This window comes from Suricata suricatta, chromosome 17 (genome assembly GCF_006229205.1).
Source record: "Suricata suricatta isolate VVHF042 chromosome 17, meerkat_22Aug2017_6uvM2_HiC, whole genome shotgun sequence".
NCBI lineage: Eukaryota > Metazoa > Chordata > Mammalia > Carnivora > Herpestidae > Suricata > Suricata suricatta.
Genome location: NC_043716.1, coordinates 48,764,887 through 48,836,975, shown reverse-complemented (window position 1 = coordinate 48,836,975; position 72,089 = coordinate 48,764,887). Strand labels below are relative to the sequence as shown.

General features: G+C 38.3%; 1 long non-coding RNA gene across 1 annotated transcript; it reads left to right on the top strand.

The window, feature by feature from the left end:
* Positions 1-35,120: 35,120 nt before the first annotated feature.
* Positions 35,121-41,250, top strand: LOC115283017. Its single transcript, XR_003904849.1, has 2 exons — positions 35,121-35,248; positions 40,052-41,250. It is a non-coding gene; the product is annotated as an uncharacterized LOC115283017 (long non-coding RNA).
* The last annotated feature ends 30,839 nt before the right edge of the window (positions 41,251-72,089 follow it).

The window sequence follows — 72,089 nt, the reverse complement described above, 5'->3', positions numbered from 1 at the left end:
TTCATACTTCTTTGACATGCATTACCTTTCTCAGTCTGTTCTCTCACACTTGACAGTAAGGTATATTCTTCTAAAAGACCCAGCCTTCTCCTAAACTACCACCCACCAACCTATCACATTTTAGAAGGCTCAGAAAAAAAAATAACGTTCGCCTGGAGCAAATAGACACATAAGCATACACCTCTGCCATGATTGTCCTCATCACCACCACCAGCCATGCTTTAACTCCTTTGGTGTCAGCGAAGGTACCACGGGAAGGAAAAGGTTGGAAAGTGCTGACAGAGACGTGGGAGAAACTTAACCTTCTGGCAAACAGTAGATAGATGTGAAAATAGAACCAAGCAGATGTATCCAGTTGCCCCTCACCTCTCCTCAGAGGACCTCACAAAAGTCAATATCACCTTGGCTTCTATGACAACGCTTTGACAAAGATAAATAGGTATCAAATATGCTTGTGCTCCTAAGACCTCTGGGCATTGGTACAAAATACAAATGCAAAACTCAGGCTGAATTAATCTCCTGATGTGCCACTTAACAAAAAAGCCACAGAATGCAGATTTGCTAGCTGAAGTTTCTAACCCAGCCTCAGCCAGGCTGTCAGCACCCTCTAAAAAAGAAGGTTGATAAAGTTAAGCAGGCAGTTTCTGTTGGCATTTTCACACTGTATGAAACACATGTTCTGTTTAGAATGCAAACATGACTCCGAGTTATAGGATCTTTCTCAAGACGCATACCAATGAAGAGATTTCTGATCACAGGCTTGGGGTCTTCAAGTTGAAAACTTGGTTGAAACCACAGCAAGTAAATCAAGGCCCTTCTTTGAAGAGAAGATTAGACAAATATCTAGCAACCTGGAGCCACGAAGTTGATCAGTCTGCAAAAATCAGTGCTTGATCCTGGCAACCTCAAACTCTATTGCAAGTTCCTGGGTGCTGGCTCAACACGGAATGGATTCCTTCTGTTGGACAGGAGTGGTGTCTGCTGTGGAAGAGGAAAAAGAGATTGAAGCAGGTGTTACCCTTGGGGTCTCTTTTGCCTCTGCCGAGCTTAATGGTACCAAAAACGGGAAAGATTCTACCAAAGACAAAAATCCCAAATTATACCTCTGTTAGTTACACATAGTGCACTGAGTAATTGAGTTCTCAAATGTGATGGTCTTTATCTGTTGGTCTTGTTTTCCTCTGCTTTAAAATGGGGATGATAGTAAATGCTACAGTAAACACATCTGAAAGTGAAAGAGAATCCAAGCCATAAAGAAAAGCTCACCGTGAGAGTGGATATCTATTTTGTACTCCATATAGATTACTGACCCTTTCTAGAGCTGCCTTGATTTCGTATTGGCTGACTTGTTCTGCAGTCGTATAGAAACGTTACTGTATGTGTTCTGTGCTCTATCTGGTAAAATGACTCTTCTGGAAGGCAGAAAGTCTGTGGAAGGAAAAGAAGAGATCACTTTTAAGAAAGAAGTAAGAGGGCAATAGCGACACATTAAAGTCCAGTTTTCTATGTTTTCTCCAAGTTTCTGAATGTCTGCACTTTCCCTCCAGCAGGAAACACACCTGAGGGGAAAGAACTGAAAATATGCACATATTCGTGTTATAGATCTAGGAGTAGAAAGAGCTTAAAGCCACTGGCAGTCAGAGTTCCTGGAGGGGAGATTCCTTTAGCCTATTAGGTTTAAGGCAATGTCTCCAGGACCTCTCTTGCCAGTTTAGGTACTAATCTCAAGTCTCAAAATAATATTCTGACTCTCCCCTAGCACAGTCCTCTGGTAGCAAATGGTCACATGAAGGGAATAGACACAGAGCCAGAGGCCTTGGGGGTGTGCCTTCCTCTACAATCTTCTGGCTGTGACACTAACTCTCCCACACACAGCCTGTGTCTGAGCACGGGGCTTCAGCAAACATCCAGTTGTTCACAACCAGGTACTTGGCTATCGCCCACGCTGTTTTTTTTTTTTTTTGCTTTGTTTATTGTTCCCCCACCCCCATTCCTAGGAAAGTATTTTATACTCACAAATATCATTGTCTGTAGCTAATAAATGACCGAAAAACAAACCTGAAAATATGTGAACTCTAAATCTCAGATCACTTTGGGATTTTATTTTCTTAGAGAACTATGCAGCATCTTAAATTGCTTTATTTTACCCTTCTTAGCCACATAATTTATTCAGAAAAGTACAGTGCGAGGGGTGCCTGGGTGGCTCAGTCTGTTAAGCATCCCAACTTCAGCTCAGGTCATGATCTCATGGTTTGTGGGTTCGAGCCCAGCGTCAGGCATAGTGCTGACAGATTCTCTGTCTCTCTCCTCTATCTCTGCCCCTCCTCTGTGCTCTCTCTCACTCTATTTCAAAAATAAGGAAATAAACATTAAAATTATAAAAGAAAAGGACAATGCGATAGGTCTTGGTCTCACACAAAGCTCTCTTCATTTTGTATAAAAAAATAGAAGATGCACACGTTGTGATCGTTGAGAGAGTTTTACTGTGGGTGTGTTTCACTTGAACTTGCCTTTCAAAGGCACGGCTTTTGTGTTTCTCTTCATAGATGCATAGGAAGCTATATCGAAGGAGGTGACCTGTGGGGGGGGGGTCATTCCTCTCACGTCAGCCATGCCTTCTCTATTCATCTTCTTGTCTGTTCCTCTCTCTTGGCTTTCTCTTTAAGCTTCACATGATTGCAATTGAATGAATCCACCTGCTCTGAAAGCCCATTTCCCAGTCCCCAGTGGGACAATTCAAGTTTTATTACTTTTAACGATTCACCCGGGCTTTCACGAACATGAAAAGTGGATCACCTCAGAGTGGCAGCTTTCAGGTTTAAAAGATTTAGACTCCAAAGCAGAACCTGGCTTCTAATGCTCCACTTGAAAGGCTGCAAAGCCCCCCTGGATGTATGTTTAACAGTTTTTATTCTCTTGTGAAAAATGAGGATGTTTATATCTTTGCTGAAATCATAAAAAGACCCAGGTAGAAATTTTTCCATTACAAGTCACTGTTCCTGTCATGTCAGTGTAGGTAGAATAAATGAACAGGATCTGATCACAGGCTTGTAAATGTGAAATAACTCCTGAGTGATGTCAAACATCACAGCCATCCCCCCTTCTGTGTGTAGAACACATCTCACGAGACCTCTCCCCCCACCTATCCTTCCCCCCATAACATCATTTTCCCCTTCATGTCTGCTTTTCAGTAAGACTGATACATGGAGTACAGGCATCTGTGGTACTCGGCCTCAGAAAGTTCCGGGCTGGACTGGGGGTGGAGAAGGTGAGTCAGCGCCAAAGCACAGCTCAGCTGCCAGAGGTCCAACGCTGACAGCTGCTGCCTGGGGCTTGCCTTGCAAGGGTTGCTGTCTAATTTCAACAGTAGACACAACAGGGAGAGAGAGAGAGGTTAACGTTCTTCAACCTGCCTTCAAAAACTCTGGTCTTTGCCTTTCCATCCCTCAATGCTGTGGCGTCTCTAACAGGGATTCAGACAGTTTTCATTGCCCCAGTGGCCATCTTGCCTGATATTCTAAATATACACATCATTGGTCTGGAAGAAGGTCAGGTTGAATGCGAGTGAATGGACTCAAACCAACTACTGTGAGAATAATGCCTGACGGGTGTGGTCAACGGATAGGGTCTCATCCGAAAATAATGCCCACACATGTAATCACTTCCCTAAAGAACAAGTGGGGTGTTCCTCAGGATCTCACATTGAAAAAGGACATCCCTGACAATAAAGGACATAAAGGCCAAGTGTAAATGCATTGGTTTCAAGATGTCCTAAAATGTGTTATTAACAGTTATTTCAATATAACTGTTCTCCAACATTTGCATTGATCAGTCTTTTACGAATGAATACTGTCCATCTTGTATAGTCCAGCTCTCTATAGTGATGAGTGGTGGATTTATCTCCTATTGAATTCCTCCAGCAAATTCCACACAATTAGTAATACATGCATCCAATTCTTTTATTTCCTAGAACTGATTCATCTTCTCACACTTTCAACAGAAGTGCGACATGACCTGGATTGTTTTTAACTAACTGACCTGGAATGTTCCTCAGTAATCTATTGGTACATAACAACCACCCCCAAATGCAGTGTTTTAAAACAACCATCATTTGGGGGTATAGCTCAGGGGTAGAGCATTTGACCGTAAAACAACCATAATTTAATTGGGTCCTGTTTCTAACTTTGCTTTGCCATGGCTCAGTGAGGAAAGCTTATTTATTCTCCCTGAGTTGATAAGTTGGACTTGGTTAGGTGGACCTAGTCTGGGCTGGAAGATCCAAAATGGCTTCCTTCACATACCTAGCTCCTCAGCTGGGAAAAAGAGGCTTCACTCTCCTCATGGTTCTTCATCTTCTAGGGCCTCTTTTCCCTGCGGGCTTCTACCCTTCAGAAGGTCATGTTCTCCATCTGATCTCTTTCGCAGGGTAGCCAAACTTAGTTTTGGTAAATCAAAACTCTAAGAAAGCAAAGACAGAGTTGGGCAAGCTCCTTAAACCCAAAGCCCAGGAGTAATGTATCTAACGCCTACCCTCTAGCTACCATAGCAAGCCTAAGGCCAGAGAATGCTCAGGGGAAGAGGAAATAGTCTCCATTTCTTGGTAGGCCAGAAACATCCACATATAAAAATGAGAAGAATTACTGGCAGTCATCTTTGAGACAACTGACCACACCTACCATGACATACATCTGTGTAAACACCGAGGGGAAGAAATACATGTAGGAATTTAGTATATATTAAGTTATATGAGCCAAATACTTTGGGAAAATGATCTACTTAATGAATCATTTTGAGGCCTTTGGTTAACCATTAAGACAAATCCAGCTACATTGAAGAACACAATGTGACGAATAAATTTTAAAGAGCTATAATATTTACTTTTTCTCAGAATGTGGAAGAGAGATTAAATGTAAAATTAAAAAAAAAAAAACCCACACACACAGCAAAGTCATAAAGGTAAAGTCTGACTGGTTTGACAGATCTTACCAAATGTAAACTTTATTTTTTCCCCCAAATATAAATTTTGGAAGTAGATCCCAAACCCTTGGTGCTGCCTCTGCTTAAGATGAAGGAATATACAATAGGATATTGATCCCACCCTAAAACTTAAGGGGGAAAAAACAGATAATTTATAAAATCATTGTTTTTCTTGACCTTACCAGAGAACAGAAGTCATACAGCAGCCAAATGAAGTGAATTCTGAAGGATAACAGCGACTCTAAGGACAAAACAAAGACTGGTCTCATCTGGGGCTGAATATGGAAGGAAGGGTCAGCCACCATAACAGCAGGGAAGAAGAAAAGAGCCACAACTTTAGCAATTTCCTAAAAGTCAAAGTTATGAGCTAACAGGACAGCTTAAAATACCATGGAGCCCTAGACCTGAGGGGAATCCACACTCTCTTTTTCGTGGATCTCTCTTGATGTTCACGAGAAGCACTAGGGACAGGGCAAGTGAACTGAGAGTCCCCTTCAGTAGCACTCAGCATGAAATCACACCCACTTTCTTGGAAACTTCTTTCATACCAAACAAATGCCCTGAGTCACTGGGGCAGTGGCAGGCCATCTTTCTGTCCCAAAGGTTCAGACACAGATACACCATCGCCAAGAGAAAAAAAAACAAAGGGCATCAGCTACTGAGGGACCAAGCCAAGGAACACTTCTGTTGAGTGAGGGGTAAAAGCAAGGGGTCTGCCCCCTAGGTGGAGACAGACCACCGATCCCTCCACCGATCTTGGGCAGTGGCACTGCTGCGGAAGAAATAGAACAAACCCCTTTGCTTCGGGAAGAGAAAGGAAAATTCCTCCCAGTGAAGAACCCTCCCCTTCCACAGATATAAGGTAAAGTTTAGACGTCATAGTGGAGGAGCAGGAATGCTAGCAAAATCTGCTTGGTTACCAACCAGGTTGACTCAACTGCCCAAGCTAAGAATCAGAAGAAAATCAAGTGTGCTGGTTTAAGGCCATACATGCTGGTTACTTCCCTCTTTACTCTTACACATACTCAATATCCACTATTCAAACAAGAACTGAGGAAAGGAGAGGGGGATGGAAAAAGAGAGAGAGAGAGAAGGAGAGCAAGAAAGAAGGAAGGAATTAAAGAAAGGATAAAACAGGTGTATATATGTTAAAATGATGAATGGAAAAGGTAGAAAACATGTTTGGGCAGATAGGAAAGTATAAAAAGAATCAAATGGGAATACTGAGAGCGTGGGAGATAAACAACATAATATTGGAAATGAAAATGTCCGTGAGCTTATTGGAAGATGTGATGCTAAAGATAAAAGAGTCAGTGAACTTGAAGATGAGTCATAGACATGATCAAAACAGGGGAAATACATGCATTTTCAAAACAATATTAAACAGCACGTCAGAGCAGTAGTGAAGATGCAATAGTTGAACATACATGCAACCGGGAAAAAAGAAAGAGAGAGAGAGAATGGAACGAGGAGATATCTGAAGAGACAATATGGGCCAAATTTTCCACTTCTAAGAAAACAAACCAAACCACAGATTAAAGAATCTTACGGAACCCCAAGGGGGCTAAAAATGAACATACAAAGAGATAACAGACTTATCATAGCCAAACTGCTCAAAACTATAAAGAGATCTTCTTAAGACAGCACAAGAATAAAGAATTATTACATATAGAAAAGCACAGATAAGAATAATACAAGTTTCTTGCAGAAACTAAACAAGCCAGCTTAAAGATAGAGAAATATCTTTAAGTTTTTTGGAGGGGGGAAAGGTCAACCCAGACATATTAAACTGGGAAAAAAAATCTTTAAAACTAAGGATTCTATAAAGGTTTTGTTTTTTCAGATACAAAAACAGAGAATCATTACTAGCATGTCAGTGCCATAGAAATGTTGAGAAATATTATTCCAGTAGAAGGACTATAGAATCAGAATAAAATTTAGACCCATACAAAAGAAATGAAGAGTCAGGCACCTGAGCAGCTAAGTCAGTTAAGCGTCTGACTGTAGCTCAGGTCATGATCTCACGGTTCATGAGCTCAAGCGCCATGTCCAGCTTGCCCTGTCAGTGCAGAGCCTGTTTGGGATTTTCTTTCTCCCTCTCTCTCTCTGCCCCTCCCCCACTCATTCTCTCTGTCTCTCTCTCCCAAAAGAAATAATTTTTAAACTTGGAAAAAATAATTATCTGCAAAGGTAAAACTCATTCTGTGCCACAAAATAAATCTTACAATGTTTTAAACTGGGGTGCTTGGGTCGCCAGTTAGTTGAGCATCCTACTCTTGATTTCATCTCAGGTCAGGTTCTCCCAGTTTGTGGTATCAAGCCCCATGTCAGGCTCTGCACTGCCAGCACAAAGCCCACTTTGGATTCTCTTTCTCTCTGCTCTTACCCCCTCTCTCTCTCTCAGAAAAAGAAACATTAAAAAATTTTTCTTAACCTTTAAAAGAATTAAAATAATAAAAAATATGTTATCTAAACTGCATCAAAATTAAACTAGAAATAAATAAGAGAAAAATAAATTATCTGTGAGTTAAATAAGAAGTCATAGGGAAAATCAGAAAACTGAATTAAATTGAATGAAAAAAATACATATTGTCAACATTTGTGGGACGCAATTAGAGCAGTACTTTGGAAGGATATTTGTAGCAAGAGATGTTTATAGAAGATAATAAATATTCAAAACAATGGTCTAGCTTCCCTCTTAGAAACTCAAAAAAGAGAGAAAAAATTAAACCCAAAGTAAGCATGAGAAAAGAATAATAAAAATAAGAGATAGATTAAAGAGCAGAGGGAATTAAAAGTACACTTATCATGATGAGCACTGAGTGATATGTAGAATTGTTGGTTACATTGTGCACCTGAAACTAATATAACACTATGTTTTAATTATGCTTCAATAAAATAAATTTCTAGATAAAATAAAATATTTAAAAAAGAGCAAAATTCAGAGTAAAGGAAGGAAAACAGATAAGCAATCAAAAACTTAATGGAAACAAAAACTGCTTTAAGAAATCAAAGCAAATACTGATAAAAACTGTAGAGAGAAAGTATAATCTAATGATATTAAAGCCAAAAAAATGCTTCTCACTCCATATTCTATAGGCTTTAGATAGTTAAAAGAATAATATGGAAAAAGAGTTTATGTTAAGAAATTTGATCACATATATGAAATGGACAAGTTTCATGAAAGACACTGTTATCAAAGCTCATTCAAGAAGAAATAGATTAATATCCATTAAGAAAATTCATTTTATAATTTAAAATATTCCCCCACAGAAAACTCAAAGCCCAGAAGGCTGTACTAGCAAATTTTACCAAATAGTAAAAATCAGTAGTAATAATACAAATTGTACAGGAAATAGAAGAGAGAACACTTACCAACTCATTTTATGAAGCCAAAATCTCTCTATTAACAAAACCAAAGATGTTACAAAAACAAAATAAAACAAAAAAGCATACAGCTGTATCTTATATTAGGTTAGCAATATAAATCCTTGACAAAAATGTTAGTAAATTGAATCCATCAATAACAACATCAACAACAACAAAAATACAGATAACACAACAGGAAAAAATTAGGGTTGATCTTAGGAATGCAAAGTTAGTTCAAAATTAACAAAAGCAATGTACTAGACTTTTAAGAAAAGTGTGTATATATTTTTTTACATTTATAATATATATAAATGCAGAAAAAACACAACACAATTCAATGTCTACTCACTATAAAAATCCTCAGCAAATTAGAAACAGACAAAAATTTCTCAACTTGAAAAAGGACACCTATAAAACCCTACAGGGAGCATCTTGATCATGATCTTCCCAAGATAAAGAAAACATCATCTAATATTGTGCTAGTGGTTCTACAACATAAATAAAACAAGGAAAATAGAGGTATGTACATTGGAAAAGAAGATATAAAACAGAATTTTTTTTAACAGAATTATGATAATTTACATAGAAAATCACCAAGAATTTACAAAAGAGCTCCCAGGACTAACAAGTGAGTTTAGCAATAATGGAGATGAATACTTTATTGCATCTCTCTGTATAACAATGGACAATTAGAAATTGAAATGAAAATAGCATCAAAAGTTACAGTAGCATCAAAATCAAGAAATATTTAGAAATCGTTTTGAAAGATGTGCACTACCTATATGCTAAAAAACTACAAACATTGATGCGAGAAGCCACATTTTAAAAATAAATTACATAGGTGGGAAAATATATTCACTGATCTGGAGGATCTGAGATTATCATAGTTTTCCTATCTCCTCCATTCAGTCTATACATTGAAAATAATCCTGGGGCACCTGGGTGGTAGAGTTGGTTGAACATCTGACTTTGACTCAGGTCACAATTTCACAGTTTGTGAGTTGAAACCCCACATCAAGCTCTCTGCTATCAGTGCAGAGCCCACTTTGTATCCTCTGTCTACCTCTCTCTCTGTCCCTCCACTGGTCATGCTCTCTCTCTCAAAAATAAATAATATTCCTAAAAAACAAAAGGAAGGAAGGAAGGAAGGAAACACAGAAAGAAAGGAAGAGGAAGGAAAGAAAGAAAGGAGGGAAGGAGGAAGGGGGAAGGGCAGAAGGAAGGGAGGGAGGGAGGAAAGAAAACAATCCCAATAAGAATCCTAGATTTTTTTTTTGGTGGAAATTGAAAAACCTATTCAAAATGTATATGGAAATGCAAAAGACCTACAATAATGAAAGCAGTTGGAAGAATAAAAACAAAGTTGGAGGACACATAGTATAGATTTCAAGCCTTACTACGAAGCTCCATAATTTAGACCCTGTGGTGTTAACAATGTAACAGACATATAGATTTATGGAATAAAAATGCTTATTTTGTTAGTTATTTTCAGATAAATGTCATCCCATTTCTTTGAAAAATAACTAACTTCTGCTTCAACCGTTCATCTTAACTCTCTTCTTTATTGTGTTTCTCAGTCAATTTACACAATTGCCTTCCTCCCTGCTAGCTACTTTCCCCTCTGCCCAGAAACTGCAGCCTTTTCAGGAGTTTTCTGGAATTTTCTTCTAGCTAGAACTAACAACTGCATTCTCTCTAAATTTATTTTCTTTATCTGGGAATTTTTTCACTTTGCCACTTGTTCCTTTTAGAAACTCTCTCTGTTCCTTTTAGCCTCTAATACCACTTTTTTTGTTTCTCTTCCCTTTTTATTTCTTTCTTCCCTCCACCCCTTTGAGAACCTCCAGATTAGAAGATAACTGGAAAAAATGGACAGGAATTAATTTTTACCTTCCTAGTAATTTTGCTTTCTCTCTCTAGAATGGAATTTGTGTTCATCTAGAACTAATTTTTATTTATTTTTGTATTCCGTTTATTTGAACAAACCCAAATTTGTTTTGTTTTTGTTTTTGTTTTTCAGTTTAACTGTTTCTCTTCTTGTTGACTTCTCATTTCTTGTCTCACATGGTGATTCTTCTTCCTCCTCAAGTCCCTTTCCAGAGATGCTTAACCCTCTGCTCATTTTTCTCATGTTCTCTCTTTCTATTAGTTTCTGTATCTTTAGTTGTCCCCCTGTGTCAAGAGCTCTTAGAGCGCCACCTCCAGCCTCAGCTTCCTTTGCAAAATTCAGTCACTACTTTCACCCCACCAGTGTCTGTAAAATGTCTTCATATAAACACCCCATCCTCTCTTCATGTGCTTCAGACACGTGCACATTTTTGTCTGAAGGACAATTTTACTCTTAATTCATCTCTAGTTCTCAATTCCTATTGATCTTTCTTAAACATTCCTCATTTTTATTTTCTGCCCTTTCAAATCCAGCCTCCATCTCTTATTTTCCAGCTCGGAGAATTCCTAGTGCAATAGTTTCAAATTACTTCCCTTTATCTGTGTGTCTCCAAATGTGACACTACTCAGAACATACAAATTTTAAATTCTGTCTTCCTCGTGCATCCTTATTTATTCCCTAACCATTCTCAAGTAAAAATCTGTATCGCTATTATTCTTCTGCTCACACTTACTTTAACTCAAGGATATTCTTTCTGTGTAAGAGCTGCCTGGCTGGGTTAGTCAGTTAAGCTTCCTATTCTTTTTTAATGTTTATTTATTTTTGAGAGCGAAAGACAGAGAGAGAGCAAGCTCAAGCAGGGAAAGGGTAAAAAGAGAGAGAGAGACGCAGAATCTGAAGCAGGTTCCAGGCTCTGAGCTGTCAGCACAGAGCCTGACATGGGGCTTGAACTTGTGAACCGTGAGATCATGACCTGAGCTGAAATCAGATGCTCAACCAACCAGCCACCCTGGTGCCTCACGCCTCCAACTCTTGACTTAAGCTCAAGTCAGGATCTTATGTTCGTGAGTATGAGTCCCACACAGGGGATCTGTGCTGAGTGTGGAGCCTGCCTGGGAATCTTTCTCTCTCCCTCTCTCTCTGCCCCTATCTCATGTGCACTTGCGTGCTCTCTATCTCTTTCTCAAAATAAATAAATAAATAAATAAACTTTAAAGAAAGGTAATTTTCTCTGTGTAACATACTGTGTTACATGTTGACAATAAAAGAGAAACTTCAAGCACATAATTAAAAACACTAAAGAAAGAGACAGATTTGAAAACAACTATCATGAAATCTAGTAGGTGATAAAAAGATAATATAAAGAGGTACTTCAGCAATAAAAACGAGAGAGTAATCGGATCTTTATGAAGGTAGGAAAATATACAAATAGGAAATGACATCTAAGAGCAGGTGATAAAGAAGTGATGTGAGCAGAGAGAGTGACCTGTGCAAAGGCTCCGGGGCATGGCACTCCATGATGCACCTGGACCAGGAAGAGTCCTACATGTCTAGAGTGCATTTTCTCACACCTGATAAACACATGTTACCTGTCCTCCCACACATCTTTTTCATGCCCTCATTCTAATTCCTATTGATTTCCACTTCTTTCTATAAACTCTTATGAATGGATTATTTCACTTCTATTTTTTTAAGGATTTGGGCATAAACTCCTTTGACTACACATAACCTATTCTATTGTGGCAGTGACATTGTTGGGTATTCCCTAGCAGATTATGAGGATTTGAAGGTCAAGAATAATGATTTACATTTATCCTCCTCCTTCCCCTCTTTCTCCTCTTTCTCTTCCTTTCTTCTGACTTATTGCCATGTGCATAAAAACTCCCTAAAAGTTTTAATGTTTATTTATTTTTGAGAGCGAAAGACAGAGAGAGAGCAAGCTCGAGCAGGGAAAGGGCAGAAAGAGAGAGAGAGATGCAGAATCTAAAGCAGGTTCCAGGCTCTGAGCTGTCAGCACAGAGCGTGACATGGGGCTTGAACTTGTAGGGTTTCTATAGATGGAGAATGGGGGTTACTTAGATGTTATTGATATTAGTGGTTCTAAACCATGGTTCTTCAATAGTGTCACTTGGATAGCTTTTAACAAATATGAATTTCTTTAAAAATTTTTATGTTTAATCATTTTTGAGAGAGAGAGAGGGAGAATGCTAGTCAGGGAGGGGCAGAGAGAGAGGGAGACAGAGGATCTGAAGCAGGTTCTGCACTGACAGCAGTGAGACCAATGTAGGGCTTGAACTCACAAACCATGAGATCATGACCTGAGCCAAAGTCAGATGCTTAACCCACTGAACCACCCAGGAGCCCCAGTACTAATTTCTTTAGTGTCTGGAATTCACCTACTGTCTAATTAAATCTAGAATCTTGGAAGAAACCCTGATTCCTTATGTCGATGTATCTCTATGTATGTGATGCACATGTATGGTATGTATGTGTGGTATAGCTATATGTAAGTCTGATGGGGAATGGGGTGCTTGTTGGAAAACATTGACATATGTCGCTTTGTTTTTTTGGTTTTTTTTTTTTTTTTTTTGATGGTGAATTTAAAGCTCAGAGAGGTAAGGTAGCTTGATTTAGGTCATCCAATTTGAGGTAAAGCTGTGAATGGAGGCCTGACTTTCTGACTGTTGGTCATAAATTTCAATTTATTCCTTGCTATCTTTGAAGAACAAACTCTGTCCTCTTTTTGAGTGTGACGATCAAATTGTCCTCATTTCTGTGATCCTTTGAGACACAAAACCTGCCTGTAGGAAGACAACAGTGTGACAATCTTTAGGGGTTCAGTGGTTTCCTTCCTGACTTGTCTGGCTGTCTTCAACCAAAGCAAACTCTCAGTGTGTGAGACAAACCCAGATCTGAGGGCATGCTGCAGTCACTCTTGCTTGCTTTATTTATTTATTTAGTAATGTTTTTTTGTTTTATTTTTAAGAGAGAGACAGAGAGCAGGGGAGGGAGAGAGAGGGGGAGAGGGAGAGAGAGAGACAGAGGACAGAATCTGAAGCAAGCTCCAAGCTCTGAGCTGTCAGCACAGAGTCCGATGTGGAGCACAAACTCGTGAGTAGTGAAATCATGACCTGAGCTGAAATTGGATGCTTAACTGACTGAGCCACCCAGGCACCCTACTCCTGCTTAAAAAAAAAAAAAAAAAAAAAAGAGCAAAGGTATAAATCTATGGGGAAAACTTGAGGGAAGAAAGTCTATCTTCAGTGTTAGGGCTGTAGCTCCAAAGTCACACAGGGAAGCTAAGAACAGGCTGGAACTTCTCCAACATGTCACATGGCTCTGTGAAGGCCAAGCCAACGCCACAAGGGTGTCCTTCACATGACACTGGAGCGACTTTGATAAACTGGAGCAGGTGGGGGCAATGTGAGCAGATGGAAATAAGGCCAGGGCACTGAAGTGTTTTGCTTTGTTTTTACACTTTTCCGTTTGTCCTTATGAACTACCTTGAATGCAACAGCCCTATGTTGCCTCCTTGTTTTTTAATCATGAGAAGTGAGACATTCAGAACTTTATCTCCCTCGATCTTATTGTAAACTACCTGACTTTCTTTTTTCTTTTTTTACCCTCTTTGATGCATTGTCTAATATATTTCAATTCCCAAGGAGGTTGGGTTTTTTTTTTTTCTCCCTTGTGAAATTATTTATTTATTTTTCTGGACAGCTCATTGCTTAATGCCTCAAAAGTCTGCAATTTCTCAACATCATTTCCTCTTTGGTACACAGCAGTGGGGAACATTTCTTTCAAGTTCTCCTTTTACAAGAAAAACTGGAAATAGTAAAATACCCTGTGGTTTATTTTAACTGAAGTAAACTTGCCCTCAGAGAGATGAGTATTGATCTGTTGTCTTCTTTCTATATGCAATTTTCCAGACGCTGACGGAAAGTAAAGAACACCAATAAGGTCTTTGTTATTTGCTCCAAAGGAGAGGTGAAAAAGAGTGAGCTACTGAAAAGGTATATGCATAAGATTTATAAAAGTTTTGGCTTTAGACATTGTTTTTGCACTGAGATATTTATGGGCCTAGAATATAGCTTCAAATAAAATAGTAAAGACCATTTCTGAACACTCGGGCCATGAATAGTCACAAAGTCATCACACCATGCACAACAATCCCCTTTCAGAAACAGGGAAAGGGTATAACCTGAGAAACACTCCACAGATCTTAGTCTGTCAGAATAAAGACCTAGCTGTGATGCGTTCAGGAGCAGGAACAAAAAGTCGTTACATATTGTAGTTCTAAATCCCTGCTGAGATGCACATTGAATCAAATTTAGACCAAATAAAGAACAAGGTCTCAAAAGAGCTTCCAATTTAGCCAACTATCTCAGATAGCATCAACAGTTGGAAGCACATTTGCCTACAGAAAATCCAATGTCTTTCATTCTTTCAGTTGGAAAATTTCTGGGGCTGAACTCCATTGGTTCATTTTTTTTAAATCACTGTTGAAGAGCTAGTTTAATCCCACTCTGCTCATATGTGAATCTATCTTATGTTTGTCAGACTATGAGCTTTGAGTTTTCAAGTTTCTGAAGTTCAGAAGCAATGAAAAATAAATATAGCTGTTATTCCTAAGGATTATTAACAGATGTCCTTATACTATCCAGTGAATTGTCCAGGTTCTGTAAATAGATAGACAGATGTGGGTTATTTACTGAGCTACCTAAATATCTTGAGAAAGTACCATATCCTTCTAAGCGTGAGTTTTCCCACCCATGTGCTAGGACTACCTATGGTGCTGAAATCATGCCATTGTTAGGAGAATTAGCTGAAATCACCGATTTAGATGATTAAGGACTACTGTGTAGTAAGCACTCAATTGATTACAGCTGCTTTTAGTCAACTAATAAAACATAACTAATAAAATGTGGTATTATTAGATGATAGTGAGATCAAGCTTACAATATAAGTATCTCTTCATTCCTAACCATTTTTTAAAAAATAATACAATAAACCTTGTTTCCCTGATGTTAATCTACCATATCAAGACAAATATTGAAAGCAGAAATATCATTTTGAACTTTACAGAAGGACATCAAGCTATAATCAATCAACAGGTACATGAAGTACATTTAAAGCTTCCAGCCCTGGATTTTTATAGCTATAATGGGAAATTACAAGCTATTGATTAAAGCAAAATGCACTCACTGTAGCCTTGATCTAAATGACAGTGCTTTGCAGTAGATTTATGACTCCTGAATAACCCCACTGGAAGTGCTGATTGGTTTCTTGGTATCTCAGTGGAGTGAAGTAACTTGTTTAGTTCAGCAGCACAACATTCCTAGTGTTGTTCAGGAAAAGTTGTATGTGTGAAAACTTGGAGAAAGTTTTCTATGCACAAATAGTGACCTATATGCAACCACATGACATAAACATGGTTGACAAACCAACATAAGACATAACAGAATCAAAATTCTAAGTCATCTCATCAGACTATAACAGTGACATTTAAAATATCAAATATAAAAATCCAATATTCTGATTTTAAAATAGCCACTGGACAGATAAGGAATGAAAGGAATGAATTCAAGTCAGATTTCCCAAACAGAAACTCAGGAAATACTACAATTATCCAAGATGAGAGTGTAACCCTTCTCCACTTGTACCATACATCATCATTTGCTGTCCTTCCTCCTGGTTTCATGCTAGAACACCTCCATCTAAATACATAAATGAATATTAATAGGAAATAAAGACGTAATTGAAGCAAGCTAAAACACAAAGAGTAAATGAAAAGCAAGTACCTATTTTGACTCCTCTGTTCTCTACCTTCTGTTAATGACATCAGCAATGACACACATCCTCGCCATCACTTTTCTTGGTTCATTTGCCCAAATTTTACTTTCAGGTCCAATCCTCATTTTTTGGGAGGACTCCTACGATGTAACTTTTATTCTGTCTCCACTACCTCCCCTCTAAATGCTCTTTGTTGTAGTTCATTTTTATAAAATGCACACAGAAGCCTAGCACTTTTTTTTGCTTAAAGTTCTTCCAGAAATATCTATAACCTAGACAATTAAGTCAAAACACTTTTACATAGTACAGAAGGCCCCTTTTAACTTTCTTTACTTCCTTTATTCCCACATTCAGTCATGTTGAACCATTTATGTATTTTCCACACTATCCCAAACTATCACGTCAATGACTTCTGCATCTTCCTACCTTTGTTTAGAATTACCCTCATTTCCATTTTTTTTTTTTACTTTTTCATGCTTCAAATCCAAAGACAGAAATCAAATCTATATAGGAAACTTAGCTGATCTATTTGGTTTCTATTTGCATTTTTGGTAAGGCTACATGTTTTGTTTTATAAGTATTAGTTTATATGAATCTTTCTCGAACAGTGGTGCATATTTTTAAAGCTTTGGGTCACAATGGGTTATACCTCATTCTATGTAGTAACTGACACATTGGAGGTATCTAACAAAGATTTGAAAAATTAAGGCATTCATTGATGGGATGAGCATGTCTAATAATTCAGATTAAGTGATTGTTTAAACTGGATTGTGACATTTGGAGGTTATCACTGACCCAAACATTTCCATGCTATAATCCTAGGGAGTAATAACCTTCCTCTTGAGTAAGCAAAACAAGACTCAGATACAATTTGGTGAAGAATCGCTTATGTCTAGGTCCTTCATATGCCTTTCTCTTGGCATCTGATTCCCCCCCAGCCCTGAATTCCACAATGAGAAGGATGCATTTAACTCCCACAGTAGAACACCTTAACCTAATTTTAAGGAAATCCTAGAAAAATCTACAGTCATTAATTCTGGAGCTGGTTGTTTCAGAGAGAAAAACTGATCGATATGTGTATACACTGTCAAAACGGCAGGCCTGTTTCCAAGATGGGAATGCAAATTGGCCATAATTTCACCCACAAGTTATTCCGGTTCTTGATCAAATAATTGCTAGGGAAATACTATTTTTAATTGAGCAAGTGATTCATGTCTCTAGAGTACAGAACATGCATTCCACGAATTACAAATAACCAGCTGGTGATAGTTCTCAAAAATTTGCTGGTTAGAACCTCTAGCAGAGCTGAGTGTCCCAGTCCTGAAATGACACTACCTCTATTCAGCTGTTCTGAAGCAAATTTCTAGAAAACTCTCCGGAAGGTACATAGATTGATCTGCTGTTGAAAAAATTCCTTCCTTGGGGCCTTATAATTTTAATTCTCTAAATGGCATTCTCCCAAGAAATAGATTGTCTCACCAACGCAGCAAAACCATTGGATTGGTTGGTTTCCAAGGATACCGAAGGGAAAGTGGACTCCTTTAAAATGAAGCCTTTGCCTAAAAATAATAGGAGAGAATAAGAGGTGAGGAAGTCTCCCATTTAATTGCATTCACCACAGTAGTCTGTTTAAGAAGCAAGTCTGGGGACACCTGGGTGGCTCAGTCGGTTAAGCCTCCGGCTTCGGCTCAGGTCAGATCTCACGTTCGTGGGTTCGAGCCCCCTGTCAGGCTCTGTGCTGACAGCTAGCTCAGAGCCTGGAGCCTGCTTCCGGTTCGGTGTCTCCTTCTCTCCCTGCCCCTCCCCATCTCACACTCAGTCTCTCTCTGTATCAAAAATAAATAAAACATTAAAAAATTAAAAAAAAAAAGAAGCGAGTCTGTCAGATTATAAATTTTCAAAGGTCTCTGATATTTTGTAATGGTAAATTTGAATATCAACTTACTCTATATCTCATTGTATGATCCTATCAGGAAGCTCCTCTTTGAACACCACACAATAGGGTCAACCTACTCAGAAGGAGGGAGTCTAAACAGGAGCAATAAAGGAGGGAGACTAACTGCAAATTTCATTGCCACTCGCCCTGAACTGTGTTTTTGCCTAGTTGAACCCTGCCCAGCTGGGGATCCTAGTGCTGAACTATTTGAACCACACTCGGAGGGAAGACTCAGAAAAAATAATTAAAGAATAAACTTTCTGCCCAGGCCAATTGGATAAATTGCTTTTGTGCTTTTCCATGACTTGCTTTTGCCAGATGGAATAGTTGGCACTTGGGGCGGTGGCACTGGACCAGATTTCAGAGCACTGGGATTTTTGAAAATGATTTATTTTTTTCCCCTCTACAGACAGTTACTCTGGCACAGAGGGTTTCTCTGAATGATGAGCCCAGAGTCTTTTCCATCATATTTCGCCATTGTAAAAATCTATTTGCTGCAGTTGCTTCGACTTTTCGTTCTGTGTATCCAAGAGAATGTGTAACAAAGTTCAGAATGAAGACCAGCGTTTGGCATCCAGCATGTAGAAAACCAAGCTCTTTGGAGATGGCTCTGTGGCCATGATGAGCTGATTACTTCTTTTCTCTCCCCTCTGTTTCTACTATGAAATTCCATCTTCAACAAATAATTTAATAGGGGAAAATCAACTAGAGAAGAATGGAAAATTATAGCTGTCCTTCTCTAGACTAAGACACAAGCTTAGATTGTGTTATATGAGTTCTTAGTACTTACTGTTAACTCTCCCAACGAGATTAAGACCTAATTAGGAATGCCATGTTAATACTCAAAGAGGAATTAGGGTAAAAGAAGTACTTGTGTTAAAACTTACCCATGATAGCTATGCAGACAAGATCTCAGGGACTGCCCCATTCCTATGGAAAGAAACCTGACTTGGAAAAGGAAACTTAATATTTCTTGAGAAACAATTATATGCCATAAATGGAAATCTCTATAAAATCCCTGAGACTCTGTGAATCTTTTACCCCCATTTTACAGACAGGTAAAATGAGAATTAGAAAGATTAAGTAACTTGGCACCAAAGTGACCCACTGGTTTGCAAGAAAGACAAAACATTAACTACAGGCTTCTATACCCCAGAGCTCTGCACTGTAACTTAAGATCTCTTCTCCTTTTAAATCATATTGGGACACAGCAATGCATGGTATTTTGGCATGGGGAGCAAAGGTGGTGATGATGCGTTCCTTGACATCATTAACAGAATAGAAAATATAGAATGATATGCCTGGCATAGGGCACGCCCTCAGGGAGCTACCCTAATGGAGAAAATGACAATAATAACTACAGGATGTGATGACACCACATGAAATTCAGCCAGAATCTGAGCCCATCACAGCAAAATGGAGCACAAGGAACCATCTAATTACATTAAACAGATTTGGCAAGAAAGCCTGAGCATAACAGTTAATTATGATTAATTATTTTACTTCTCTCTGCTGCAACTGTGAGAGTTACAAATATATTTACAATAACGGATCTTTAAAGGGGTATAAATGTATTAATGATTTTCTGTATTAGTACATTGTATATTTTGGGTACTTAGACTCAGAAAAGATTCTACTAAAAGAATGAGGATCACCTGGGTGGCTCTGTCGGTTGAGCATCCAACTTTGGCTCAGGTTATGATCTTACAGTCTGTGGGTTCGAGCCCGTGTCGGGCTCCGTGCTGACAGCTCAGAGAGAGCCTGGAGCCTGCTTCAGATTCTGTGTCTCCTTCTCTCTCTTTCCCTCCCCTGCTCATGCTCTGTCTCTCTGTCTCTCTGTCTCTCTGTCTCTCTCTCTCTCTCAAAAATAAGCATTAAAAAATTTAAAAACAACAAAATAAAAAAAATGACATGACTTTATCATAGAATGTGGGTGTGTGTGTGTGTGTGTGTGTGTGTGTGTGTGAACTGTCTTACACCAGCCACATCATTATCTCAGGGTGTTTGATAGTCTTGATCAACTCTGTAATTTTTTAAAAGCCACTTTTCTTCATTGGAGGTCAGTTTCTTCATGATCATGCCAAAACAATGGCATTACACCTAAATTTTCTCCTTTGTAAACTGGACACGGAAGGGCGATTACGATCAATAAATGAGATAATGCACTTAGTATAACCTCTGTGTTGTAATGTCAAATTAAAATTCCCTTGATATTATTTTTATTACACATTTGATGAATTAGTTAAACCAGATGTCTTTTAAGGCTCTTTCTAGCTAGCTCTCATAATTTTTACTTTTTATGTCATGGTCCTTTTATCTATTTGCCTTAAGCTGTATATTTTCTCTATCCTATCCATGAACAGACTCTTATGTCTTGTCATTCATTACACCCCTCCCACCTGGGCATAGAATAATATATGCTTTTTGTTCATTTGCCTACTGAGAAGTTTGTAAAATATATTAAAATAGTATCTCCTTTTAATCAATAAGTCATAAAATACAATAAGGGCAGTGGAAATGAGATAAAGCAATCTAAAGTCTCAAAACGATTATTTGCAAATCTTCATCAGGTTTGGGACAGAAGTTATTTCTTTAAAAACTTCTGTTATGTATATAAGCTAAATGTGTACAAACAATATTCAAATGATATTTACAAAAATTGCTGGTGTTGTTTTTTATCAAAACAGCCATTTTTTAAAATTTAGATTAAAACACAATTCAACAGTAGTAAAGAAGGCATAAATGTGAACTCCAATTATATTATTTTAAAATACCATTGAGTTCACATTGAAGTATATATTAGAATAAATGGCAACAAATTGGGAAGTAATAAAAGTAGTGTCTTAAATCTCTCCATAGAGTAAATTAAATTCAGATATATTTATATCTGACCTCCAATGAAGAAAAGTAGCTTTTCAAAAATTACAGAGTTGAGTCAAGACTATTTAAGACACTACTGTATATATACTGAAGTGTATATTTTACAATGAAAATGTAATTTTCATCGTATTCATTTAAATTTTGTATTTAAATATTTACTAAAGTCATGGAAAGGAAATAGGTTTCTAAATGGCCAAGTGAAAAAGTCACAAAAAGAAAAAAAAATTTTCACTAGGTTTTTATGTAAAAATTTAAATTTTATGCAGGTTAAAAATTATAACAAAACACAAAGGTAAACAGCAGAGTGGAAACTATTTTTTGAAATCTTTAGTGTTTATTTATTTTTGAGAGAGAGAGAGAGCGAGCGAGAGAGCTGGGGGATGGGCAGAGAGAGAGGGAGAGAGAGAGAGCTGGGAGATGGGCAGAGAGAGAGGGAAGACAGAATCTAAAGCAGACTCCAGGACAGAGCCTCATGTGGGGCTCGAACCCATGAACTGTAAGATCAAGACCTGAGACAAAGTTAGAAGTTTAACTGGCTGTGCCACCCAGGTGCCCAGAGTAGGAATTATTTTTACAAAATAGGGTGAGAAAGGAGCAAGAGACTTTAGAAAAAATGAAGAATATTTGTCAACGAGAGCAAATCACTGACAGATACATGGACAAAAATAGGAAAAGAAATTTATAAGAGAAGACAAACAACAAGTAAACAAACGTGATAAAAATGTTCAATATGAATACAAGCAAAATAAACCACAGGGCGTTTTTTTGTGTTTTTTGTTTTTGTTTTGTCTATAGATGTCTTAACCTACTGTTAGTGCTCGAAATTACTAATGGACGTTTTCAGGTAAGTAGCAAAGGAGGTCAAAGACATTACGGTGCTCTTGCTTTTGATGGTATAATTACAGTTCTGTAAATATGCCTTACAGCACAATATTGGTGATGGAATGTTACACAGCCTTTAAAAATGGTGGTGGCAAAGGATATGTGAAAACTGGAGATAATGTGCATGATATATTAAATAAAAATACAGAATCCTGGAGCAAGTAAATATCCCATGCAAAAAAAAATCAATCTAGACATAAAGCTTGTACTCTTCATAAACAATTAACTCCAAATGGGCCATAGGCCTACAGTTAGGTCATAAATTTAAAATTCAAAACCAGGAAACACTTAGTACAAGACATAGGAAAAAAGTCTAGGTGATCTTGGGTTTGGCAATGTCTTTTTCCTACAGCACCAAAAACACAATCCATGAGAGAAAGAATTCATAGTAGAATTCATTAAAATCACAGTCTTCTGCTCTGCAAAAGATACTGTCAAGAAACTTAAAAGACAAGCTACAGATTGAGAGGAAATACTGATGAAAGAACTATCGGATTAAGGTCTGTTAGCAAAAATATACCAAGAACAATTAAAACTCAACAGTAAGAAAACAACCAATCAAAAATGATTAAAGATCTTAAGAAACCTCACCAAAGGAGATACAGAGATGGCAAATAAGCATTTGAAAAGATGCTCCTCATCTTGTATCATCAGGAAAGTCAAGTTAAAACAATGAGATAAGGGTTCCTGCGTCAATCAGTTGGTGAGGCGAGGCGTTGGACTCCTGATTTTGACTCAGGTTTTGATTTCACAGTTCCTGGGATCGAGTCCTGCATCAGGCTCTGTGCTAAAAGTGCAGAGCTGGCTTGGGTTCAGTCTCCCTCTCTCTCTCCGCCCCGCCTCCACTTGCATGTAATTCCTCTCTTTCTCTCTCTCAGAATAAACTCATTACCATTAAAAATAAAATTAAGGGCACCTGGGTGGCTTAGTTGGTTGAGCGTCCAACTTTGGCTCAGATCATGATCTCACAGTCCACAAGTTTGAGACCCCTGTCAAGGCTCCCACTATTGGAGCCTGGAGCCTGCTCAGATTCTGTGTCTCCCTCTCTCTCTGCCCCTCATCCATGTTCTCTCCCTCAAAAGTAAATAAACATTAAACAAATTTTTTAGAAATTAAAAAATGAGATACTTCTACATGCCTGTCATAATGGCCAGAATCTAAAATACTGACATCAAATGCTGGTGAGGACATGGAGTCACAGGAATTTTCACTCCTTGCTGGTGGGGATGCAAAAGGCCCAGTGTCTTTTTATTTTTTTAATGTTTGTTTATTTATTTATTTATTTATTTATTTATTTATTTGAGAGAGAGAGACAGACAGACAGCGTCAGGAGGGGAGGGTCAGAGAGAGAGGGAGACACAGAATCTGAAGCAGGCTCCAGGCTCTGAGCTAGCTGTCATCACTGAGCTGGATGTGGGGCTCGAATCCATGAACCATGAGATCATGACCTGAGCCGAAGCTGGATGCTTAACCAACTGAGCCACCCAGGCGCCCCCCAGCTGCTTTGAAAACCAGGATGGCAGTTTCTTAAAAATTAGACACACTTTGGCCATGCAATCCAGCAGTCACACTCACTGGTACTAACCCCAGAATGCTGAAAATTTGTGTCCACCCACACCCCTGCACCCAAGTGCCGATAATAGCTTCATTCCTAATCGCCACAACTTGGAAGTAACCTGGAAGTTCCTCAATGGGTGAACAGATAATTAAACTGGCGCATCCATACTGCACATCCCAGATAGGAATATTAAAGCACTAAAAACAAACAAACAAAAAAAGATAAAAAATGATCTATTAAGCCATGAAAATCAGACTTGGAAAGGGAGAAATCTTAAAAATGTGTTATTACTAAATGAAAGAAGCCAAACTGGGAAGGCTACATACTGATTCCAACTACATGACATTCTAGAAGAAGCATACTGTCAGTATAGAGACAGTAAGAAGATCAGTGTGGAGGGTGCAGCTCAGGGAATTTTTAGGGCAGTGAAACTATTCAGTGTGATTGATTCTATAATGACAGATTATATGTCGTACATTTGTCTAAACTCATAGAAAGTGCAGCACCAAGAGTGAATCCTAGTGTAAACTATGAACTTTGGGTGGTGGTGGTATATCAGTGTAGATTCAACAATTGTGAGGCTTCTGGGTGGCTCGGTCCCAATTGACTCTTGATTTCAGCTCAGGTCATGATCTCAGGGTTTGTGAGATCAAGCCCCGTGTCAGGCTCTGCGCTGATAGAGTGGAGGCTGCATGGGATTCTCTCTCTCCCTCTCCTTCTCTGCCCTTCCCCTCCTTGGTCTCTCCCTCTCTCAAAATAAATAAATAAACTTAAAAAAATGTAATATGTGTACCACTCTGGTGGGGGATGTCGATAATAGGGGAGGTGACACATGTATGGGAGCAAGGAGTTTATTGGGAATCTTTGTACCTTTTGCTCAGTTTTTCTGTCAATCTAAAAGTGCTTTAAAAAAATGAAGATTGGGGCACCTGGTTGGCTCAGTCAGTTAAGTGTCCAACCTCGGCTCAGATCATGATCTCACAGTTTGTGGGTTTGAACCCCGCATCAGGCTCTGTGCTGACAGCTCAGAGCCTGGAGCCTGCTTTGGATTCAGATTCTGGGTCTCCCTCTTTCTCTCCCTGCCCTTCTCCCGCTCACACTCCATCTCTCTCTCTCTCAAAAATAAATAAATATTAAAACTGAACCAATCCTGGGTAAACTGAGGCACATAGGTCACCCTACCTCTTAAGTACCAGCCACTGTTTTAAGGAATGTATGTGTGCTGTATTATTTAACTTCCCACATCAAAATCCCTACTTAGACTCCAGCCGAGACCCTCAATATATATGAGGTCAGAATGAGCAGGATTCAGTGTGGGACATCTTGAGATTGGGTAGACACCAGGTAGCTGAGTTCAATGAATAGTGTACATGTCCCTTCCTTATTTTCTTCTTCTTTCTTTCTTTCCTTTCTTTCTGCTTTTAATAACTAAAATTAATTGGGCATTTCTTATGCAGTTCACACTATTCTGTGCAAATTTTATGATAATGTATATGCTTTTTATGGACTTAATTTGTTTCTAACTAGAACACTATTTCATGTTTATTATAGAGAAATAAAAATACAGAAAAGCATAAGGAAGAAAACTGAAATCACAAGTTCTCTCCCACCATTGGGACACAGTTCCTAAGGTTGGTTCATTCTTACCCCTGAGGTCTTGGATAGGTCATTGCTTCACTGAAGACACCGTCCTTGGCAACCAGACCCAAAGAGGACCCATTGCACTGATAGACTCTGTCACTCCATCCTGTTAGCATAGTCCCCGGAAGTGCTTCTAACTTGGAATTGGATTTCTATATATCTAATTATTCCCTTCTTAATCATCTGTCTCTACCATGAGCAAGTAAATTCCGTGAGATCACAGCTGCCATTTTTCTTACTTATTACTGACACCCAGAGCCCAGGCCTGCACTTTGAATGAGACGCACCCACCAGCCCTCTGGGCTGCAATGTTCAGTGTTAAAGGTCTGCTTGTGCAGACCTTAATTCCTTCCTGCAAACACTTCTCCATCTTTCATAGAGTGCTGATTATTATGATTTTGTGACCGTCTCTACCTTCTTGTTTGCATTTACTCTTGCATTTTTATGTGACAGTATCAAATCTAAACATTGTTTTAACGGTTATAATATACCATCTTATGACTATATCACCATTTATAAACAAGTACTTGGCTCTTGGATTTTTAGCTTCTTTTTAATCTTTTGCTATTGGAATTATTGGTATGTTTATTCAACTAGCCGAGTGTGCCCTATTCTGCCAGCACCGTGCTTGGCATTTAGAAGTGGAAATAAGAACGTTCTGCTCCCGTTCCATGGAATTTAGAATATATAGAAAAGACAGGCTCTCAGTATGTGTCTGTAAATGTTTGGAGGAGGTTGAGGACAATATAAGTGACATGTAAGCATGCTGGTGGGGGGAGGAAGTTTTGGAGTAAACCAAACTTCTAGTCTTCTGTGGCAATAGAAGGAAAGTAGTCCCAGAAAAGGGATATTTAAGGGGAGTAAGAGACGAATGTATATACGATTTAGCTGAGAAAAGAAAAGGTTTGGTGCAGAATACTTTGGACAAAGGAAAAAGCAAAAGCAAATGCCCTGAGGCAGCTCCGGCTGTCATGAATGTGACGAATTGAAGGTTGACTCACAGTATACATAAAAGAGGAGAGACTAATATCATTCTATATAAACCATTGCTTTAATTTTTATTTATTTATTTAGAAGAATTTGCTCAAGATGAAATAATTGGAGTGAAGTTATGGGCTTCCCAAAAGTTTCCTGATAAAACCAAAGTACTTTTCAGAAAGTTTATATCAATTTATGTTTCTATAGAAAGTATATGACATTGTCTGTCTCTCTCACTTCAACCTCTGGATTTTCAAATATTCCATTTTTTAAAATGAACTGTTGAATGTGTTAGTCACTGGAGTCAAAAAAATAACAATATCCTTTAAGATTTAGCACAAGAGGTATGTCTAAAATCTTTTCTGATTTACTCAGCTAAAATAATTTTTACAGTGTATTTCTCCATGACTTATATATTCATTTTACCCCATATTATTTTGCAGTTGTAATTTTGATGCTTTGCCATTCTGTTTTTCTGCTGCTTAATCTCTTTTCTTTTTTCCCAATTAGACTAAAAGCCTCATAGAGCCAGTTCAGTACAATTCAATTCAACTAATAGTTACTGCAGTCTTACTTTTTTGTTGTTAATATTTTTTATTCATTTTTGAGAAAGAGAGAAAGAAAACATGAATAAGGGAGGATTGGAGAGGGAAGGAAAGAGAATTCTGAGCAGCCTCCACTCTGTCAGTGCAGAGCCTGATGTGGGGCTCGAATCCACAAACCATAACATCATGACCTGAGTTGAAAGCAAGAGTCAGACACTCAACCAACTGAGCTACTCAGGTGCCCTGCATTCTTACTTTGTAGAAGGGGTAGAGTAAACCACCGAGTCAGAGAAAAACCAAAATTCATAATCTTTGTCGTCCTCCGAGGTAGTTAAACATGCACAATCAGCAAAGACAGAAGGCAAATCTGTCTCTCATTCCTTCATACAATAAGTAATAGGTAATTAGTGATAATATTAAAATAAAATTTCAAAATAATGCATTGCAACTCAGGAGAGAGAGAATTTAATAGTGGCCAGGGAGACCAGAGAACTACTTATGAATCAGATGATTGGAGCTAAGGGTTGACGAGTCAGTAGGAAAGGTGGACACAGGTGGGGAAAGAGCACCATTAACATAGGAAATGGAAGTCACGAGCAAGAAAATCTAGATTTCTGGCCATGCCATAGCATAGACTCCCCGATGGCATGCTGACTTGTGATTAATGATTTCTTCTTAAAAGTTTTGCACAACAGCAAGGAGATGATTGCCTGTTAACAAAAGTCCATAGTAGAGCACCTTGGTAGCTCAGCTGGTGAAGTGTCAACTTGGCTCAGGTCATAACCTCACAGTTCATGGGTTTGAGTCCTGCATCAGGCTCTCTGCTATCAGCACGGAGTCTGCCTCAGATTCTCTGTCCTCCTCTGTCCCTGCCTCTCACCTGCTTGTGCACTCTCTCTCTCTCAAAAACAAACTTAGAAAAAAGTCCATAACAATTTTGTGGTTGCTATGATATTCACTGATAAAAATATTTCAAAGGACACAGCTAAATTTCTACTTCCACACATTATCTCTGTTTGTAGCTAATCATGATATAATAAACACTAAATGCCTTACACCCTACTCCAGGTCAACCTTGAACTGCTTGTTTCTAATGAAATGGAGGTGTGCCATCTTCACTAGGGATGATTCCCACTAAGGGTGAAGAGCTCTCTGTCAGCAAGTGGGCACACCAAGTGATAGGAGAGGTGATGATTCATCTAATTTTGAACTCACATCAAACTCACTGTTTGATGGCAGCATCCACAAAAGATTGCTATTGGATTGCTAACCCAGACATCTGCTACATTGACAGCTCTCCATTATTCCAAATATAGGACAATGTGATCTGACAACTCTACATGGGGGCTGGGAAAGGAGCAGGGGGGGGGATGAATGTGATTACCTGAATGCACGTCTTCACAGCGGATCCTGTTTCCATCAATCATTTAGACATTCATTTGACAAATATTTAAGAGCCTTCTATACTAAACACGTTTCCTGAGACACTGGTGAATATATGATGATCATTCTATAAATCCTACCCTCTAGAATTTTATACCCTCATAGCAGAAAAAAAGGCTTTGTAACAAGCAACATGCTTTAGGTGAGCTGATTCATGTGAACTTGATACTTCAGTTTTCAACGTCTTACTTTGTCCATGAAATAGACACACACACACACACACACACACACACACGCCACACCCCCATTTTGTCTAGTCTAATTGTCCCTTTGGCCCTAGAGAGTGGAAAAACTCATTGACTTTTCCTATGCCTCTCTGAACAGATCGGGTTGATCTGGGTTGCAGCTGTGGTTTAATTTGCGAATGTGCAATTGAAAATAAAACTTATTGGATTACAGCCCCCGACCAACTTTTTGGCAAACTGACAGCATTGGCCAAACATATGAGGGTCATATAGTAATTAGAGAAATGACTACAACTTCCAGAGGAAAATCCTGATCGTGTCAATGGGAGATTTTGCTGTGGTTTGTTCTAACTGTATCCCCAGCCTCTCTGGATGAAGTAAACCTAACAGTCTTCTGGATTCTTCCCTCTATGGCACATCTGTACAAAGGACCCTCAAGAATCCTTCATTTATTTAAGCAAAAAAAAGGTAAACATATAAAGCACTTCCTTTCCTTGCTTATGTTTGATAAATGCTAGTCTTTGCCTTTTAATTCATCAGGTTAGGGAGAAACTCAATTAGAAATATCCTTGTGCCCTGGTTGTCAAATTCACCCATCTTAAACTTTAGAAATAGGTGTCTCCAAAAGGACTCACAGTTTATGGGTGAAAGAACACAAGCATTTTTACAGTAGGCTGAGAGACATCCCATTCCTTCCTTTCCTCCCTCCTTTCCTCCCTCCCTTCCTTCCTTCCTCCCTTTCTTCCTTCCTTCCTCCTCTTTTTCTTCCTCTCCTTCCTCTTCTTCTTCCTTCCTTCCCCACTTCCTTCCTCTCTGTCTCCCTTCCCTCTGTCCCTTCCTTTTCTCTTTCCTTCCTCCCTTCCTTCCTTCCTTCCTTCCTTCCTTCCTTCCTTCCTTCCTTCCTTTTCTTTCTTTGTTACTCACTCCAGTGATTCCTGCAGTATTGTTGACTGGGGCTGAATCTGCACTTTGAGCAGCATTAGACTCACAGGTGCCTTTTCTGCGCTTGCTTTGAGTGAGTGCTCCCTCTCCTCACATCCCATAATACATCGTTCTAAGCACTGTCTGTTGCGCTTGCCCCCCAGTGACAGAGCAGCAGCAGCAAAGCCTTTACTCAGATTGGTGTCCTCACTCCAAACTTCCATCTATCTGTCACAGAAAGCTTAGGGAGTCACAAGGCAGAATCTTTGAGGTGGGGCTGAGTAGACTCTGATGCCCATGTTTACATAAGTGGCATCTCTGACCTTGCACGTCTTCACCACAGACTGGGAGTATTTTGCTCTGACTATTTCACAATAAGATTTCAAATGACTTAAGATAAAGGATGCAATGGTCCCTCAAAACATGCATGCCTGCTTTGCCCAGTTCAAGCAACTTATAGAATTTAAACTCGTATGTGTTTTATCTCATTACAAAGAGACCAAATAAAACTTACATACTGTTCTCTGTTCTCCACGTTAACTGAAATCGAAGCACCGTTCTGACAAGAACAATGACAGACAGAGATGCTGCCTAAATCAGAGAGGGAAAAATACAAAGTGTGTTTATGTTGCAGATTTGTTTATGCTGCTACAAAAATATGTTATCCTGCTTTTTGCAAACAGTGTTCCTAGAAATCAGAAGGATGGGCTTGTTAAGGACCTTTGTGGTGGCACATTTTGCTTTCTGGTTTGCTTGGCAAAGGTCTACTGAAAAGAGAGAGGCAGAGGTTGCAGGAAAATAGATACAAAACAGGGACAAGAGAAAATTAATTTGAAGGTCAAATGACATATCCCGGTTTCCCTGACACTTATTTTAGAAGCTGATTCATGCTCAACACAGTCCACTGTTCTCCCACACAACAGCGAGCAATTGGAAGAGAATGACTCCACAAACTGGCGGAGACAAAGAGGGTTAATAAGCAGAAAACGTAAAGAAATCTCCTTGGATCTATTGTTGGACACCCAGGATAGTTCACCTGAAGCAACTGCTTTGGCCTCTTTTTTGTCTTCCCTCTTGTTTTTGGTAGTTCAGAATCTTGCTTGTTGAGACACACAAAGTGACTCACGAAGTGAGAAACAGACTCACTGTATTAATCCTCAGTTTTAAATATTAACATCAGCAGAAATCATCCCTGCTGTTATACTTGGTGAGGAGAGACAAATAAGAAAGATACTGCATTCAACGTCTGTTGGTAATCCGGCAAGTTCTAATGACAAAAGAAACAAATCCAATCATATATTTTCTGACGCTGGGTTCAGCGCTGTGGTTATTCGTGGTAATGGGAGAGTGGCTGGTGGAGGAAGGTTACTCTCTGCTCTTATAGGTCTAAAAAACTAGCATTTTTTAGAGTGAACTTCTAATAAAAGTTCCAACTACTGTAAAGTGGAAATCATTAAATTAAGAAAAAAACGTAAACTATTTGGGGAGCATAAAGCATGCAACTAAGTCATTTTTTACCTAGATGCCAAGTAGAGATCGCGGAGATAAGATTTTATTCTAGAAGGACAAATACATTTTGAATTGATGCAAGAATCAGTTTATTCCTTTCAGTAATTTACTAGGATTGCTGCTATTCTTATGAAGAAGCCAGATACCTTTAACAACTTTTGCAAAGACAAAGAAGAGGGTAAGGATTGGCTAGAGGTGGAAAGTATGATGAGCTAGCCAGAGTGAGAGAAGAATTCAGGATTCCTGTGTCTCTAGCCAAATAACTTGGAAAAGCTAATCAAATGATCAATCAGTTGCTTTTAACTGTCTTCTCCCAAAGCTCTTTGTAAATTTGGGCACTATTCCATTACGATTTTTTGTTTCCTAATTTTCTATCTCTACACTAGATTGTAAACTACCAGGGATCAAATAGCACATCTTATTTCTCCCTTACTCCCCAGATCCTAGTAACCTGCCAGGTTTTCAGTGAGTACCCAATACCTGATTTAGGGAATGGATCAAATAAAGCCTGGGAAACGAGATCTGTCTATTTCTGGGATGGATTTAGATATATGAGTGGTAATATTTGAAGACGTGCAGTGATAACACAATAAATTGGAGTTACAGACAATATTCTAATGAGAGTAATTTGCTCTCAGATACTCAGTAAGGACACCTGTGGGGTATTGGAGCATAATATCACAACTATGCCTGTTAAATATCATCCCAGGATTTTTCATCTGCACAAAATCGTTAACTTATCAAGACACTATCACACTGACTACACTTCCTTAATTAAGCCACACTTCTCTTGTTACTATTTTACAAGTAAAAACAAAATCTCTATATACTCCAGGTCCTTCTTAGATGTACTATCTTAACATTTTACAATAACCATGAGGAAGTCATTTTTAATTCTGTTTCATAGATAAGACATCTAAAACTCAGAGAGGTTAAAACATATGTCCAAATTATACACATGGTGAATGGTAATGTTGGGATTAGGATCTATGCATGTGAGTTTTTTTTATTAGCATTGTGTTTATTTGTCTGTGTTATTGCACGTACCTCTGTTCACTTTATCATACGTACAGGATTATATTGCAGAAACATACAAACAGGTTTTCTTGTATATATGTTTAACATTTTTGGTGGATACCTAGGAAAGATGTACACATTTTCAACTTTATGATGAAACAAATTTCCAAAACAGTGATACTAATTGTATCCTTTCTTCAGCAATGTTGGAAAAGTTTCCATCGTTTTCTACCTTTCCCCCATATTTGGAACTGGCAGACTTTAATGTTTTTCCAACCTGGAATCTCTTTGTGTTTTTACATTTGTGCTCTCCCACATCGTCTCCCAGGGAAGAAATGATGTGCCTAAAGCCCACCAGTGGTCAGGCTCTATTCCCAGCTAAGCCTTGGAACGCACCATCCCGTGATTAGCTCCAGGAGCATGCCTGCCCCTCAGTTAGAGAATACCATGAGCCCTGCAGCCGTCACAGACTTTGGACAGGGAACGTGAGGTATGATCAATATTCTTGCTCTCTCCTGTCCCCGAGGGGCCACGCTTCACTCGGACCTCAGCCAGACCCCAGGAAGCCTGGTGTTTTCACTGGAGGATGCTTGTCTATCGCCCTTGCTTGCCTTTCCTTGTCTGAGTTTATGAGAATTTTCAACACAACAAAGGCCAGTTCCTGTCCACGAAGCAGATTACAATCTATCAGTGGGAGAAGGACGACGCAGCTGGTACACACAAACTCAGTCCTTGTTCATAAACACTTGTTGGCCTTTAGAACGCTTGTGACCGACAACAGGCTATGTTTATACAGCGCCTTCCAAAAATAAAATTCAAGAAAAAAAAGTCAGTAGAGTCAGAATGTCACAATTTCCCAAACTCAAAAGCATAGTGATATTTTTGTTTTCGATCTGGAAAAGTTCCCCATTGAGAAATAAGGTCTTGGACACTCAAGGACAGAATGGATTCTAAATTTTTTTTATGTTTTTTTTTATTTATTTTTGAGAGACAGAGAGAGACAGCATGAGCAGGGGAGGGGCAGAGAGAGAAGGAGACACAGAACCGGAAGCAGGCTCCAGGCTCTGAGCTAGCTGTCAGCACAGAGCCCAACGCAGGGCTCGAACCCACGAACCGTGAGATCTGACCTGAGCTGAAGCCAGATGCTTAACCGACTGAGCCCCCCAGGTGTCCCCAGAATGGATTTTAAATGCAGTAAAACACACAAGACACAGAAAGGAATGTGGTCTCCTTCAGAGACGCAGAAGCTGCAGAGATGATTTCCTTAGATTTATTTCATTCTGGATTCATTTATCCCATAAAATACAGGTGCTCGCTTGTAAAAGCACATAAAGAAACCCAACATTAAATCTTAGTCCTCCTAATATTGATCTGAAAATGCATAATTGACTTGTTTATATGCACTTGCTTAAGAAAGAATGCCATTGATCCAAACCAGTTGAGCTCATTAGCCCTGTTGACTCATAATTGGTCAATAAGCTGACTTTCTCTCATGATGTTTCTCTCGATCGTAGGGAGAAACAGTTCAGTGTTAAAAAAAAAAAAAGTCAATAGCTTTCAATGCCACTGAATCAAACTACTCAATTTAGGTTTCTGTTTTGAACCCTGCTCATTCTTATTTTGGTTTTTCATGGCACAGAAAAACACATTTGTATTACAATATTTAAAATCCAGAAATAAAGAAAAACAAAACAAATTTACTATGCCCAACTCCACTTCCTTCCGCTGAGGTTTTCAGAGCTTCTATTTTTTGTGGATCTTTTAAAACTGCTTTCCATTTAGAAGTACTGAACATGGTTTATATTCTTAATATCTTTACATATGTGGTATAATATGTTATTCTGTAACTTGCTTTCATATTCTTAATAACATATCTTAGAAATATTTAATTATTTTTTTAAGTTTATTTTGAGAGAAAGAGCCAGAGGTCAAGCAGGAGAGTGGCAGAAAAAAAGATAGAGAGAGAGAGAGACCAAATCCTGAGCAGACTCTGTATTGTCAGGCTCAACACAGAGCCCAAAGCGGGGCTTGAACCCACCAAACGTGAGCTCATGACCTGAGCTGAAACAAAGGTCAGACGCTTAACCAACTGAGCCACCCAAACGCCCCCTTTAATTATTTTAAATAGTTGTATGATAATCTACAGTAATGGGTACACTCTGGCTCATTTAACTATTCTTCTAATAACAGACATTTGATTGTGGCTAAATTTTGTGACTATTTTTGCTTACTAACAACATTGTAGTCAGTACCTTCTTCCTTTCCTAGAATGCTTCTTTCTGTCAGAAATCCCCAGATAATCTGACAATTCAAATACAACTGTAAGGGGCGCCTGGGTGGCTCAGTCGGTCACACGTCTGGCTTCAGCTCAGGTCATGATCTCACAGTTCATGGGTTTGAGTCTGCTTCAGATTCTGTATCTCCCTCTCTCTCTGACCTCCCCTGCCTGCACTGTCTCTTTCTGTCTCTCAAAAATAAATTTAAAAAAACAGGAAAAAAATTAAAAAAAAATGCAACCGTAAAATGTGTGCATTATTAATTTAAACTGAAGGGCAAGGAAGAGTGGTTATATGTAGTAATTATTGCCAACTTTTGCAGAGTGCTAATTGTTTATCAGCTACTACGTAAGTGCCTTACAGGCATTAACTAAATGACCTTTAAAATGACCCTGTAAGGTACCTACTATTGTTAGCCTTATTTTACATATGGGGAGACTGAGGCACAAAGGAATTAATTATATTGCTAAAAGTCAAAAAACTAGCAAATGAAAGAAGAGATTTAAACCCATATATATTACTGGAGCCTATATATTTTTAATGTTTTTATTTATTTTTGAGAGAGAGAAAGAAACTGTGTAAGCAGGGGAGGGTCAGAGAGAGAGGGTGACACAGCATCCGAAGACAGGCTCCAGGCTCTGAGCTAGCTGTCAGCACAGAGCCCAACGCGGGGCTCAAACCCATGAACCATGAGATCACGACCTGAGCCGAAGTTGGACACTCAACCGGCTGAGCCTCCCAGGCGCCCCAATGGAGCCTATATTTTTAACCATTGTGCTGCATGGTCTCCCAGTGTGACTGTATAAGGAATTAATAAAGTAGTTTGTAAAAGTTCTTGGGTAATTTCAGTGTCTATAGTTATTTTTGGATGGGGCGAGGGTGTGTGGGATTTATGTGGTGACGTGTGAAGTGTATAAGAAGTGTAAATTAGAAGGGGACACAAAAGCTCTGTCAGCCCAGATGAAGGAGATTTATAGGGAGTAGCTAAGGAAATAAAAATCTTAAAAATATTCACATGGATTCTAATGACACAGCTTGATTCTTTACACATGTGTCCCTGGAAGGTACTTTAACAAGGTTATAGTCAAAGGATGTTGAGGATCCAGAATGCATCCAGGAGAAGGGAAAAACAGCCTAAGGTGACAGAAAGTAAGTCCTAGGGAATGAAAGTTGGAGAGAACTGGTCTGTTGGATAGTAATTATGAGCTGGGTTTATGGTCTTGCCCTCTGTGTTATGCAAAAGTCAAGATGAAATTTTTGTTTTGTTTTGCTTGTTTTAAGTTTTTAAAAATGGTTATTTATTTATTTTTTGAAAGACATAGCATGAGCAGGGGAGGGGCAGAGAGACAGAGGGAGACACAGAATCTGAAGCAGGCTCAGAACCTGACCCAGAACTTGAACCCAAAGCCCATGACATCATGACCTGAGCTGAAGTTGGACGCTTAACCAGGTGAGCCACCCAAGTGTTCTGAAGATGAAATTTTTGAAACACACTCCCTCTGAGATGCCCCCTGTTATGGAATAATGGAGATGAGACCTGGAGGCAAATACTTGTAGTATGATACAGGGGTCACACCAACCAAAAGGAATAAATGATATGAAACCTATATGGCCCCTGCAACTAGTGCTAACACTGTCCAAGGACTCATGTTACTTAATTCCCGCCAAGTGGCCATCATCGTAGCCAAAGAAACAGACAGATGCTCTGAGTTATTAAACAGTGTGCTAAAACATAAGGCTGGTAACTTTGATTCAAACCCCAAATCTGCCTCACTCCAAAGCTCAGATGTTTCTTAGCCACTCTCCCACTCCTTTGGAAAAGAGAAGAAAATTGGAAAATAATTACTCTCCTCAAAATAAATGAAGGGTTCTTATAAGAGGTCCACAGCATGGACAATTCAGCTAGGAAGATTTTGGATGAATATACTGAGGATCTCCGTATTAGATGAAAAACGCTCTATAAAGAGAAGGCTCATTCTAAGGAGGTATATGTAGGGCTAATATGCATATGGCTTTCTCTGGGAGACTCATATTCCTTGTTAAAAATGGACCTATATCCAAGTCCAAACTGTTTCCTACATAGCTACTGTCCTGGCCCCCTAACTACCTCACAATGCCGTGGCTTACCTCCAACTCCCTCCCCACTACCCAGCAACCAATGGGAGTAGGATGGAGAACAAAATTGTCCCCCCAAATTTTTCTTTGGAGCAAGATTGGTTGTCCATTCTGATTGGTTGCCATCCGTGCCAAGAGAGCTGTTGTTATTTGAATACAAGTCCCTTATAAAACCAACCAGGGGCACCTGGGTGGCTCAGTTGGTTAATAGTCTAGCTTCCGGCTTCTGCTCAGGTCATGATCTCATGGTTCATGGGTTCGAGCCCCGCATGGGGCTCTGTGCTGACAGCTCAGAGCCTGGAGCCTGCTTCAGATTCTATGTCTCCCTCTCTCAGACCCTCTCCTGCTCATGCTGTCTCTCTCTGTCTCTCAAAAATAAATAAATAACATAAAAAATTAGGGAAAACAATAAAATAAAAAAATAAAATAAAACCATCCAATCTTAGATGCTCAGACAGACAACTGTATCATGTTCTCTCTCCAGGTCTCCTTCACGGTATTTTATGTACTCAGTAAGGGGTTTATAAGTCTGAATTTCCAACAGGTGCTGAATTAAAGCCAGAGGGCTTGTACTTTAAAAAAAAATGGGTTTTTACATCCCATTTCATTCTCCTTTTCATTATCAGCAGGCCCAGAAAAATACCCAGTATATGGATCCTGATTCTTAGGAATCCTAAACTTCACCATAACAATGTCATATATCACCGCCATCTATGTAGCCTGGAAGAATTCACTCTGTAAAGCTTGAAATATTACAATTGCAATTTGAAACGCATAAAAATACTCGAACTGATAAAGACAATAAATAGAAACTATGCCAACAAACACAGATGAGCTTTTTAACACACACAGTAAAAAGTACCAAACACCACATAATTAGGCTTCCCAATCTTCACTGTAATCTAGTAATAAGGGAAAAGGGTGTGTTGCACTGACCTCTGGATTTCTCAGTAAATATTCTACTAATGATGATTTTCCTCATTAAACCACACCCCCTATACGGGGATATGAGGAAGAAAAGATTAGTAGTCTAAGTAGGTGGCATGACCAGAAGCAGCCAGTGTAATCCCATAGGGGTTAATTTGTTCATCTGTCTTTCCTCTAAGGCCAGGAATCTTTTTTGAAACTCATAAAAGATAAATATTCCCAGAGAGATTGCAGAGGAGAAAGGCAAGTTGGTGCAGCCACGCAAACATTTTAAGCATCTTGCAGCTAGGACTTCTGGAGACTCCAGAAAGTCTATTGCTGTGCATCCGTGCAAACACAGCACAGGGTTGGGATGCACAGTGTTTGTTGAGGTTAGGCAAAGTCAGTGGAAATAAACGCATATGAATTGAGGCTTTAGGCAAACTTGCCATCTTTCTCTCACAGGGAAAAAGAGCTGTTCCAAACTTCCAATGCATTCCTGTGCCCACATCACTATTTACCTACCATAATTTTCAGCCGTCAATTTTAGCTTGTTTTTATGATACCATTTATAATGGGTCATTTATTTTACTTCTCACTTGGCTTCCATCTCTAACCCCTCTCCCCTTTGCAAGAGTGAAGAACTAAATTATTTTATCAAAGTGAAAACAGAAGTGCATCAAATAGAAATCTGAATGCTTGCTCTGGAGTCACCAGCACATTACATGCTTTGCCTTCTCTTATACAGCATGGAATGTCACACGTCCAACTTTTGATTCTCTGTATCTCTGCCCAGTGTGGTAGAAACTATCGTTTTCAAGTGACTCATGTCTTCTGCTTTCATAAGCTGTTTAGTGGTCCTTTCTAGGATTGCAGAGCTAACCCATATCCCCCTGACAGCCTCAAAGTCACATGCACACAGAACCGTCTTTGTCTCCGTGCTACCTTCTGCTGACAATATGTGATCCAGAATTGTTCCAAATGAATATAGAATTTAAAAACTTCAGTTGTTAGAGTTCTCAATTTTAAAAACAATGTTTATTTGTTTATTTTGAGAGAGAGAGAGAGAGAGAGAGAGAGAGAGAGAGAGAGAGAGAGAGAACATGAGCAGGAGAAGGGCAGAGAGAGGGAGAGAGAATCCCAAGCAGACTCCACACTGTCAGTGCTGAGCCCCACACGGGGTTCAATCTCACGAACTGTGAAATCATGACCTGCGCTGAAATCAGGAATCGGACACTTAACTGACTGAGCTACCCAGGCGCCTCATATAGTCCTTGATTTTAACCTTGAATTTAAATTATACACTAACTGGGTGACCTTGTCAAGTTATAGAACCAACTTCTTCATTTGCAACAGCATGATATAGCTATCTTTTTTTCAGAGTTAATGTGAGGATTAAATGAGATTATTCTTGGCATAGAGTCTAGCATAATGCAAGATTCATGGTCATACTCAATAACAGTATCTAGTACTATTGCTATTGTCCTAAAAACAACAAAGACAACAATAAAGGTTGACATTTCATTGCCCAAATAACTTCTCAATAAGAAAAGAGGCAAAGAATTCAGATGTCAAGTTACAAAGTAATGTGGATACCAACTCTTCCATTTTGGGGATGAGCAAATTGAGACTGTAGACAAAATAAATAGTGATCTTGATTTCTTTACTCGTTCAACTCTCGTGGAGCCAAAATGATCCACTGTGTCCTAGACACCTTTGAGTGATCTCTATGAGATGTTACATTATGAATAGTTATGCTTGTCTGTTTATGAAATGTCTATATCATATTTCTCAAAACCACCCACTCCTGGCTGGTATGAGCTCACAGAAATCATGTCCATTTCTAAAGCTCACATTAATTTCAGTTAGAACAAGCCTTATTCCAATAAGGAATGTCAAGATCTGAAGGTAAAAAAAAAAAAAGGGCAAATCTTAGTTCTTTAAAATTTAAATTATTTTAAAGTAAAATTTTAAATATTAAATTATTTAATGTTTTGTATTGCATGGACAAATTTTCATGTCTTTGAGAAATCTAGATAGGTCAACATCAGAGTCTCAAATGTTTGCTGAACTCATTCAAAGGCTACCAGTTACGCATGCCTTAGTATCAGTAGCAAGCAAAGTTGTTTCTTTGGAACTCACATTCACACCCACTCATACATGCTCACATATATGTGTACACACACTTAAGCATACTCACACACACACACCTTCATGCACACACACACTCACACACAGTGACACACATTCATGCAGCCATTATGTGTTGATTATCCAAGACCTACTAAAAAATATGAACCAAATCTATGTCATGTCTAGAATTATTTTTAATTTTTTTAAACTTTTATTTATTTTTGAGAGACAGAGAGAGACAAAGTATGAATGGAGGAGGAGCAGAGAGGGAGGGAGACACAGAATCCAAAGCAGGCTCCAGGCTCTGAGCTGTCAGCACAGAGCCCGATACAGGGCTCGAACCCAGGAACTGTAAGATCATGACTTGAGCCTAATTCAGACACTTACCCGACTGAACCACCCAGGCATCCCTGTCATGTGTAGAGTTATAAAATGGTTTGGTGTCCGTTTTCATCTGAGTTAATGTTATCTTTGGTCTTAGCTTCATACTTGACTTCTTCACCTGATTTGCCCTTGAAGTTTCTTTGTTTTGTTTTGTTTTGTTTTGTTTATATGCGTAGTTTTGTGAGTTTCCTAAGACAGTTTGGTCAGAGAACACTTCATTCTTGGTGTCCACAGCACTGTCTTATTTTTTAAGTTTCTTTATTGGTTTTGAGAGAAACAGAGAGAAAGAAGTAGGGGAGAGGCAGAGAGAGAGAGAGAGAGAGAGAGAGAGATTGAGAGAATCCTAAGCAGGCTTCCCACTGTCAGCACAGAGACCACTGTGGGCCTCAAACTCATAAACTGCGAGAGCATGACCCCAGCCTAAGTCAAATGCTTAACCAACTAAGCCGCCCAGATGCCCAGGTCTTCTCTAATTTAGAGTCTCCCATTTCCAGTGCTTTTCCCTTCCAACTGCCTCGTTGTTGAGAGAATCCCTTCTTTTGTTCAGCAAACTGCCTTTCACGTTGGTTATAACCTATAAAACAAAAGTATAAAAAGTATAAAACCAGGCCTCGCAGATACATTATAATGAAATGGTTTAATTTGGAGGAGAATGCTGTGTTTGAAGAGGAGTTATATTTGACTTTTTTTTTTTTTAATTTTGTGTGGCCCATAGGGACCTCAGCAGCCCAGATCCAATGGCCTCCTTCCCTCTGCAGGGGCTCAGACCCTCTGGCCTGACCTCTCTCCCTGGAGCAGCCTAAGACGACAGGACCCATTCCTCCTTCTTGCCCCTGATGTTGTGCCTGAAGAGACCTGCCCTTGGAATCAGAATCACTACTCCTCTCTTAATAAGATGAGTCGAGATCCAGTTTGTAGAAGACACTTGGGCTTGCAGAACAGCGTCTACCTTCCCTCCCCACTACCATCATATGCTGATCTGGCCTAAAGAGTTCAGGCAAGGAGTACCTGGGTGGCTCAGTCGGTTGAGTGTCTGACCGTTGGTTTTGGCTCATCTTGGTTATGGCCACCTTGAGATCCAGCCTGGTGTCTATGCGGACAGGGCAGAACCTGCTTGGGATTCTGTCTCTCCTTCTCTTTCTGCCTCTCCCTCACTCATTCTCTCTGTCTTTCACTACTTCTCTCTTTCTCAAAATAAATAAATAAACTTAAAAAGAAAAGAGTCGAGGCAAAGAAACCCCACTCCCTTCACACTCAGAACACACCCCTTTTCCTGGGACAGTGGATAAAGGGAAGGAGCATCAATCCTGTCTTTGGTACTGGAAGTCTGTTGTGTCCGCAGAAAAGCCTATTCATGTACCAAAAAGAAAATTTAATTGGTCCACTTCCAGAACCTGGAAAAAAGTCATGAAACAACCCTCCGAAAAGCCATGTGTCTTTGATCCAATTAGCACATCCACTAACTAACTAAGCAAACTGCATCAATTCATCAGGACATTCTAGATTGTTGTTTCCAAGATGAGCGATCCTCCAGTTAAGCTCTCTTAAGTTCCTTCCAGGTCTATTTAAGAATCTGTAATCGTATCCCAGCATCCTGCTTTTAAGCCAGGACATTGGCTCATGGATAAGGACAAAAATAATTCTTGTAGAGAACATGCCACGTGCAGCCCTCATCTCGGGAAAGACAAGGGATCTTATTTGAGGCTAAGTGCCATTTGCTAATGTCTCAATAAATATTCACTGCCAAAAATTTTGGTGGGAGGGATTTAAAATAAACCTTGGGAGTGGCTCCCTGATTGTGCATACTTCCAGGTGAGAATCTGGGCTCCTTGAGATGTGTCCACTGTCTTTTCAGATATGGCTTGAGCCTAAGTCTGTACCTAACCAAATAAAGGAATTGATGGCCTCCGGAAAGTTCTATCTTTGTAACTCATTTTTCACTAATATAGCTTCTTCATGTTACCTCTTTCCATCAAAAAATATCGCTATATTTTCACTTAAATATAATTGCTATAAAGGAAGATGATGCAAACACATGACATGCTCTGAGAAGGAGGCGTCTGAATTTCTGTGACAGCTATTTTAAATATTTGACTCGTGGGGGGTGAGGGGAGCTCAAGATCTGCCTCTTACTGCATGGGCACCCAAAGTGAAGGGCCTTAGAGATGATTCTTCACAAACAAGTGAGGAGTATATCTACTGATGAACACTCAGAAAGCACTGACAGAGCCATAGGAGAGTTAAAAATGAGGAAATTCCTTGGGTCAGGGGGTTCTTGGGGAAGTAAAAGGGCAGTAGCTCCAATCTTGCAGATGAAAGGAGACTTGAAACAACACGGTTCCTTTATCCAAGGTCATTGATTAAGGGTTGTCCCCTTTTGTTAAAAATTTTTTTAATGTTCACTCACTTTTGAGAGATAGATGGACAGAACATGGGTGGGGGAGGGGTAGAGAGAGAGACACACACACAGAATATGAAGCAGGATTCAGACTCTGAGCTGTCAGCACACAGCCTGATGCCGGACTGGAACCAATGAGCCATGAGATCATGACCTGAGCCAAAGTCAGTAGCTTAACCAACTGAGCCAACCAGGCACCCCAGGGCTGTCCCCTTCTTTAGGAGCCCCCGCTTCCTTCTGCATACAAAGCCTAAAGCTAAAGATGAGATAAGAGACTCAGAAAGAAACATGAAAACATATACTTTATAAAGACAATGTTTGCTCAGCGACTGGTGATATTTTCCCAAGGTTAACAGGTCTTTTCACGCATATTAGAATAAGTTTCACATTTCTAAAAGGCTGCAGCTTTTGAGTATTAGAATGGCAGTGCTCTTTCAAGGCTGTGACATCTCATACCAGCCCATGCTTGTCTCCCACTTCGTCTGATTAACTGGCCAGCAGAGTAGAACACACTGGGAGTGAAGTGTGACTGAGAACCCAGATTGTAGAGCACAAGAACACTTAGTCCCTGGGACCTGCTCATTGGTGTGTCTATCACTTCATTCCCAAACCTTACCTTAATCCTTAAGGGAACTGGGAGAAAGCTCTGTACTTCTGGGAACAAATACAGTAAATAGAAATCAGTGAGTCCCCACCCTAGCAACCTTCACTACAATGACACAGATTTGACATGAAATTTATTGTTTCCCTTCAGGTTCAAGAATGACAAAGTAAAGTGGGAAGTAAGTAAGTCTTTTCTTTTTTTTTTTAGAGCACAAGTTCCCATGAGTGCCACTTATGGGATGCCACAGACTCTGGTCCTTCCCTTTTGAACTACCTTAACTCCTCTTTGAATCTCCCAGAATCTCTTACTTCTTAAATGTGGATTGTTTAATAAATGTGAATTAAATTCATTGAATTTTGAAGATATTAAGCACAGAAGTCACTGGGATTGCCATACACCACACTGGGAATTCATGATTTTGAGCAAGGGGTTCAGAAACTATTGACCCATGGGCCAACTCCGGTCCATCTGTTGTTACATATCTCATGAGCGAAGAATGTTTTAACTTTTTAAGATATTTCTTTTAATCAAAAGAAAGAAAATATTTCTTAGTCTGCAAAAATTAAATTAAATTCAAATACCATCGTGTATTGATACATTGTTTACCGACACAGGGTCCCATTCATTTGTTTTATGGATTTTCTGAGGCTGTTTATGTGCTGCAACTGTAGACTCAAGTAGCAGCAACTGGGACCAAGTGGCCCACGATGCCTGAAATGTTTACTGTCTTGCTTTTTACAGATCAGCTGTGCAACCAACTGGTCTAGCGTTTCACCTTTATTTAACCATCTATCATTAATATCTCAAAAACAAGGGAGTCCAGAACTGTAAGATTCATAGAATTTAACATCATGACTTGATTCAGCTGCAAGATTTTTTCTCAGATCCCTCTAGAGAAAAGCGAAGCTTAGCCTTCAGAAATATACTGTGGGGCGCCTGGGTGGCTCAGTCGCTTAAGCATCTGACTTCGTCTCAAGTCATGATCTCACAGTTTGTGAGTTCGAGCACCATGTCGGGCTCTGTGCTGACAGCTCAGAGGCTGGAGCCTGCTTTGGATTCTTTGTTTCCCTCTCTTCCTCTCCTCTGCTTGTGTTCTGCCTCTCTCTATCTCTCAAAAACTGAAAAAATATTTTTAAAAAGTTTTCAAAAGAAATGTAGTGCCAAAAGAGAAGTAGGACTTAACGTAGGGGCACCTTGGTGGATCAGTCGGTTGATGTCTGACTCGAGTTCAGCTCAGGTCATGATCTTGCACTTCATGGGTTGGAGTCCTGTATTGGGCTCTGTGCTTCTGGTGTGGAGCCTGCTGGCCAAAAGCCACAATCACTTCCTTGTTACATGGCCCTTCCCATAGAGAAGCTTACAACACAGCAGCCTGCTTATCAAAACTAAGGATGGGGAGTGTCCTCCCACTAGACACTTCATCATCCTTTCCACGTTCTATTAGTTCATGCAGGGACAGCTTTTGTCCATATTTCAAGGGAGAGGGGGACACATGGTACAGATATTGGTAACTGTAGGAACTGGGGGACATCTCAGCCACGGTCCACAGCATACAATTATATTCTTCTTGTTTCTGCAGAATGACCAAGGATGTCCTCAAGGAGAGCTATGCAAATTGGAGACTTAGGAGAGAGGGCCCAAAGAGATCTATTAATCTTCATATTCACTTTGGTAAAAAAAATTTTTTCAATGTTTATTGGTTAAAACAAAACAAAACAAAACAACGACAACAAAAACTTATAGTGTTGAAGCTTGCCTGGCTGACCCGAATTTGTCCTTCTTACTTTTCTCAGTCTACCATTGGGCATCCATCTATCCCTGAAAAGCAGCAGCGCATTTGGCTCCCTCACCATATTCAGACTTCCTTAAGGTCAGAGACTTCAGCCTGATTGTTGCAAGGCTGCATGGCACAAAACAGACTTCCAGTAAGGGCTTCCTGAATGTGAAAATGCATGAACAAATCAATGATTCAAACTTCACATGACTTTTCCCCTTTGATTCAACTCTTAAAATAACCTAGTATAATACAAATCGTAATTCCTTCATATGTTTGCTTTATATATTTTTCATGTAAATTGATATGTTTTCCCCCAAATATTGCATACTTAAAATATAGAGCTTCCATAGATTTCTCAAGGCCAGACTTTAAAACCAGGGTTTTTAATTTAAATTCCTTATCTTTTCTCTTAGAGCTGCAACCTGATTCTTGACCTTGTCTTTGAAATGTTGACCAACTGACCTTCATCCTAAGGACAATGTATGCCAAAGCACATGTCCCCTTCTAAAGTGTGATACAAAGCAGCAGGCTAGGCCACAGGGCATCTAGCCAGAGAGTTTTTTGATGGAGGTGGAGGGTGGGAAGGATAGACACACTTATGTGTTCTTTTTTTTTTAGTCAGAATCTAGAATGTTCTGAAATGTACTAAAACTAAATTTATTTAGGCAGCCCCTTTGCTGGGATAAGGAATGCTGATTTTTTTTTTTTAAAGAACTTGGGAGAGAATGTTTTGGTGAACTTGTATACCGTACCATAAATATTTTTGCTAAAATTATAGAATTGTCTGTTTCCTTTCAAATTGCATCAGGACTCAGGCAAGAGCGATGAGTTTTTAATGTGGAAATTTCGTGCACACGTTTCAGCTTCTTCCTTTTATTCTTCAACTTTGCCAAGTCTCATTTTCTGTTTAGTAAAGATTGATTTATTGGTGCTTTTTTGGCCTACCTGATGTGTTATGCAATTTCTCAGCAAATGCAGGGACACAACCATCAGTTTGCAAACTTGTTTAGTTATAGCCAAAAAGAGGTTTATTAGGATTCAGTCTGATTTATTTACTATGTAAAATGGTTTTGGCACAGTCTAAGGCCTGATCTTCGCTTTGCCTCCATTATTTCTTCTGTATAAAAGAAAAAGGAAAAAGAGAGAGGGCAGAAAGAAAAGAAAAAATGTAGTGAGACACAACGAAACACGTCTTGTTCCTCGGGGTGCGGAATAAAGATTTACTGTTCTGCTGCTGTTTGGCAACGACAGAATGATAGAAATCATTGCTTTGGATGGCCTTAAGAAACTCTGGAAGCTTGATTTGGTTTTCCCCCCAATAAAACATCAGTACGCCAGAAAAAAAAAAAACCCAATGGGATAATCTGTGAAAGTGAACATGTTCCTCTTGGTGACCGTAAATGGCAGAAGAAGATGTTGAGAGACACTGTTGCTTTTGAGTAGAAAGCATAATGACCAGGGCCACTGTGGCTGGCTGGCTGTCACGCTGTGGTTTACCCTCTGTGGAGAGGCTTCGGATGTGGTTTCAATCCCATTGCATGGAATCGACATGAATGGTTGTTGGGTGAACATCCCAGTGATACAGACAGCCTCTCCTTCTCTCTGGGCGTTGCCAAGAATAGGCTCTAGGTCAGCACAGAATGAGTCTGCTCCAAGTTCTCATCGGACGTAATTCCCACTTGTTTTCAAACTGATAAATTCTGAAAGAAGCATGTGCTCTTCCCTTTGGTTTCCTGAGATGACTGTTTAGTTACATCTGCCTTTGCTTTGCATATGCGCAACTTGAGCTCGATTTATGATCCAAAGTATCATCTCATGTTCAATAGCACATGTTTGAGTGAGTCAGGAACGTCCTCATGCTGTCAAGGAAGAAGGAATTTTAAGTTATGAATCCATGAAAATGGGTAAACCCTCTCAGCGATGGCTGTTATGGGCTGAATTATGTCCCTCTATCCCAAATTCTTATGATGAATGTCTGTATGTGACTCTATTTGGATACAGGGTGTCTGTATGCCTTCAGTATGTCCATATGTGACTCTGTTTGGATACAGGGTCTTTAAAGAAGTAGTAATTAAGGTTAAATAAGATCACTGGAGTGAGCCCTAATGAAATATGACTCCTGTCTTTATAAGAAGAGATTATGACATAGAAAACACAGACCAAGGGATGACCATGTGAGGACACAGAGAGAAGATGGCCATCTACAAGCCAATGAGATAGGCCATGGAGGAAATCAATTCTCTAACACCTTGATCTTGGACTTTCAGTCCCCAGAACTGTGAGAAAATGAATTTCTGTTCTAAATTTAAGCCACCCAGTCTGTAGTAATTTGTTATGGAAATACCAGCATACTAATACAGGGAGTTTATCTTCTAGTGAAGTTGCCCTCTTCAGGCAAAATTACTCTTTCTGGGGAATTTAAGTTAGACCTCAGCTGATGTGGGCTGTGGCTTTCCTTTCCTATGGCATGGTTTTGTGCAAGTGATTTGACATGTTAACTCACATGGTTTCCCTTGACTCTCTGCATTTATCCTGGCATCAGAACTATGTACTGACTCTTCTGTGGGTGTAAGATAACATTCACAGAGGGTCTAGAGGACAGTATTCTTTGAAGTGATTGTATTGATGAAAATAAGAACAATTTGGGTGTAAAAGAACCATTGTTTTAGTACCTACATGGATAAGCTTAAATCACATTATCTAAAAGCCCATTCTCTTAAATGAAGAGGAGTGCTTAATATAGTAGAAAAAACATTAAACTGGAAGTAGATAATACTTGTGCAATCACTTCAAAATTATATGAAGCGCTACACAGGAGTGCAGTCAATCTTTGGAATTCACCTTGAGTCATAAGTGGGACTGGGATTACCACTGCCATTTTTCAGCTAATGAGACAAAGACTCAAAGAATTTAAGAGATTTATAAATAAAGTACTTGAACATCAACTTCAGGAATTCTGATCTGAAAGTTTATCCATTTTCTATTCCTCCACATGGAACCCTGTAGATTTAGAACATTCAGTGAGGAAATGAATGAGAAGCACATACCATGTATCTGTGACATCAAAAATAGTCAGCAACATTACACGAGATCAATATTGTTATTGTGGCCAAAACCCCAATTAAGAAGCAAGATATATGTAAAAGATTGGTCAGTTTTCATTGATTTCTAGCTTAATGTGGAAGCCTAGCTCTAATATTTTGTTAGGCATTCTTGATGAGAATCATTGAAAATGCATTATTCTGCTTTATTAAATAATATAGTGATATATATAATTTGTATGTTATTACATTTATTAGTTATTATAAATTTCATTTTAAAATTTGCATAACAGGATAGGCCATTTTGGAAAAGTATGAGATATTTGGAACCTATTCCGACCTAGAGTTCTACCTGAATTAAGCCTCTTTGATTTAAGAAAATTAGCAAATGCTGTGCAGGCACTTTATAGTCCATGAACTTTAAGATTAATTTTTCCATTTAATAGGAATGTACTGAGAACTTATTATGTGCCTGGCCCTAAGATAGGTGACAGAAAACTGTATAACAAAAATAATATTTCAGGAAGTTGAATCTGGAGCAGTGAGAAATATGTATGGAAGGAAGAGATAAGGAGAATTCATTATGAGGCCTTGCGTAATTTAGTTTTGATATGAGTGTGATCATAATAACATTTTATTGACATCTGAAGAAAGTTTCTTATAGACAGCATAGAATTGTATCACATTTATAAATCCATTCTAACAGTTTCTGTTTTTTAAATGCTATATTTAGACATTTACATTTAATGCAATTGGTGACATGCAATTGTTGATATTCAAGTTTAAGTCTAATGTTAGATTTATTCTTTTTCTGCTTCTTCCCTCTGTTCTTCTCCCTCTCTGTTTTCCCTCTTCTTACTTTCAATTAGGGTATTTGAATTCTCCCTATTTTTTGTATCTATTTTAATGTATCTACTGAAATTTTGATTATACCTTTTGTGGTGATTATTTTAGCAATTAGTCTAGGGATTACAATTATAGACTTAAGTTTTGTTCATGTGCTTAATCAAAATTCAACCACTTCAAGTTGAATATGCAAACCTTCCTGATTATCCTAAAGGTTTTGCAATACGGTTGTTATATGTTACCTCCACATGCTTCAAAAACCCCATCAGGCATTGTTATTATTTTGTTTTCAACTATAAAACCTATTTTTTAAAAACTGAAGAAGATAAAAGTAGTTTTATTATTTTTACCCAGACAATTACCATTTCTGGTGCTTTCCCTTCATTCCTTATATTCCAAATTTTTCTCTGGTAACATTTCCCTTTAAATTTAGCAATTATTTTTAAAATAGACAACACATCTTTTAGTTTTCCTTCATCTGAGAATACCTTTATTTCACCTTCATTATTAAAGGATATTTTGGCTGAATAAAGACACAGTGTTGAAAAGTATTATTTTCTTTCACCATTTAAAAAATATTTTGCTCTTTCTTTCTGGTCTTTATGGTATCTGATGAGAAATCTACAGGAAAAGAATCATTGTTCGTCATAGATAACATACACTTTTGCTCTAAATTCTTTCAAGATTTTGTTTTTGCCTTTAGCTTTCAGTAGCTTAATTATGGTGGATGTAGTCTTGAGTTTCTTTCTTTACATGTCCCCTTTTGGAAAGTCAACTCACCTCTTGAAACTGTGGGCTTATTCTTGCCAAACTGGGATGGTTTTAGCTCTTAATTCTTTGAATATATTTTTTCTAGCATTACCTTCTTTCTCTTTCTGGTAAGCTGATGACATGCATATTAGCATCTGTTATTGTCTGACATTTTCTCAAGGCTTTTATTCTCTAATGTTCAAATTGGATATTTCTTATTGGTTTATTTTCAAATTCATTGGCTCTTCCCTCTGTCATTTCCAAACTGCCATTGAACCCAACCACTGAGCTATGGGTTTTTTGGGGGTTTTTTTTGGTTGGTTTTTTTCATTTCTTTCATTTCAGTTACTGTGTTTCTCCCTCATCCAAAGTTTTTATGTATTCTTTATATCTTTTTTTTTTCACTAAGACTTTCTAATTTATTTGTTTCAGAGTGTTAGTAATTGCTTATTAGATCATGTGTACAATTGGTTTAAAATATCTTAAACATAATTCCAATATCAGTGTTAGGTTAATTATCTGTACCTATCAGTCATATGTCCCTATGTGAGTTGAGATTTTCCTAATAGGAATATGCTGAGTTATGTTGAATTATGAGCTATAGATTTTGCATAGTATATAATGAGACTATGTGTCTTTTTCCAATTCTATGTTAATATTTTTGTTTTAGTAGGAAATCAACCTTCTGTGAACCTTTCTACTTCAAGCTAGAAATTATTTTTTTAATGGTTTATTTATTTACTTACTTATTTAGAGAAAGAGAGTGCAAGCAGGAGAGGGACAAAAAGAAAGGGAAAGAGAGAATCCCAAGCAGGTTTCATGCTGTCAGCCCAGAGCCTGACATAAGGCTCAATCCCACAAACTGTAAGATCATGATCTGAGACAAAATCAAGAGTTGGAAGCTTAACCGAATGAGCCACCTAGGCACCCGACGAGCTGGAAATTCTAACCCACTTTCTATAGGCTGTGGTTCCAAAGTGAATTTTGTTTTCAAAGTCTTTGAATTGCCTTTTGGACCTGTCCCACATATGTCATGGCCTGCTGTTAGTTCAGATTCCAGAGTGCCTTGGGCTAGCCTAAGATCTATGAAAACAATTCAGGTTATCCCAAACAGTTCACAGTTTTCTGGAATCACTTTCCTGAACTTTTACCTATCTACCCTCTCTACTCTCATGTTTTCTATTTTTTGTTTTGTTTTGTTTCATTTTTGTTTTCCTCTGAGGTTCACCTTTTTATTTCTCCAACCAGAAAAGCTGGACCTTTAATATCTCTACCCCTTCATGTACTTTCTTGATGGCCTCCACCCTCTTGGGATCACAGTCTACTAATCAAAGAGTAAGATTTCCTTCTCCTAGAATTTTGGTTCTTGCTGGCCTTCGCCATTACTGAAGATATTAGATTGCTTCAGGCTTGAAATGTACAAGAAGGAAGAAAAGCTGAAATAAAAACAGGGAATGATTTCTGTACTCTCTCACAGTCAGTTCTCTTTCCTGGAGGCAGACCTGGAGGGCGTCATCTCCAGCTTCTCTGTCTGTGCCAAAGCCCACTCTGGTTCCTATGCCCAACTTCATTCATGTTGACTGACTGTAAGAAAACTCTTTGTAAATTCACAGTAAGTTCAATGGTACACTGAACTCTCATCCTCCACATGACCCCAATTTACCTTCTACTGACTTTTTATAGTTTCCAGATAGCTGCTTCATGTAATCTGTTCAAGGTTTGCATCTATAGTAAATGTAAGAGATAAACAAACAAACCGAAAGAAACATTGTGTTATGTACTTATTCCATCTTACCTGGAACCAGAGACTTAGTAGAGATTTAAGTGGATTTCTAATTATCTTGTGTTGGGAGGTGATGGATTTATTATTGTATGAAGGCTGTATGACAGACCAGCTTTGTTAGTACAGGTCACATAAACATGGGTGATCAAGACATACATCACTTGGTTTTCAGACATTAAATAGAGCAGGCACTGTCAGTAGCATAGCTGTATAACCTCAGCTTCCCTTGTCACTGTAAACATCTGAGATTTTCTACTCAAATGTCATATTTAGCTCAGGCACAAGGCAAGTTAGAAGTGTCAGAAGAATGAAGGTCCCCAGAATGCGACTTCCAACAATAACAGAAGTTAGGGGGTGGCCCGTTTGGAAGTATTCTAAGCCGGTCTCCTTGCGTTCTTCAGCAGGGCTGAACTCACCTGCCTATAGTGATAGCAAGCTTAATCGTGTATCTTCCATTGGTTTTTGTTTCTGTCTCATTTATTCCCCTACTAGTGTTTGCTAGTAACACCTCCCAGATAAGCCACTTTTACTTAAAACCTTTTCTTAGGAAACTTGATTGCCAAGACATCCAAACTATGACCAACTTGAACAGGCTTTGTAAAGGAAAATTTCTATATAAATTCAAGCCATTTTTGGTACAATATCATAAATAGTGCAGGTAAAATAAGTGGGTGCTCTTTAAGGAACATGAGGAAATACTTACTTTATAGACCTTAAGAAGGTTCTGTGACATTGGGGATTTTGTAGATAATTAAAATATAAAATAATTCCACTCTTATCAGAAACAATACATCAGGAATAAGTCCTGATATATTGATACCCTGATATATATCCTGATATATGTCAATATAGCAATATACTGATTAATAAACTATTTCTTATAGATGTATCCACTGTAGAATTCTCATTTGCCACAAAAGAATGCCAGATTTGATTCTAGACCAATGGCAACCTGGTTACAGGTTTGTGTGATGGAGAGTCTGAAGATTTAAGAATCAAATACCCTGTTTTGTTGTCTGCCTTTGGGCACAGTCTTTGTTTCTATGGGATTTATTTTATTCCTTTGTAAATCCAAGGTGTTACAATTAAACAAAATTTTGTAGTGCTTGCCCCATGGATTTCTAGTGGCTTTATGCATGGATTTCTAACAAATACCTGCTGAAATTATTTGGTAGATCAGTGTCTGTGACTACCAACAATTCACGAGATCTAAGATTACAAAGCACCTTACCATTTTATTATTCTGTGAGGCTATCCAAAATGAAGAGGAATTATTGTGCAAGATTATCCCAAAACAAATATTGGGTCAGAATATAATTGATAAAAGTGCACATAAGGAATAAGATTATAGGAATAAAACCAAGTCAAGTAGAATGTAGGAAGGAAAAAGAAACACATGTAAAGGTTGTAAAATATCTTCTTGAGAACATTCCCTTTGGTTTATTTAAGGTGATTTTGCAGAAAGAGCCTGTAAAGCATGTGAAAGTTTATAAATGACTCAACCACAGGCAATTTCCACAGACAATTTATTCTTTTGCTAATGACTGAATAGTGAGTGAAGCCGTTGAAGTGATCACATCTGCTCAATATTCTAGGTGTGAGAGCAGAAAATAAGAGTGAAGGTAATGTGGGAGTTGTTTGAGCAAAAGGGTGATCCATCGCGATGAGGCAAGTACTGCAGTGGCTCAAGAAGGGAACAGGTGTGCTAAGGTGGAGAGTGCGAGAGAAGGCCAACAGGGCTGGTCATGGGGGGCAATGTGAAAATCCATAGAACAGGGGTCAGAGAGTAGGCAGGCACTAGGTCATGAAGGTAGGACCTTGTAATTCAAGGTTTTATTCTGATTTACATCAGGGAACATTTGGAGTACTTTCAGGGAAGGATGGAAAGAATCAGATATTTAAAAACTCACTCTAAATACCATATTAATTGAGTACCTACTCTATATATGACATTATGTCAGCTTCTTGGAGTGCAAAGATCAATTAAGAGGTTCACAGTTGAAGGGGCAAAGCAGAGGTGTGATCATACAATTGAGGATAAGGACATTTTAAAGCATGTAAATAATTACCTCTACAATAAATCCCTTCTTCAATGATTTATGTGTGTGACACCTGTGTCCTCACCTAACACAAGAATCATCTCTTTTTTAAGCTTATTTATTTTTTGAGACAGATGGAGAAAGACAGAAAGAGCACACAAGCAGGGAAAGGGCAGAGAGACAGAGAGAAAATCTCAAGCAGACTCTGTGCTATGAATACGGAAACTGATGCCGGACTTGAACCCACAAACCTTAAGATCATGACCTGAGCTGAGTTCAAGAGTTGGGCATTCAACTGACTGAGCCACCCAAGTGGCCCTAGAATTATCTTTACTTTTTTAAATACTCCACACTAGATCACAATAGAATCTTGTTTGGGATTCAGGGAGGAGATAAGAAAACAAACAACAAAAAATTAAGGTCTCACATTCTTTTTCTTCCCTCTGAAGCCTGAGCATGGAAATGTAATAGTTCATTTTAACCTAGGTGGAATAATAGTAGTAATAGAAATAGTAGCATTAGTTGAAGAAAGCATAAGAATAGCAATCACCTATTGTTCATTTGTATTGTGTTGTTGACATAATGTTTGTGCATATCCTTTTTAGTTATTTTTTTTTCTTTTCAACACTGCATGGCAGAATAGTTAAAGCAGACATTTTATCTTTTCATTTGCTAATGAAAATACACACAATAAAAGGCAAAGTGTAAAGGGCAAGAACTGCACATCTCTTTGTAACATGCTAAGCACACATATAGCTATATATTGTAGAGTATATCTGAAATAAAATTTCATGAGACAGTACTTTCCTTTACAAAGCACTCTCCTATTTTATATCTATTCTATATTATGGCATTTTGTTCCACTTTTAAAATGCTGATCACAACCAACTAAATTGATAGGTTGCATCCCACAGTATGAAAAACTTTAGATCAAGTGTTTGCACAAGATCACACAGCTAGTAAATTGCGTGTTTGAGGTTTAAATGTATGTCTCTGCATTCCCCATCTGATTCTCTTTCCATAGAACTCACATCTCTGGTTCTTCATGTCATCCACTCCAATCCCACCAGTAGGCTTTAGCCATGTTTATTTTCCTCAGAAACAAGAAATCATTTTGGTTCTTTTCTTTTTTTCTTTAACTTTTTAAAGATTTATTTATTTTTGAGAGAGACACACACACACACAGCATGAGGGGTTGCAGAGAGAGAGAGAGTCACAGAATCTGAAGCAGACTCCAGGCTCTGAGCTGTCAGCACAGAGTCCGAGGGGGGCTTGAACTCCCAAACCATGGGATCATGACCTGAGCCAAAATCGGACACTCAACCGACTGAGCCACTCAGTTGCCCTTATTAGTTCCTTTCTTTAAAAACAAAACAAAACAAAACAAAACAGAATGACTTTAGTGGAACCTCCCTGCTTATTGGATGCAGATACACAGACCTTCATTTTAATCTTCAATAATAGATCTGTATTTAGAAGTAGAAGAGAATCCATGTTCTTCCCCTTGGGTCTATAGATTTCTAACAGGTTTGTGAAAGAGCTTCCTGGTATCAGTGACCCTTCTTTCCTGAATTTTATGCCTGCTCTCAAATCTCCTTCATGCCTATATGAAGCATTATGTACAATATGTTTCTTGACATTAAAAAAAATGTTTACATTTATTTATTTTTGAGAGACAAAGAGAGACAGAGCATGAACAGGGCAGGGACAGAGAGAGAAAGAGACACAGAATCCAAAGCAGGCTCCAGGTTCTGAGCTAGTGGTCAGCACTAGAGCCCGACGCAGGGCTCAAACCTACGAACCATGAGATCATGAACCTGAGCCAAAGCTGGACGCTCAACCGACTGAGCCACCCAGGTGCCCCTTCTTGACATTTTTGAAAGACATCAAACATCTCCCTACCTCAGACACATTATTTGTAGTGTTCCTGTTGCTGAAAATATTTTATTATCACAAACCGTCAAACACCACCATAGACTAGTAATTATCTACCTCCCACTTTTCTTTGAGAAACTTGGTTTAAAGTTACAACTAATATATTTCAGAACATGAAATTACACTGGGGCAGTGGTAGCACAGACGTGTTTCATAAGCAAGGTCATTGAATGAGTGTAAGTTCACCAAGGTGAAAGAGTAAGTTTTCTCTTTAAATGCCTGACTGTTCCAGAGCATGAGAAACGATAGTGAGAGACAGAGCATGAAAGGCTGTAAGAAGTTGGAAAAGGTTTGCAGAAAGGACATTTTTATTTGCTTTGGTTTCTAATACCTGAAAATACTGAGTCTGAAAAGAAATACTACAAATGTGTTAGAATTTTCCAAAATTGGCTCCATTTAGTGGGTTTATGTAAGAGAGGGAAAAAAGCTGGAAAACTCTTTATTGTTGAATAATTGTATTAAAGCAAAACTATCTTACTAGGTTTAAATGATAAATTGTTCTTAGAGCTCTTAATAAGCGGGTGTAATAAGTTGGCTTTACTTTTCTAGTTTGAGAAATAATTGACCCTGTATCACTGCGTAAGTTTGTACCTATGTTTTCTTCTAGGAGTTTTATGTAGGCAGGTCTTACATTTAAGTCTTTAATTTGATTTGAGTTAATTTTTTGATATTTTTACTGTCTATGTAATTTGCCCAGATAGCAAAGATTCCATATCTTATAATAATTATCTATGAATTGTCTTCACTTTGTCTTGCCTCTAATTTTTAAAACATCCTTTCTTGTAATAAAGTTAAAGTTCTTTATAATCATGTTGCCTTGTCATGTTAATTTTAAAATAGTTTAATGTCATTTTATTTTGATTAAGTAAATAACCAATTATTTTTTTCTCAGGTCCCCGTGAGCCTATTGCAATGAAGTGACAAACTCTCTTGCATTAAGACGTTTAATTTTGTCTCCCCAAGATCAGACCCTAAAATTAGGGAACAAAGTCATGACATCTTTTATACCTAAAGCTCTCTTTAGAATTTCTTAGAGGGCTCCTGGAAAATCATAGTAGTTTGTTCCTTCATCTTAAAAAACGAGAGATGCTAGCAACAACTACGATTGTCTCATATGCTCCCTGCTTCTTAATTAACTTGACATTATTGTAAAAGCTACATAGGAACCATGGTCAGATTAGAAGGGATGTTCAGCCTTTTCTAGATTAAGCCAAGGTAGCCAACATGCAATTATTCTGTGTGTGTATTTATAGTTATATTATGTTTGTGTTTATCTAGGACTTTATAACTATATACATAGTATATATTATGGTAATGCCACATAAATTCTTCAGTGCTTTCTCTGTTCCTAAAAAAATATTATTTTTTAAAGTTTATTTAAATTCCAATTCATCAATGTGTAGTGTAATATTAGTTTCAAATGTACAATTTAGTGATTCAACACTTACTTGCGACACCTGGTGCTTTTCACAACACATGTGCTTCTTAATCTCCATCATCTTTTCACCTAGCCCCCACCCAGCTGCCTCTGGTCACCATTGGTTTGTTCTCTATGGGTAAGAGTTTGTTTCTTGGTTTGCCTCTTTCTCTCCCTGTTTTCCCCATGCTCATTTGTTTTGTTTCTTAAACTCCCATATTCTGTCCATAATATATTCTTATCCTCAAGGATATTGATTACTCTCTATGAAATGCTTGAGAACACACTCCAATGGAATTTTATGTCCACTGCTATATTTTGGCTGACTCTAGTAAAGTAACCACAGCCTTTTATCTCATTATCAAATTGTTTTTTGTTTTCCTGTGGTACTTGCCTGAAGTCTCTGCTATAAACTACAGAAATTTGTGTCTTCCAAAGGGGAAATCCCAGCATCCTGTAAGCAGATTATCTGAACTTTTGATTTGTCTAAGAACAGGCTCTTGGTACAGGTTTCTAAGCTAACATCACTTAGACAATTTTCAGAAAGCTTTAGTAGACTGAGTCAGGATTTCCAGTGTTCCTTTTAGTCCAGAAGCAGACATTCTTCGTGAAAGCAAATTATTCACTCCCAATGTCCAGCCTGTAAATATATTACATAGAACATAATGAACTATTAAGAAAAGCTTACTTGTTTAAATGGAATATAGTTTAGCATTATCTTTTAATATTCATGGATAATTAAGAAAGTATTTTCTCCTTCTGTGTCATTTTCTGAATATCAACTTAGCAGGCATTTGTAAGCTGAAATAAAACATTGTATGTGTTACATCTCACTGTCTCTCATAATTCAGGAACGAATACTTTTACTGAACTTCATAAACATCTGTCTCCCTTTGTACCAGGTCACAATTGGGACAAATGAATTGTGCAACCAGGATCACACAGAGGTGGCATGTTTGAGAATGAGTCTCCTTTATTCAGGTCTGGCAAGCCTCGTATTTAGGAATAAGGATTAATTTTAGGTGTGGAACCAATGCCAATAAAAATTTTCCAAGAACACGGACTCAGGCTTGGCTAACAGGTAGGAAAGGAATCACTTCCTGGAAGGTCAGGAACTTTAGAAGAATTTGCTGAGTACAAGAAGAGAGAAATCCACCCACATTCATGAGTGCTATGAGTGAAATTTGGTAAAGCGAATGCCTTGGGCTTGGTTTCCTAGCCTCTGGATTGAGGAGTCAATGAGAGAGGCTTTTTAAAAGTCTAATTGAGATTCCTTGTGAAAATTTCCAAACAGAAGGAAATTCTTTGCCAATAATGTCTATTCAATACTGTAATACTGTAAGTTCTCATAGTAAATTCAGGGAGAGTTATATGGTTAGTTTATACGCTTGTCACAGGCCAAATATATCAAAATTAGCCTTTTCTGGTCAGAAGAATGAGCTTTGAAGATTGTTAATGATCACAAGAGCTGGATGGGCGAAGGGGAACACTATAGAAATAATCCAAATAATAAAAAATAAGCCAAAATGTAAAAATAGGCAAAAGAGATTACTGGAAATTCTTTCAGAGAAGTGTGAGGCTTAACTTTCTAGTATCTGCCTATTTTGTAGAGGCAAACAGGAGGGCATAGATTTTTGTCCAGTAAAAATGCAAATGATTTCTGATGAGTGAAATAATAATCCCCAAAGATATATTGCCCTGTCTGGCATTAACCAGTTTTGCCTCTGATTCAACAATCTCTCTTAACTTTCTTTTATTAAATTGTATATTCCTATGTGTGCATTTTTGCACACATACATGTGTCTGTACTTTAAATCAATTACAACATCCATTTATGTGACCCATTAGATAATAATGAATAAATTAGTTAATAATGAGTTAATGTTAAATAAAATCCTTAGCATGTGTTTATATAAGTTGGCCTTTGTTTAGTGAATGAAGAATGACTGCATGTCAGTAGGATTAGCTCACTTCTTTACATGTGAAGTTGACTTTTTTGTTCTCTATAGAATAAAGGCTTTATGTCATAAATAAGGGAGTGGTGATAGTGTAGCTTACTGGTACCAGGAAATAGGTACCCTGGTAAATAATGGAAGGTAAGCAATGGAAGAAGAGACTAGAGACAGTAACTAGGATTCAATTCAGATAGAGGACTTTCTCCAGCTGTCCAGTACCATTCCAACAGAAAAACAATAAAAACAAACATTGTTTGTTCTCACATTAATAAAATGGAAAAATACACAAGAGCTCATGGGACCAGTAGTCACATTGAATTTAAAGATCATATGGAGTAAGAATGAGAAATTGCCAAGTTGGAGAGCTATGACTTGAAATATTACAATTTAAGATGAGAATATGGCAAAACTAGAGGTCATTCTTGAAAGTGAGGAAGTTGTTGAAAGAATAAAGGTGAAGTAAACGAAGTTACAAATTTAAGGAAATGCAAAGCCAGCATGTTGAATATAACATTTACACTGATATAGACCACATCTACCAAAAGTGGGTGTATAGGATCTCCAAAAAGTGGGATGTCTACAAATCATCCTGGAAAATAAAGTGAATCATTTTATTAGTAAATAGCTTGACACATGTTCATAAAGAAAAGTTGAGAGGAGTGTAGATGAATAATTTAATTCATAAAGGAAAAGAAGATTTTTGTTTTGTTTTTCTTGTCTTGAAGAATAGATAAGAATAGGCCGAAAGTCTCAGAATGAGTCCAAACTTACCCTAACTTTGGACTGTGTGTGTCATAAATAAGAACCAAGTGCTAGATGGGACTCAGTAAAAAGTGGGGTTCATAGGAGAAATTCAGGTTTCAGTTAGGTTCAAAAAGAGAATGGAGCAGATTGTAAAGATGTAGATATTATGAAGTAGTTTCTTTATAATGAAACAGGGGCTTTAGAAGTAAGGAGGCTGAAAATTACATGGTTTAAATCCTTAGTCTTCATTTGCCAGGCAGTGAAAATTGCTTTACCCCTGATCCTTGTTTACCTATTCACAAAGAAGGTGATAATAATATTTACTCCCTGTAAAATACTAACTTAGCACTTGACATGTGATTAATGCTCTGTCATTGTTATATAGGACTTATACTTGTGCAGTAGGGGGCCACTTAGCCAATGAGAAGCACAGAGTCAAATGAGAACAAGAATATAAAAGAGAATGGATGGCTGAAGTGTCAGACACTGGAGAAAAGGGGAATATTTTAAGAAATGGATAACATGGACTGGAATTGAGTAATGCCACTGAGATTGTGATCAAGTAGGAAGTTGGAAGATATATTTTCGAGACAGAAGCCATGGGATTTGGCAAATAGTTGTGTGTAGTTATGTCAAAGAGTGGAGATAAAGAAAGAAGTCCAGGCTTTATGCATCTATGCCTAGAAAGGTGATTCCATTAACAAAATGAATAAACTTAAGAGAAAGCTAGATCTGGAAAAGGGACATGGAGATTCAGGCATTACTTCCATTTAAAATATAATGACTTTGTTATGTTAGTCAACACTCAAGGGAAGATATCCTGTAGGCAGCTGGTCTCAGAAGATATTCTGTGCGTAGCTGGAAATGTGAGACCCAGGATTAAGGGCTGGGGCAGAGACTGGCTAAATGTTCACCTGTTCCACTTACCCCTCCCACGAATGCAGGAAGATTATACTTCCCAGTCTTCCTTGCATTGCATTTGGAGCCATGTGACCAGTTTGACAACAGAATGGGGGCAGAACTGAGGCCTACCATTTCCAGGTGTGTCCTTAACATTTATGCATCATTCTACTTCTTTCTGTTTCCCTGCCTTTTGCATGAATAAAAGTGAAGTAAATTGGGTTGGCTGAGCCAGATGAGCAATGAGCCCACTCCCTAAATCACATCAGGGACAGAGACACCTTCAGGATGGACCATGATATAAGCAAGCAAGCAAGCTGTTAGTTCTTTAGCAGTGATATTTGGGGATTTATTTCTACTTGCCCTACAGTGACTTTTACTTTTACCAAGCAGCCAGTTTTTTTTTTTTTTTCTGAAGTTAACAAAGGACCTATCTAGGAAGGTAATGGAAGACACTAACTGGAATAGATTATCGAGAGAGAGAGAAGATGAGGGTGGCAGTGTGGGTTAAGGGCCAAGATAAAGAATTTGAAAAGTACCTTCATCTATGCAATGGAAGGAGAAAAATCAACTAGAAAAAAAATGAAAAAAATCACTATTATAATAAAGAAGGAATAAAGGAAGTACAAGACAAGAGAAGAGAATGTCAAGGACTCACAGGTGGTCCACAATGTCAAGTGTTTTACAATAGTGCTTCTCAAACATTAATGTGTATATGAATCAGCAGAGTATCTTGTAAACCAGATTCTAAGTCAGTAGGTCTGAAGTGTGGCCAGAGATTCTGCATTCCTACCAAGCTTCCCAGATGATACAGATGCCAAGGTCCACAGACTACACTGTGAGTGGCAAGACTTTACAGATATTGATAGAGCCTAAAAAAGAATAAGCCATTGGATTTTGTGTTTTTATTATTATTTTTTAGTTTTTTAATGTTTACTTATTTTTGAGAGAGACAGAGAGAGAGAGAGAGTGCAAGCAAGGGAGAGACAGAGAGAGAGGGAGACACAGAATCCGAAGCAGGCTCCAGACTCTGAGCTGTTAGCCCAGAGTTCAAGGCAGGGCTCAAATCCATGAACCATGAGATCATGACCGGAGCCAAAGTCAGATACTCAACTGACTGAGCCACCCAGCCACCCCAAGCCATTGGATTTTCTAACTAGAATGTCAATGGTGACTTTTAACAAAGAGATTTTTAAGATGGTAAGGGAAGAAGCCAGACGGCATGCCTTTAAGGAGTGTGCAGGTAATAGCAAAATGGAAATATTTATTTTAGACTACATTTTCTTTAAAATGGAGGCTAATGAGAAGAGAAGCAAAAGAAGCATGCAAGGGTAGGAAGTTTCTGAACAGGAACATTATTTAATATAAAGAATATCATGGGCTGAGAAAGCAGTAAATGAAATATATATTTACCACCTGCTGCTTAGGTAGATATAGATCCAATTTTACTTTTCTTAATAGAGTAAAAAAGGGGAAGTGCTATTAATAAAATAAAAAATCAATAGCACTTCCCCTATATTGTGAAGACCTTAGAATATATAACTATTATTACCTTATTCTTATATTACATATCACTGTTTTTAGTACTTTGTTTCTGCATTGCTTTCTTTGCCAACTAAACTATGTGTGATAATTGATGTTTTATATGAGCATTGTCTATATTTACACACATGTTTACCAATTCCTTTCCTCACTGTGCCTTCTCAATAATTAGTTATTTTTTCCAGCTGGGTACAATATCCTTCTTCCTAAGAAGTCTTGTTTTTCAAAATCTAGTGATAGGATCAACAGCATGGATGTCACCTGAGAGTTAGAAGAAATATAGAAGCTCAGAATCTAGACCTAATGAATCAGAATTTGCATATTAACTAGATTTCTAGGTAATGTCTGGCACATTAAGATTTGAGAAATTCTAAATGGGACCCAAGATGCTACATTTCTGATACCTTCTAAGTAATGTTTATGCTCCTGACTCTGGTCTAAGAGATAGTTTGCAGCAAGGCTATGGTTCATTTCATGTTATTTACTGGTAATAAGTAATTTCAAGTTTTTTTTTTACATCATTAATATTTTTATTGGTTACATGCTAAAATTATAATATTTTGGACATATCTTACAAATAAAATACAACATCAAAATTAATTGTACCTTTTTTCCCACATTACCTACTAAAAAGTTTTAAATTATGTATATAGCCTACATTACATTTTTGTTGGAAAACACCATATACAGTTTATTACAGGATCTTTCACAGAAATGTGCTACAATTGCCCATACTAACAGCCTAAGCATTTTGATTTTATAGCTTCCCCCCATTCATCTGTACTGAAAACACTAATTTAGGAATTGTGACCGATTAAAAAGATGTGGTTTTTGTGGCTTTTTGCTTTGTTTTGTCTTTGGGAGGCTTGTTGTTGTTGTTTTTGCTGCTGTTGTTTGGTTGGAGTCTGGTTTAGAAAAATCAGACTGAAATCTGTGCCTGTTGTTGTAGGCTTAGCAGAAAATTTGCATTTGGGGAAAGACAGCTCGTTGGTAAAATAAATTACATTTTTATGGGCCTTTAGGTTGAAAAGCAAAGGAGAAAGTGGGAATGGAATATATGAGACAATGAGAAAGGAATCTGCTCTATTTTCCTTGAGGTCATGTGTTATCTCTGCATAGATTATGATGATGTCACCCAGTTCTAGCTTTTCCCTGAGAAAGCTGGAGACAGAGCAAGAAGGGGACCTGGGCTCTCTAAGGGAAAGCAGGAGTGAAGGGACATCCACCTGGGGAAAATGATGTCTGAAAATGTCTTTATTTTATGTCACCTTGGAGTTTTTGTTTAGTATGACATACAATCTAAGATAGAGGATTATTTTTTTAAATGTTTTATTTTGGAGAGAGAGAGAGAGAGAAAGAGAGAGAGAGAGAGAGAAAGAGAGAGAGAGAGAGAGAGAGCATGAGTGAGGGAACAGCAGAGAGAGAGAAGGAGAGAGAGAGAGAAACAAAGGATCTGAAGCAGGTTATGCACTGACAGCAGTGAGGCCAATGTGGGGCTCGAACTCATGAACTGTGAGATCATGACCTGCGCTGAAGTCAGACACTCAACCAACTGAGCCACCAAAGCACCCCAAGAGTTATTTTTTCTTTATTTGAGAGATATGCCTATTTCCTGAGTTCATGTGTTTTTGTTAAGAAATTTTCTATTCCTATAACTGGGCTTCCTCTGTAGGTAACCTGTCCTTTTTTTCTCTTGATGTGTTTAAAATGTTCTCTTTGTCCTTGATGTTGTATCATTTCTCTACTAATGGTTTGTGATTTTTTAAAATACCGTTTCATATGTATATTTGAGTCCATAATCCAAGAATTTGGGTCCTCAAACAATTCTGAAATGTTCTTAGTCATTTTCTCTGTAAATATTTCCTACCCCATGCTTTTCCTATTCACTCCTGGAATGCCTTCTAAACATGTGATGGTTCTTCTCAACGCTTAACCTTTCTTTCTCATTTTATAGATTTTGCATCTTTGTGTAGCATTCTGAATACTTTCTATGTTTTTATTTTTTTTAATGTTTATTCGTTTTTTGAGGGGGGGCGGGACAGAGAGAGAGGGAGACACAGAATGAAAAGCAGGCTCCAGAATCTGAGCTATCATCACACAGCCCAGCATGGGGCTGGAACTCAAGAACTGTGAGATAATGACGTGGCCAAAGTTGATGCTTAACCAATGGAGCCACCCAGGTGCCCCTGAATAATTTCTGATGTATGCCTTCCAGTTCACTAATTCTATCTCCAGCTATGCTTTATTTTCTATTACTATTTATACTGAGTTTAATTCCAGTGTCTTTGTAACTATGGTTTGCATTGATACCTATGTTCAAAAGTTTTCTTTTTTTTTTCTTTTTTTAATACTGTAATGTTGCTTCATATATTCTGGCCCACTTTTTAATAAAATTATTCTAAATGCATTAATTTTTAAGTCTTCCTCCAAAAATTCCCTTATTGAATATTTTTGAATGCCTAACATATTATTGGTTCAGGATCTTATTTATGGTAGCTTATTTCTTTGAGCAGTACTTCTCAAATTTTAATATTTTAATATTTGAATCATATCTACATATTTTAAATTGCATGTTTGGGTTCAACCAGTCTAGAGTAAAGCCTGAGATCCTTCATTTTTAACAAGCTTCCAAGTGATTTTGATGTTGTTGGTTCACATGTCACTCTTTACACAGGAAGTCTTAAGAGTATTTTCTTATTTTCTTATTGTCTTATATTTACTTCTGTCTGAGGAAGAATTATGTGGAGGAAAACTGGACCTAATATGTGTGTGTGCATGTGTATATGGTGAGTTTTTTTTTTTACTTGTGATCATTAAGACCATTTAAATAGTATAACTTTGCATGCCAAATCTTCATTAGAGCTATACCATTTTATGAGTTCTCAGAAGAGAGTTTTCTCCCTTCTTTCCCCTCTGATCCAGAACCAAAACAAAATCAGCATTTGGTGTCATATCTCTTGGCTAGTGAGCAGATATTTTTTATTGTACTCTCTCACTTAAGGTGTAATCTTTCAAAAATCTGGATTTTATTTGAAAATGTTAAGTCCAACTCCCTACCTTGTGTGGGTCCAAGACCTTTCTTTTTTATTTCATTCACTAAAGTCTAGTTCTCAGGACAGTGAAACAGTAAGTGACAGATTATTTATGGTTTTACCTTTCTTTTCATTTTTTGACCTTTGGGAATGCTTCTTATGTTTTCCCTAGTATTTCTAGGTATTTCATATTGAAGTGTATTTCAAGATATCTAATTTACAGTACTTTGGAATATAAATCTGTTAAATATTTAGAAGGACCTTTAAACAGAACAGTTAGAATTTTTTTTTTCAAAAGCAAAGGGCTTTATTAGGAATTTAGGCCCAGCCAGCCTAAACTCGGGCTCACAGATTTACTGGATCCACGAGGAGTGAGCCCCGAACAAAGGTGGGGTAGGACTTTTATGAGTTTGGGAAGGGGGAGTTACAGGAAATTGTGACATAGGTACAGTGACCCAATCATAATGGTACAACAGTATTGGCAGCAGCTCTAACCATACACACTGTTCAGAGTGTTCGTTACTTTTGGCGGGACCCAATTACAAGATTTAGGGTATCTTTGAAAGTAACCAATTACAGAGCGAGTTCAGGGTCTTGTTTGGTGACTATAGGGTTAACTTTAACACTAGGTAACTGGGTCTTATCTAAAGTTCCCATCTGCAGGACTCACCCTTAGGAATGTGGGGAGAGGTAGCTTGCCTTTCCTGATTGGATACCGCAGTGGTCTGCTTTTGCCCCTGGTAATGTATAACCGCCAAAAGGCCAAATGGTTCCAGAGCGACTGACCTTAGGCCTTCTAGTTTAGAGGGGAAACAAAGCCTGTCATGGCGTCTGCTAGGTTCAGACTCGTGTTCTTACATTCCCCCCTCTGTCTTGTAACTGACCCAATCCTGGGTCAGCTGAATTACCATTGTACCCCTGAAGCCTGGTATAGCCCTCCTTGGTGTAAGGGGAATTTCTTACCCTGTGAAGGGCATAGGGAAGGAGAGTTTACCCAATTTCTGCCAGTCTCCATGGTTAATTTGGTAAGGGTCTCTTTTAGGGTTTCTAATATCTGGCGCTGTCTGGTTTACAAAAGTAAGAATGACAGCCAATTTGTTTCCTCATTTGTCAGGATCCTTGGGCGTATGGTTAGTAATATAGAAAGAATCATAAAGACGTATTGCACTTATACACCCAAGGATCCTGACAAATGAGAATTTTTTTTTTAATGCCTGATATTAACAATTGAAATAATAAGAATCAAGAACGTCCCAGTCCTAAAAGACTCCCAAATAGGTGGGATTTTATTTTATTTAGAATTTTTCCAACAGAACTCCACCATTATTACACTGAACTTTTCTCTTCTTAACCAGTTGTGTTGGCATATTATAACATAGTCTGAATCATCATGGAGGATGGGAATTGAGTTTTAATCTATAAAAAGCTACCCAAAAAAGGGGGAAGGGGATGTGATGTCATGGAGACCAATGATTTTTTTTTTTTCTCTTACCCAGGGAAAGATTCAAGACCACCGTGATAAACAAATTCAATTTCAGATTACTAAACCAAAGTACAGGTATGTCAAGTGTGGGCTTTTGTAAATGTGTTTGACCTTGATAAGCAAGACACCTTCAGAGAGACAATTTCACCAGTACTTATTCTAGTATCAAGATAATAAACTGCCTAGGAAAACAATTGTGTAGGCACTTTCTGTCAGATGCCTCCCACTGAAGTCTCTAAATTGTTCTACAAAATATAAAACACAATATAAGCAGCAGAGTGCCCCCCAACCCCGAACTTGAAATACCCTGAACAATCATGAATATAAAATATGCTGGGATCCAAGGTTGATCAAAAATAAAATAGATGAATCCAAGTGGTCTAGAAGCTTGGAAGAATAAAAATACTAGTCATTCATGCCTCAGATTTTCTTCCACAATGCCCAGTGTTGTTCTCAAAAGAGGCTTTAGACCCAAGGAAGACTCAAGCAATCTTTGGTAACAAAACCTTTGGAATCAAAAGCGACTCTCTAATAGACTAGGAAAATAATAAGAGGAGGGCCAAGATATCAGTGATCATTTTAAACATAGCAAGAGTAATATAGACTTAGATAAGTGTTTATTCATTCCCAGGGATGAGGTGGTGGGACAGAGATAATAAAGTATAGTAGTTAAATATGCAGGCTCTAGAGGAGGTGTAACCAGCTTCAAATTCCACCTTTACCACTTATTAGGTACGTGATCTTGAACAATTAATTTTCTCTGCTATGCCTCAGTTTTTCATCTATACAAGAAAGGTAACAAACCTTTCAAGGCTGTTGAAATTCTTGTTGAGATCATGATGTAAAGTGCCTGGCACCATACCTGGCATTGAGTATGTACTAGAAAATAATGATGATGATGGTGGTAGTGGTAGTGGTGGGGACATTAGGGTTTCCCTGGGGTCTAGACAAGAAAGCTCGGGATTGGATAAACTTGTGTATTTGATTCTTTATCCATTAATTAATCATTCATCAGACATTTAATACACACCAGATATTGTTCAAGGTATCTGGAACTTGGGAATGCTAACCAGGAGACAAAGACTAATGCACACACTTTCACAGACAGGCCAATGGAACTAAAAAGTAAGACTACAAATGAGAGGCTCCATAACTACCCACAACTCATCACCAGCATAAACTGCTCAATCCACCAACAATGAGACCACATCTAGATGACTCCAGCTGTTTAGACTAAATCCACTGGATACATTTCCCCACTTATCATTGCTGATTTAACTACGAACAAGTTGGCAGTGGTGGCAGCAATCTATGGCAATAAGAAGTATTGCTGAAATATGATAGACTACACTTTGTTCTGAATTACCCACTCTTCTGCCAGGAGTTTGACTCTTTCTGATATTCTGGAACAAAACAAAGTGCTTGGAGTCCAATTTGAGTGTTGATTTAACCACATCATAGTTGTAGAAACTTTAGCATGTGAATCCTCCTCTCTGATCTTTAGTCCCTTCATAGTATTCAGGATTGTAAAGTTAAATGAGTTTGTGGGAACGCATACAGCATAGGAGATAATAGTGGGTGTATTGGGTATTTCCAGCTCCTCTCTCAACCATGTTTCACCCAACCCATATAGGGACCACATCAAAGGGTTCCATCACCTTTGACTTCTGGTTGAATTTGCTTCAGTGAAGGCACTGGGTCGGTGGGAGGAGAGTGATAGTGGACTACTTACCATTTAATACACCCCACATGATCAGTATTCTTGTAAAGCAGTTCATAACTACCTTCAGAGGTCCACTTAGAATAGTTGGTTCTCTCACTTCTGGCAATTTCTACCTCCTACCTATCTCGAAAGATGCAACCTATTACTTGTCTCAGACACAAAAGCATCTCTTATCATTGGTTCTAACCCTGCCTACACCTCTGTAGTAATCCCTTTATGAAACTCACTCAGCACTTCCCAATTTGTTTGTGCCTCTTTTTCCTGCCATGACTGTGATCTGTTTTTGAGCTCTGCTTTTTCAGTGTGGATTCAAATTTGCTCCCATCTCTTATCAGCCCTATGAACTTTGGCACATTAGTTCACTTTACTGACCTTAGTCTCCAGATGTCTTGTTTTGAGGTCTGGAGTGTTGTAGAGATTGTGTGGAGCATAATCAGCATTGAATACATGATAATGATTGATTAGTATAAAATATTCTGTCAAATCTCAACTGCTACACACACGGAAGATGTCATTAGTTAATGATGATGGTTTTATAAGTTAATGACAATAACCTAGCTTGTGCCTCCTTTACTGTTATGGAGGAGCTGGGAAAGCACTATTTTGCACAAGAAAATAATATCACATTGCAAAAGAAACTAAAACTGACATAGGATTCTCTAGAAGCCTGCCTCCATCATGACCTCTAGTGATTCTCATCGGCTAGCATCCTTGCTTCTATATCATTCCCTTTCATGTTGAATAAGACTTGCCTGCAAAATCAATAGGATATTGCCGAAATGATGGTGTGTGAATTCTGAGCCTGGGTCATAAAAGACATTGTGTCTTCTTGGATCAGTCATTCTGGGGAATGTCAGCTGCCATGTCATGAGGGTACACAAACAACCCTCTGAGGATATCCCTGTCGCAAGGAGTGACACTTCCTGCTAATAGCCAGTGCCAACCAGGCAGAATCCAAGTAAGTCATTCCCAAAGAGAATTACTTCATCCTCAGGCAAGCCATCCAATGACCGCAGGTGTAGTAACATCTTGACTGCCACCTCATGGAAGACCCTAAGCCAGAATTGCACAAGCCATTCCTAAGTTCCTGGCCTGCCAGAACTATGTGAGAGGATATATACTTACTGGTCTTCTTAAACCACTGTATTTTGAGGCAATTTGTTACCTAGCAATAGATAGCTGATTAATTACCCTGCATCCCAACATATCTTTTGAATACTCAGGAATCTATGACTTAAAAAACTAAGCCCTGAAACTTCTTTATAATAATTAATTTAATTATTTGAATTTCATGGGAGTCAACATGCTACAATCTACCATCCTAATGAGAAAAAAAGCAGCATTGCTTTTTTGTTCTGACTTCTGAGTGATAGACCACTTCATCTTGGTTTGAGTTTAGTCTGGCTCTAAACAGAAAACAGCTTCCACAATTATGCTGGAGGTCTCACTGTATAATGTAATCATTCTTGGACACAAGAAAGCTGTTTGATGAGTTTAATACTGTTTTAGCCTTTGCCCGTGTTCTCCATAATGGTTGTCCTGCACTTATTTTATTGGGCCATATCGTCATTTTCATTAATGTTTAAACTTTTTGATGATTCAAGATTAAACTTCTAATCTTGTCATGCTCTCTCTTACATCCATGTTGGACAAAGCCTATTTATTTGGCCTCTTTAATTTATCCTTTAATCTCCATTCATAAATCAGTTGGCTGGTCTTCTTTCCTGGTTATTCCTGTTCTTTGAACTCATTCCAATTGTATCAAGGAAAAAAGGAGTTCCTTACTAAGTAATTTGGTTTGACCACAACACTGTCTCAGCAATGCACTGAACACTTGCTGGTAATACCATTCATTTGTCAAGGCAAAGTAAGTCCTAAGAATGGGAAATATTGACTTTCTTTTCTCTTTTTTCTTCTCTTCTCTTCTCCTCTTTTCTTTTCCTTTCTTTTCTTTTCTTTCCTCTTCTTTCCTTTTCCTTTAATCTATTACCTGCTATTGAATGTGTTCCAGTAATCCATGTTGTGGCCACCAAAGATTCAAGGTAGTAAACCTAGAACTCAAGATTATTATTTTTGACCAGTGAAAAATTAAAAGTAGAAGATGAAAGATAATCCAGTTGCCTATAATTACACATTTTAATTTTTCAAGTTCTGCCCTATGAAGTTTGTCTTGCAAACATTGACTTCAAAGCTATTTTCCTCCAAAAAAAATTCCTTCTGATACTATTGTCAAAAATCCCAAGTGCTTAACCCATACCTATATACATGGCCTTTGCACTATCCTGTATATATGTATTTTTCAGATCTTTTACTTGGTTTGGTGTAGAATATCACAGTTGCATGATAAAGCTGTCTATAGTTCAGGAGTCTTGAGTTTTAATACTGTCATTTCCACCAATGGGCTCTTATCTTGGAGGATACCATTCATTTTCTGTGTCTTTCAACAAATCCATAACCAAAATGGCAATACCACTCACTTTTCCTTTCTCAAGGAATTGTCAGATAACCTAAGATATATTATCTATAAGTTCTCAAAGGACTTCACAGTTCTCAAAGTCTTGGATCAGCCTATGATATTGAAATAAAAGCCAATTATAGACATCAGCCACTTACATTATAACTGAGATAAATGAGATTAGAATCATATCAGGAGAAGATAAAGATTAACACACATGTTCAGATACATTACTCTGTGTGGTTTTACAGTGAATGTTTATATTAGGCCTCAAGACTAGACCAAAGTGCCCAAGTTCATATTCCTTATCACAGTCTGGAATAATATGATTTCATGTAAAAAGAGGAACACCATGTCCAAGGAGTTGGAAAAATAGGTCTCTGTGAGATGGGCATTCACATCAAAGTCATAGATCTGTATCAACAATCTTAAGGACATTGTTCTTCAATTCAGAAATCCTTCCTGACATGTAGTGCCAGCAAATCACTTTTGCATGCTAAGCTGACTTAGTGGTTTCACAGTGATCCTTGATGCATGCAGACAGCACATGAGATGTCTGCCATTCAGGGAGGGGGCTCACAAGTCCTCTAGAGAAATCTGTTGGCTCCTCTGGGCTCACTGTCCTCTCTTGAGAGATGAGAGTCATGCTATAGGCAAGATAGATTTTCGAACTGATAATCACATGAAACAGTGCATGCATAGACCTTCACATCTTGCCTGAGACAAAGTAAGGTCTTGATGTATAATGATAATAGTAATTATTTTTCTCATGTAAGTGCATACTTTCTGTAAAACATTGAAAGCAGTTAACTCCTAGGAAGTGTCAATTTTAATAGGGTCAATATAATCCTCCCCATTGTATGATCCTTGAAACTGTTCTTTTAAAATCCCTGTCAGCCACCATTATCTACTTCTTTTGTTGATCCCAATGCAAAGAAGTAACACAACATTAACACTTGTGGACTCTAATCTTTATTGTCTTTTAAAACTCACATGTTCAGGTTAGCTTCTCAAAGGATAAACGCAAGTCAGAAACACAAGGAAATAAGTAGACAAAGCAAAAGGAAGAGGAAAACAAAAAAGCCTGAAATGTAGGTAGGTCTGAAGATAAAATGAAACCAGATGGAGATTTATACCTTTTTTCTCTGTTTCACTGAATGGAGCAGATAATCAGAAACATTTCCTCAGGGTTGGTTTTCTAATCTCCCCTGTCACCTCAACCAAGATATGAAGCCAGACAGAGGCTCTTTGCACTCCTCATCTTATATCACCCTTTGCTTTAGAGAAACATACACTTTGATGAGCACGTTCTAAAATGATCCCTGAAAGAAGCTGAATAAATATTTTCAAGATAAGCCTGGAGGTCTTACTGTCTCTAAATCATCAACAGGCAAAAAGAGAGAGAGAGATAGGGAGAGGCAGTTTCCTATTCAAACATGTTGCTTAAGAGCTAATGGGAGTATTATTATGATTGATAGACCTGAATCTTTGTCTTCAGGAACACTTAATGGGATAGGAACTGACCAATATTTACATTGGAGGTGAAGCCACATTTTATTTCATCTGGAGTCAAATAGCACAAAATGAGAAATACATTCCTCAGATGGATGCAGCCTTCACTTCACCCCAACCTGAGTGTCTGAGAGTCCCACGAAATGTTGCAACCAATCTCCATTTAGAATACTCCCAAGCTTCACATTTCGACAAGGGAGGAGGGTCACTAGGCTGCTCTAGGGTGGGTGAATAGCAAACTGTAAGGAGAACAAAGCATATGCGTTTTCAACCTCTGAAAACTTTAAGTGCTATACACAGCTCCTTAACCAGTTGCATGAGTGTACAATGCCTAGAAAATAAAATGGTCTCCACACAAATCAAAATGGTGGGCGGAATAGTTCAGATATACAGAAAGAATAGGAATGCAGTTCTGTTTAGTGATGGTGACTGGGAGGGAAAAAGTGTAATTTATACAATTATTCCAGTCAGTCGCCAGAAAAGAATTTCCTAATTCTAGTTTGATATTCTGATATTTAGAACAGGAATGTTTCATATCTATAGCTCTGTGAGTGCATTCTTTTCCCTTCTGGCTTGTTATACTTCATTAAATTAAACTGAAGAGAATCAGGCAACCCTTGAGGTTAAATAGAAAGAGAATTCCAAGGAGAACTTTGGAAGACTTCTCAAGGTCAAATCCATGCTTTTTGGCTTGATAACCAATTGCCTTAAGTAAAAAAAGAATGGCAGCTAACACTGGACTAATGATGTTCTCATGTTGACTTGGGCACTAAAGACTGATACCGTGCTATTGCTCACACTTCTCCTTAAATTTCTT